Source organism: Budorcas taxicolor, chromosome 12 (genome assembly GCF_023091745.1).
Source record: "Budorcas taxicolor isolate Tak-1 chromosome 12, Takin1.1, whole genome shotgun sequence".
Lineage (NCBI taxonomy): Eukaryota > Metazoa > Chordata > Mammalia > Artiodactyla > Bovidae > Budorcas > Budorcas taxicolor.
The window spans coordinates 30333497-30405585 of NC_068921.1; the positions used below are offsets into that span (position 1 = coordinate 30333497).

General features: G+C 43.3%; 1 protein-coding gene across 1 annotated transcript; it reads left to right on the top strand.

The window, feature by feature from the left end:
• The first annotated feature begins 32597 nt into the window (after positions 1–32597).
• HMGB1 (high mobility group box 1) lies at positions 32598–37800 on the top strand. Its single transcript, XM_052649922.1, has 5 exons — positions 32598–32735; positions 34921–35084; positions 35310–35455; positions 35925–36099; positions 37156–37800. The coding sequence occupies exons 2-5, from the start codon at positions 34935–34937 to the stop codon at positions 37330–37332; spliced, it is 648 nt and encodes a 215-aa protein (XP_052505882.1). The 5' UTR covers positions 32598–32735; positions 34921–34934; the 3' UTR covers positions 37333–37800.
• Positions 37801–72089: the final 34289 nt, after the last annotated feature.

Here is a 72089-nt window from a genome sequence, read left to right on the forward strand (position 1 = left end):
CTTTTCAAATGAGTCAGTTCTTCCCATCAGGTGGCCAAAGTATTGACTGCTTATATATAACGAATATAATAGTTTTTTTTTTTATTGTTGTTGTTTGTTCTTATTGTGTGCTCACTAGGAGCTCTTTAAAGAGGAAATGTCAACCCACTTCAGTATTCCTGCCTGGAAAACCCCATGGACAGAGGAGCCTGGCAGGCTACAGTCCATGGGGTCACAAAAGAGTCTGACAGGACTTACAAACTGAACACTAGGAACCAGCCCCTCTGCTAAACCCTTTTCCTGCTTTATCTCACTTTTATCCTAAACCACTCCCTGTCCTTCACTAACCATCCCCCTCCCCTACATTCCATCAAATCAGTTAAGAGTGTGGACTCTGAATCCAGTTTGTCTGGATGTGAAGCCCTCAGTCAGTCAGTTCAGTCGCTCAGTTGTGTCCGACTCTTTGCGACTCCATGAATCACAGGACGCCAGGCCTCCCTGTCCATTACGAACTCCCGGAGTTCACTCAGATTCATGTCCTTCGAGTCAGTGACGCCATCCAGCCATTTCATCCTCTGTCATCCCCTTCTCCTCCTGCCCCCAATCCCTCCCAGCATCAGAGTCTTTTCCAATGAGTCAACTCTTCGCATGAAGTGGCCAAAGTACTGGAGTTTCAGCTTTAGCATCATTCCTTCCAAAGAAATCCCAGGGTTAATCTCCTTCAGAATGGACTGGTTGGATCTCCTTGCAGTCCAAGGGACTCTCAAGAGTCTTCTCCAACACCACAGTTCCAAAGCATCAATTCTTTGGCACTCAGCCTTCTTCACAGTCCAACTCTCACATCCATACATGACTACTGGGAAAACCATAGCCTTGACTAGACAGACGTTAGTCGGCAAAGTAATGTCTCTGCTTTTGAATATGCTATCTAGGTTGGTCATAACTTTTCTTCCAAAGAACAAGTGTCTTTTAATTTCATGACTGCAGTCACCATCTGCAGTGGTTTTGGAGCCCCCAGAAATAAAGTCTGTCACTGTTTCCACTGTTTCCCCATCTATTTCCCATGAAGTGATGGGACCAGATGCCATGATCTTCGTTTTCTGAATGTTGAGCTTTAAGCCAACTTTTTCACTCTCCTCTTTCACTTTCATTAACAGGCTCTTTAGTTCCTCTTCACTTTCTGCCATAAGGGTGGTGTCATCTGCATATGTCAGGTGATTGATATTTCTCCCGGCAATCTTGATTCCAGCTTGTGCTTCTTCCAGTCCAGCGTTTCTCATGATGTACTCTGCATGTAAGTTAAATAAGTAGGGTGACAATATACAGCCTTGACGTATTCCTTTTCCTATTTGGAACCAGTCTGTTGTTCCATGTCCAGTTCTAACTATTGCTTCCTGACCTGCATACAGATTTCTCAAGAGGCAGGTCAGGTGGTCTGGTATTCCCATCTCTTGAAGAATTTTCCACAGTTTGTTGTGATCCACACAGTCAAAGGCTTTGGCATAGTCAATAAAGCAGAAATAGATGTTTTTCTGGAACTCTCTTGTTTTTCCATGATCCAGCAGATGTTGGCAATTTGATCTCTGGTTCCTCTGCCTTTTCTAAAACCAGCTTGAACATCAGGAACTTCATGGTTCACATATTGCTGAAGCCTGGCTTGGAGAATTTTGAGCATTACTTTACTAGCATGTGAGATGAGTGCAATTGTGCAGTAGTTTCAGCATTCTTTGGCATTGCCTTTCTTTGGGATTGGAATGAAAACTGACCTTTTCCAATCCTGTGGCCACTGCTGAGTTTTCCAAATTTGCTGGCATATTGAGTGCAGCACTCTCACAGCATCATCTTTCAGGATTTGAAATAGCTCAACTGGAATTCCATCACCTCCACTAGCTTTGTTTGTAGTGATGCTTCTAAGGCCCACTTGACTTTACATGCCAGGATGTCTGGCTCTAGATTAGTGATCACATCATTGTGATTATCCAGGTCGTGAAGATCTTTTTTGTACAGTTCTTCTGTGTATTCAGGTCTGACAGAATGTGGTCCACTGGAGAAGGGAATGGCAAACCACTTCAGTACTCTTGCCTTGAGAACCCCATGAACAGTATGAAAAGGCAAAATGATAGGATACTGAAAGAGGAACTCCCCAGGTCAGTAGGTACCCAATATGCTACTAGAGATCAGTGGAGAAATAACTCCAGAAAGAATGAAGGGATGGAACCAAAGCAAAAACAATACCCAGTTGTTGATGTGACTGGTGATAGAAGCAAGGTCCGATGCTGTAAAGAGCAGTATTGCATAGGAACCTGGAATGTCAGGTCCATGAATCAAGGCAAATTGGAAGTGGTCAAACGAGATGGCAAGAGTGAATGTCGACATTCTAGGAATCAGCGAACTAAAATGGACTGGAATGGGTGAATTTAACTCAGATGACCATTATATCTACTACTGTGGGCAGGAATCCCTCAGAAGAAATGGAGTAGCCATCATGGTCAACAAAAGAGTCTGAAATGCAGTACTTGGATGCAATCTCAAAAACGACAGACTGATCTGTTCGTCTCCAAGGCAAACCATTCAGTATCACGGTAATCCAAGTCTATGCCCCAACCGGTAACACTGAAGAAGCTGAAGTTGAAAGGTTCTGTGAAGACCTACAAGACCTTTTAGAACTAACACCCTATAAAAGATATCCTTTTCATTATAGGGGACTGGAATGCAAAAGTAGGAAGTCAAGAAACACCTGGAATAACAGGCAAATTTGGCCTTGGAATGCGGAATGAAGCAGGGCAAAGACTAATAGAGTTTTGCCAAGAAAATGCACTGGTCATAGCAAACACCCTCTTCCAACAACACAAGAGAAGACCCTACACATGGACATCACCAGATGGTCAACACCGAAATCAGATGGATTATATTCTTTGCAGCCAAAGATGGAGAAGCTCTATACAGTCAACAAAAACAAGACCAGGAGCTGACTGTGGCTCAGATCATGAACTCCTTATTACCAAATTCCGACTCAAATTGAGGAAAGTAGGGAAAACTGCTAGACCATTCAGGTATGACCTAAATCAAATCTCTTATGATTATACAGTGGAAGTGAGAAATAGATTTAAGGGCCTAGATCTGATAGAACTATGAACGGAGGTTCGTGACATTGTACAGGAGACAGGGATCAAGACCATCCCCATGGAAAAGAAATGCAAAAAAGCAAAATGGCTGTCTGGGGAGGCCTTACAAATAACTGTGAAAAGAAGAGAAGCGAAAAGCAAAGGAGAAAAGGAAAGATATAAGCATCTGAATGCAGAGTTCCAAAGAATAGCAAGAAGAGATAAGAAAGCCCTTTAGCGATTAGTGCAAAGAAATAGAGGAAAAGAACAGAATGGGAAAGACTAAAGATCTCTTCAAGAAAATTAGAGATACCAAGGGAACATTTCATGCAAAGATGGGCTCGATAAAGAACAGAAATGGTGAAGCCCTATGCAGCCTCTTTTCAGCCTAGTTAGTGGAGAGATGATCTTTTGTGCCTTAGTCTCCACATCTGTAAAGTGGGTATCATAACAGTACCTACCTCATGGAATTGTGAGGACTTAAAGAGTTACTGTGTGTGTGTTAGCTATTAATCTTGTTATTACTTGAAGGTGCTCAAAATAGCCAGCTTTTTGTGTGTTTTACATTATTTTCTGTACCCTTTTTTGTTTCCCAGTTCATTTTTGGACTCTCAAGACATTCTGTGTATTGGCTAACTTCTCTCCATCTATTGAAATCATAGGGTTACCATTGTCAGTTATATCTAATTGCCATTGTCAGCAGCCTTTTTCTAAGAAATCTGACAAGGGAGATGGAGAGAGGACACATTCCTCTCTTTGCAGAAAGTAATCGCAAAATTGGTCTATGCCGATATTGAGAGAACACCTTCAAGGTTTAGTCCTAAGTGAAAAATTGTTGTTTTGGCGTTTCTCAGTCATGTCTGACTCTTTGCAACCCCAATGGCTGCAGCACACCAGGCTTCTCTGTCCTTCACCATCTCCTGGAGCTTGCTCAAACTCATGTCCATTGAGTCAGTGATGCCATCCAACCATCTCCTCCTTTGTTGCTCCCTTCTCCTCCTGCCCTCAGTATTTCCCAGCATCAGGGTCTTTTCCAGTGAGTCGTCTCTTTCCATCAGGTGGCCAAGGTATTGGAGCTTCAGCTTCAGCATCAGTCCTTCCGATGAATATTCAAGGTTGACTTCTTTTAGGATTGACTGGCTTGATCCCCTTGCTCATATACATTTATACCTGTATAACACTGTAATCTAGGTAAGTGGATTTTAAAATAAATTATAATACAATTCATGTATTTATAATTTTAAAATCCACTTACCTAGATTATGATGATGGTTGCAGAAAACTACAAATATACTCAAAATCATTTAATTGTACACTTTTCACAAGTGGTTTTTTTGTTTGTTTGTTTGTTTTTGCTGCACTGCATAGCTTTCTGGCTCTTAGGGATCTTAGTTCCCCAAGCAGGGATCAAACCTTGAAAGCACCAAGTCCTAACCCCTGGAGCACCAGGGAATTCCCACTGTGTATATACATATATACAGTCTGTAAAGCTGTTCTACCAGCTCAGATATTCTATGTAAATAAAAAGTCTGGAAAAGTACTGTTAGTAGTAGTTATTGCAGAAGAACTGAGATGGAGCAGACCTCCAGGAGGACACCTTTGACTTTTTTAATCCTATGAGCTTCTGTATCTGAGTGTTTTCTAATGAAGATATGTTTATGTATTGTTATATATTTTTGGTCTGTGTTGTTCACTGCTATAACTCTGTCACCTTGAGCAGGGCCTGCATGTAGCAGAGGTTCAATAAATATTTGTTGAATGACTGGATAAATAAGTTACATTTCAAATGTAAAAAAGAACAGTGTGTACAATAACTTGATAGGTTTGCTCTTGCAAACTTGCTAATTTTAAAAATCCGTTTCCAAGACACATTTATGAAAGTGATGCTTTTCAGTAGTTGAAGAACTATTTTTGGAATACTCTGAATGGGGCCTGGCTTAAAAAATTGGGGCTCTGAATTTGGATTTTGGCTGCAGAAATTGACTATGAAAGGGGTTTCCACAGTGTATCTTTTAATCAATCTTTTATAAAGCAGGTACAATAATTTATCTTTCTTATCCAGGGTAAGACAGTAGGTACTGTAATTGAGGAACTATTTAAATTCTGATTTTATTTGTATTCATATTGCCTTTAAATTACCTGATTGAAGTTTTGTTTTAAACAATAGTGGAAATAAATCTATTGATAATTTTCAGTGTAGGTTAAAATCTGTATATGAACTTCTCTCTTCCTGATAAACTTGTTTTATGTATATTCAGGTAAATACTTGTTGACAGATAAAATGCTAGAATAATATTGTCTATATTAGTGTTTAAACATAGTTACTAATCATATTGTGATTATTTACAGTATTCAACATTTTTTTTTGCTGTTTGCTGAAATGGAAGTTATTTGCTATTTTTATGTATTACATTTAGAAATACATGAAATAATAATACTGTGATTTTAATCTTATCTTTCCCCTAACTTAGAGGTTCCTAAACCTTTTGGAGGCCACAAACCCTTTAAGGAGCTGATGAAAGTGATGAACCTTTACACTAGAAAAATGTACACATTTGAAGAGGATTTCAAACCTCAGGTTAATAACTCTAAGTCATTAAAATGCATGGAGATTTTCATAGATACTTTCACATCCATGTGTTTAACTTAAAAGCATGTAATTTGACAAAGGCTCCTAGCTTTGGTACTGATGGAGACTTTCACGTTTAACCGGTGGCTCTTTAAGCCATCAAATTCCTTTATTATAATATCATTCTTGCTTCTCAAGGTATAAGGTACTCAGGTGACGCTAGGATGATTAGCACATGGACTGCAAACCCCAGTGGCTTGGGGCAGAATTCTGAGTTCTTCGGATAAACTCACTATGTAATTATTTAAAGGTGACATAACTAAAGGATTGGGCATCCCTAGTGGCACAGTGGTAAAGAATCCCCCTGCCAACGTGAGAGACTCAGCTCAGTTCCTGGGGCGGAAAGATCCCCTGGAGAAGGAAATGGCTTCCCACTCCAGTGTTCTTGCCTGGGAAGTCCTGTGGACAGAGGAGCCTGGCGGGCTGTAGTCCCTGGGGTCACATGGAGTCAGCGACTGAACAACAGCAACTAAAGGACTGACTTCTCAAGATTCCATTCCACTGAGAAGTTCAAGATTAGCAGTGATGGCTTTTAAAGAAGAGGGAGTCTCCAATTAATTAAGGCTCATTTCTCTACTTAGTGCCTCTGTGAGGACAAGAGAAGGAATTGTGGTTTCTGAGTGTGGTTTGGGGGCTGCTCCTTGTAACGAAAAGGTCAGTCCCAGGACAGACCATGAAGCTGTGTGAAAGACAGTGATACTGAGAGAAACTCAGTGTGAAACAAGAAGAGAGAAAGGGAGAAGATACAGAATTAAGGATTGAGGATGGGTGAGAGCTGCAGTTCTTGAGCACGAGAGACTTCCTGGTGAAGAGCCACCCAGAGTGGAGATCAGAGACTCAGTGGGCCCCTCTCAGACCTAAGCACCTGCTGTTCGGTTTTAATTAGTGGGAAGAGGAAGAGGTTGGGGTGATTTTTGACCCCAACTTAAGGGCAAAGAATTTGCTGGTTTCCTACACTAAGAAATTGTCCCTAAAAGGATAGAGTGAGCAATGACAGTCTCACAGAGGAAACCACACCAGCAACCTCCACAGTTCCCCCAACGGTATAACTCCTCTCCAGTCTCTCCCACCCATGCTGGACCCCAGTACTATAAGGAACAGTATGACGATGCATGCTCAGCTGTGTCCAACTCTTTATCACCCCACCGACTGTAGCCCACCAGGCTTCTCTGTCCGTGCGATTCTCCAGGAAGAATACTGGAGTGGGCAGCCAGTTGCCATTTCCCCCTCCAGAAGATCTTCCTGACCCAAAGATTGCACCCATGTCCTCTGCATTGGCAGGCAGATTCTTTACCACTGAGCCACCTGGGAAGCCCCAAGGAACAGTATAAGAGAATATAAATTCCCAATGAAGACCATTAAATTTGTTCAACACAAAAGTCCTTATTGACCTTAGGAAGATATAATTTTTCAGATTAATAAAAACAGCATTAAGTGGTGAATCCAAGGAAGGAAAAAGTGTTGAATAATCATTCGAGGTGTTCGGATGGGAGTGAAAAAAAGAAATGGATTGTTATAGTGGTATTGAACAAATATGTTTTCCATATTGGAGGGTCCTGGTTGTATGTAAAGGAGGAGAGGGAAATGGCAGTGGAAACAGCCTGAGGATAATTTTGGAAAAAGAAGAGGTGACCGAGGACCTAAGGGAGAGAAGGCTGAATGACACAGAGGGGTGATTTTCCCATGTGGAGGAACATTAGCTCTGAATTGTTAAGAGGAGGCTCTGAGAATGACAAGCGTGCTGGTGGTGTGTATGTCAAGAGGGTGCGGGTCTCTGATCTGATGGAAGGAATGTCTGTATAGAGGAGTGTTCAATGACCATCAGCCTGAAGTTGACTATAGAAGAAAAAGTACCAAAACTTGTTCAGCTGTCTTTCCTTTTAAATGACTTGAAGTTTTAAGGAAATTGCCTGGAAAAACAATCCTTGTCCTCACCCACTGAATATATTGTACTTTACTTTAGAAAATCTAACAATAAACATGCAACGTTTCTTTTATGAAGAACCTACATGGAAAAAGGCAAGATAAGAAACTGGTTTCTTTTTTTCTTTTTGGCCTCACTGCACAGTGTACAGGATCTTAGTTCCTTGACCAGGGATGGAACCCGTGCCCCCTTCAGTGGAAGCCCAGAGTTTTAACCACTGAACTGCCAGGGAAGTCCCCAAGAGACTGGTTTCTTGATCCATTTCCCTGCATATTTTTTGGTAAGGCTTTTACCTGATGCTCAGCATCTGAATGGCTAGGAACTTTAACATAAATGCATTTCCTGGATATGTGTGTTCTACAGCAGTTGCCAAAATGGCCTGCTTCTAATCACTCACCACAAGTGCCCAGTAGCTATCAGGGGTAGAACTGCTGGTAGGAGGAGGAGGCCGGGTGTCAGATTGTGTGCCGAGGCAGATTGTTGAACAGGCGGTTACTTATTAGGGAATGGAGTTGGTAGGTAACTGATAGGAGGCCTTGAAAGGAGGAGTGGGTGTGGAGATGGCCTCCATTTGCTATCAGGGGCAGTAAACACTTAATAACTTGGCAGAATCTACAAGGACTTAATTCTCTCCTGTCTTCCACTCTCACCCTCCTCCTTCTTTTAGCCACCCCTTCTTCAGATGCCTGATTTTGTCATTAGAATTCGTTGTCATTCAGCCACTCAGTCATGTCCCACTCTTTGCATGGACTGTAGCACGCCAGGCTTCCCTGTCCATTACCAAGTCCTGGAGTTTGCTCAAACTCATTTCCATTGAGTCAGTAATGCCATCCAACCATCTCATACTATGTCGTTCCCTTCGCTTCCTGCCTTCTATCTTTCCCAGCATCAGGGTCTTTTCCAATGAGTCTTTAGAATTTACATGGGGGAAAAAGCCTCTGAATATTTGAATATACTACGAGTTAATATACATAAGCTTTGGAGCTAAAAAGGTCAGTGGCACATCAGGCTACATTGCGGTAGTAGAGACACAGAAGAAAGGAGCCAGTCCCCAATCTTCCATCTTTTTGGAAGACCATATACTGTCCTAGGCATCCCATTTTACGAGGGACACTGACCACTTTTGGATCACAAGCAAAAAAGAGTAGCTAGGACCACCGTATTTTTAAAACTATTTTATTTATTCATTTGGCTGTGCCAGGTCTTAATTGGAACATGTGGGGATCTTCGATCTTCATTGCAGCATGTGGTATCTTCAGTTGCGGGATGTGGGCTCTAGTTCCCTGACCAGGGATCAAACCCAAGGCCGCTACATTGGGATCATGGAGTCTTAGACACTGGACCTCCAGGGAAATCCCAGCATAATGATTTTGAGACCCACTCACATTATATCATGGGCTTCCCTGGTAAAGAATCCACCTGCAATGCAGGAGACCTGGGTTCGATCCCTGGGTTGGGAAGATCCCCTGGAGATGGGAACGACTGGAGAATCCCATGGACTGTATAGTCCATGGGGTCATAAACAGTTGGACATGACTGAGCGACTTTCACTTCACGTGTTATATCAGATATAGACCCTCTCATGTCTGTATCTGTAGTTACTCCTTTTTATTACTAACTGATGCTCCACTGTATAGATATTTCACAACTTGTTTATCCAGTTATTAGTTTATCCATTTAAACAAACATTTGGTTTGTTTCTACTTTTTGGCTATTACAAATAAAGCTACTGTGAATATTCCAGTGAAGTCTTGGTGTAGACACTGATTTTTGTTTCTTTGGGGAACATACCTTGGAATGGAATAACAAGGTTGAATGGTAGGTGTGCATTTAGTGTTTTAAGAAACTGTTAGTCTTCCAAAGTGATGTACCAGCAGGTGTTCCATATCTTCATCAACACTTGGTATTGTCAGTTTTCCAACATTAGCCATTCTAATTGCATGTAGTAGTATCTCACTGTGGTTTTAATTTGTACTTACCTGATGACTCATGATGTGGACCACCTTTTCACATGCTTATCAGACATTCAGATAATTTCTTTTCTGACGTGTCTGTTCAAACCTTTGCCCATTTTAAAAATTGCCCTGGTTGTCTTCTTACTGAGCTGTAATAGTTTTTTGGAAATTTTGGACACCAGTCCTTTATCAAATGTATGTATTATAAATATTTTCCCAATCTGTGCCTTATCTTTTCATTTTTCTTAACAGTATCTTTCTAAGAGCAAATTTTAAAGTTTTGATGAAGTTCAGTTTATTGTATGAATGTTTGTTTTTGTATCCTCTCTAAGACACTGTTGCCTCCTTCAATAAGGAATGGATTTTTTTCCCCCTCTGATTAAGCTTTTTCTAGTTTTGTTGTTATTTAGTCGCTCAGTCATATCAGACTCTTCTGTGACCCCATGAGTTTTGCATTTGAGTTTATCATTCATTTTGAGTTAATTCTTATGTATTATGTGACATAAGGGTCAGTGTCCATTTTTCCCCCAATGGGTTTGGAGTTGTTCCAGCAGAATCTGTTGAAAAGATTTTCCTTTCTCCCTTTGAATTGTCTCACCGCCCTTGTTGGAAATCAGTTGTTAACTGTATACAAACACGTGGGTCTGTTTCTGGAGTCTGTTCTGTTCAAGGTGGAGGTATCTAATGAGATGTTTGAAATAGAGAATCGAAGCTATTTCATTGTTTTTTTGTTTGTTTTGCTGAATATCGGCAATATATCTTTGCCCTATACATGGAGAAAAGCATTTCTCTTCAAGAAAGCCTACCTACCACTGTCTAGTTTGCTCCTCCATTCTTAAATTCTGGATTGAAATACATATTTCTCATAGATATAGGGCTAGAATCATAGACAAGTCCTACAATTATAAAGCAAAGGAAAATATGAAAACTTGGGTTTAGACTTGGACAAACGCACAGTGGAACCAAGTATTTTGGTTCCCTAATTGTATGCTAAACTTACTCATGTATTATTTCTGTGAAAAAAATCACAGGAGAACTGAAAATTCTGGAAGACAGTTTAAGAGTCTGGGAGCTGTCTCTGCAAAGACAATCAGGAAATCTGGATGTCGGCAGACCGCTCAGCTTTTTCTTGCTCCTATTCATGCCTTATAGAGTCACCTTCCAGGACACCAGTGTCACTGGCCATGTGTTCCTGGCATTGGCGCAAGTGTGTGGTCCTTTCTGTCTCTAGAGTCCGAGAAAAGCAAATTCTTCACAGAGATGGAGTCAACCACCATCTGAGAATGGTGCTCATCCCACCTCCTAGAGGTTCAAGAAATACTTCTTGTTGTCCAGAGGTTTTCTCTTATTTCCTTCTGTTTATCTAGGTATCAAGACTGAGCAAAGAAGGCAGTGGTCCAAAATATTAACTTCATTATAAACGAATTTTAAATAAATATGAGGGCAATAGTGAAGACAGAAGAAACTATGAAATTCAGTGTTAGTGGCTCAATTACAAGGAGAGAAGGATTTGTTGAACATGGATTCAGAAGTGTGTGAGCCAGTGGATGCTGGGGATGTAAGTTCATATTCTGATTTTGACACACACCTTAGAAATGTTCACCTCTGTCCCTTAATGAGAGCTACAGGTGCTATTATGAGAATGACATAGTATCTGGTTCAGTTCAGTCGCTCAGTCATGTCTGACTCTTTGTGACCCCATGGACTGCAGCACGCCAGGCTTTCCTGTCCATCACCAACTCCCAGAGCTTGCTCAAACTCATGTCCATCAAGTCAGTGATCCTATAGAACCATCTCATCCTCTGTTGTCACTTTCTCCTCCTGCCTTCAATCTTTCTCAGCATCAGGGTCTTTTCCAGTGGGTCAGTTCTTTGCATCCGGTGGCCAAAATATTGGAGCTTCAGCTTCGGCATCAGTCCTTCCAGTGAATATTCAGGACTGATTTCCTTTAGGATTTACTGATTTGTTTGATCTCCTTGCAGTCCAAGGGACTCTCAAAAGTCTTCTCCAACACCACAGTTCAAAAGCGTCAATTCTTCGTCGCTCGGCTTTCCTTATGGTCCAACTCTCACATCTACTCACGACTACTAGAAAAACTATAGCTTTTACTATATGGACCTTTGTCAGCAAAGTAATGTCTCTGCTTTTTAATATGCTGTCTAGGTTGGTCATATCTTTTCTTCCAAGGAGCAAGCGTCTTTTAATTTCATGGCTGCAGTCACCACCTGCAATGATTTTTGGAGCCCAAGAAAATAAAGCCTCTCACTGTTTCCATTGTTTCCCCACCTATATGCCATGAAGTGATGGGACCAGATGCCATGATCTTCGTTTTTAGAATATTGAGTTTTAAGCCAGCTTTTTCACTCTTCTCTTTCACATACATCAAGAGGCTCTTTAGTTCCTCTTCGCTTTCTGCCATAAGGGTGCTGTCATCTGCATATCTGAGGTTATTGATATTTCTCTCTGCAGTCTTGATTCTAGGTTATGCTTCATCTAGTCCGGCATTTCACATGATGTACTCTGCATAAAAGTTAAATAATCAGGGTGACAGTATACAGCCTTGACATACTCCTTTCCTGATTTGGAACCAGTCTGTTGTTCCATGTCCAGTTCTAACTGTTGCTTCTTGACCTGCATACAGATTTCTCAGGAGGCAGGTCAGGTGGTCTGATATTCCCATCTCTCTCAGAATTTTCCACAGTTTGTTGTGATCCACACAGTCAAAGGCTTTGGGGTAATCAATAAAGCAGAAGTAGATGTTCTCCTGGAACTCTCTTGTGTTTTGATGATCCAACGGATGTTGGCAATTTGATCTCTGGTTCCTCTGCCTTTTCTAAATCCAGCTTGAACATCTGGAAGCTCTCGGTTCACATACTTTTGAAGCCTGGCTTGGAGAATTTTGAGCATTACTTTACTAGAGTGTGACATGAGTGCAATTGTGCGGTAGTTTGAGCATTCTTTGGCATTGCCTTTCTTTGGGATTGGAATGAAAACTGACCTTTTCCAGTCCTGTGGCCACTGTTGAGTTTTCCAAATTTGCTGGCATATTGAGTGCAGCACTTTCACAGCATCATCTTTTAGGATTTGAAATAGCTCCACTGGAATTCCATCACCTCCACTAGCTTTGTAGTGATGCTTGCCAAGGCCTATTTGACTTTGCACTCCAGGATGTCTGGCTGTAGGTGAGTGATCACACCATCGTGATTATCTGGGTCATTAAGATCTTTTTTGTATAGTTCTTCTGTGTATTCTTGCCACCACTTCTTAGTATCTTCTTCTTCTATTATGTCCATACCATTTTTGTCCTTTATTGTGCCCATCTTTGTATGAAATGTTCCCTTGGTATCTCTAATTTTCTTGAAGAGAATCTCTAGTCTTTCCCATTCTGTTGTTTTCCTCTATTTCTTTGCATTGATCACCTAGGAAGGCTTTCTTATCTCTCCTTGCTGTTCTTTGGAACGCTGCATTCAGATGGATATATCTTTCCTTTTCTCCTTTGCCTTCTGCTTCTTTTCTTTTCTCAGCTATTTGTAAGGCCTCCTCAGACAACCATTTTGCCTTTTTGCATTTCTTTTTCTTGGGGATGGTTTTGATCATGGCTTCCTGTACAATGTCATGAACCTCCATCCATAGTTCTTCAGGCACTCTATCAGATCTAATTCTGTGAATCTATTTGTCACTTCCACTGGATATTCGTAAGGGATTTGATTTAGGTCATACCTGAATGGTCTGAGAAGAAGGGGATGACAGAGGATGAGATGGTTGGATAGCATCACTGACTCAATGGACATAAGTTTGAGTAAACTCTGGGAGTTGATGATAGACAGGGAGGCCTGGCGTGCTGCAGTCCATGGGGTTGCAAAGAGTCGGACACAACTGAGCGACTGAACTGAACTGAATTGAATGGTCTAGTGGTTTTCCCTACTTTCTTCAATTTAAGTCTGAATTTAGCAATAAGGAGTTCATGATCTGAGCCAGAGTCAGCTCCCAGTTTTGTTTTTGCTGACTACTTAATATCTGCTTAACTATGTTTATATAATAATAAGTAAATTAAAAAACATATTCTAGGGACTTCCCTAGTGGCTCAGTGGTAAAGAATCCCCTTGCCAATGCAGGAGACATGGGTTCAATCCCTGATCTCGAACGATCGCACATGCGGTGGAGCAACTTAAACCCATACACCACAACTACTGAGCCTGTGCTCTAGAGCCGGGAAGCCACAACTGCTGAGCCCATGTGCCGCAATTACTGAAGCCCGAGCACCGTAGAGCCCGTGCTCCACAACAGAGAAGCGACCACAATGGGAAGCCCGCACACCACAAGTAGAGGGCAGCCTGCACTCACCACAACTAGAGAAAAACCTGTGCAGCGAAGACGCAGCACAGCAAAAACAAATGGATATAATTAATATATATTCTAGACAAATCCTTTTCCACTTATACATGCAGTGTTTTTTGCTTTTACAACTTAAAATTTCGACCCTGTTTCCACCAGTACAAAACTGTACCTTCTTGGTAAGAAAAATAAAGTCAGTCACCTCAAGAACTAATCTTACGTTCCTCAACAGGAGTTTTTGAAAGTGCGTGAAATTAAAGTTACAGGGTTTTGAACTGCTGAGGTAATGATCTTGTTGAAGGAAGAGTGTCAAATGCACCAGTTGCTAAGCCTGATCCCTAAGGTCTCTCAGAAATGTATTCAGATTCCATGGCAATAAGCAGAAAGAAAAACAAATTTTTCCCCCAAATTTTGTGTTTTTAAGTACTTGCTGTGGCAAATATTAACCTCTAGTGTAATTATTGGAATTCAGGTTCTCAGGCTATTATCTATTTATCTATAGATGTGTGTTTGTGTGTGTGTGTCTGTATGCATGTGTAAGATGGCACAAGTCAGGTTTAAGTTTTCCATAACTATGTAAGTTGTTGGCTGTCTGAAATCATGTTAAGCCAGTGGATGCCTTTTAAACACTGTGTACTCACTATTACTTCTTGATTTTATTACTTTGGACCTTTAGAGTCTGAAACTTTTTATAGTCTTCACCAGAGCAGCAGTTCTGATCCATTTCTTAGTGATGTTGCAATAATTAGCTTAGCATGGCAACACACTCCAGTATTCTTGCCTGGGAAATCCCACGGACAGAAGAGCCTGGCGGACTACAATCCGTGGGGTCGCAAAAGAGTTGGATATGACTTAGTGACTAAACAACTAAATTAGAAAATAAAAATAATGCTGTTAAGCGATTGTCTTTGTTTTGTTTAGAGTGGTATTTTCCAGTTTTATTGCGTTTTTATTAGTTAAAGTTTATCAGCAGTAGATGTAATTGCTTCTATCTTGGACACCAACTAATATATAAATACAAAGTTTGTATGACCACCTGGTATATTTGCTTGGGTCCAAGGTCTGGGTCCAACAATTCTGTAGCTCTTTAAAGACTGGCAAACTGCTTTTCCTCTTGATTTTAAATCATTATTTTGTAAGGAAAATTTAATTAGAAAAAAAAGTGTTTCTTTTTTAAGTGCAGGCCAGTCTATTGAGCCAATAAAGAATTTGTTTGAAAATAATTCCCTGCTTCTAGAACTACTAAGAGAATAATTTTTTTCCTTTAATTAGTATTTTAGAATTTTTTTTTTAATGAATGCCAAATGCAATGTGAGCTCAAGTTTTTTAGTTCAGTTCTAAACTTAGAACCCGTGATTTTCAAGTGGGTTCTAAATTTGGCAAAAATGTCTTCTCTCTGCCATAGTAGCTGGTGTTTTCCCATTCTTAACGGTTCATACATCTTATTTTCTAAGCAAGCAATGCTGTCTTTCTTCACTTTTTAATAATTTTTCCATTTCCTCTTTGTGGAATACCAAATGTGATGCCACCTTTTTAGACTATTAAATAAAATAGATATGGCAACTTTTGGAAAGAAAAACGGAGTGGGAGAGGGAATGATAAAGAGGAAAAAGGTAATTTAGCTTCTTTCTTACAATGAAAAGATAAATACCTTATGTCTCAGATATTGCATTACATGAAGTTTATATATAGGTTGTTCAAAAATCACCAAGTCAGAATTCAATTGGAATACTTATTTTTTTTCTGCAAATGTCTGCATAAATCCTCATGAGTCTCTGCCCCTCCCAGAGAAAAAGGTGGAATAAAAGAGCATTCCTATTTGGTCATCGCCCCCAGAAGCGTGTCCAGCAAAGCCAACTCCTGTGGTCTGCTCTTTGCTGAATATTTAATCCCACTCCTTGCAGATTAAGACACAGAGGTAAAATGCTAAACTCAAACCTCACTGTGGGTCTGGCGAGCCAGTAGTGCTAGCCTCTGGGTAGTAGAGGTTATTAGTGGACAGGTACATAGTTGAAAAGGGCTGACCCAGTGGCTCAGCGGTAAAAAATCCACCTGCAGTGCAGGAGACACAGGAGATGAGGTTTCGATCCCTGGGTCAGGAAGATCCCCGGGAGGAGGGCATGGCAACCCACTCAGTATTCTTGCCTAGAGAATCCATGGACAGAGGAGTCTGGCAGGCTACAGTCCACAGGGTCGCAGAGTTGGACACGACTGAAGCGACTAAGCACGCACACATGCACGTAGTTGAAAACAGTCACTTCCTTGTCCTGCAAGGTGTTAGAGGGAAGAATGCCGTGATCTGTTCCCCCCCCCACACAGGCGCCCACGTGTCTCTCACTCACCTGCATTTATCTGTCCTCCAGCTTCATGCTCACACCTTTCTCTTTGATCATTCCTGGTATTCCTTACTTCTCCCATTAGAACGTCTTTTCATTAACATAAGGTGGACTAGGAGAAGGAAGACAAGCTTGAATAAAAAGGTGAAACATTTGGGGTTCTTTTTTTCTCTGCTGAGACAAACTTTTGGAAACTGATCCCTCAGCTGCATACCTCTGCCGAAGAAGTATGTATCTGTTCGAGCAGCTTCCTTTGCTTGCCCCAAGCATGTTGTTTGTGCACTTGTACACATCACCCCAGGCTTCCCTGGTGGCTCAGTGGCAAAGAATCCGCCTGCCAATGCAGGAGACATGAATTCGATCCCTGGGTCGGGAAGATCCCCTGGAAGAGGAAACGGCAACCCATTCCAGTGTTCTTGCCTGGGAAATCCCATGGACAGAGGAGCCTGGCGGGCAACCGTCCGTGGGGTTGCAAAGAATCAGACGTGACTTAGCAACTAAACAACAACAAAGGCATCACCTCAGCCTGGAAGGACTAGGTTGCAGCTTGCTCCTTCACACCTTCCAGGTCTTCCCTACACATCTTGGCAAACAGGCAGCTCGCTTGCTCTCTCGAATCCCTCTGGTCTTCACGTCTTCTCTGCTCAGAAGGAAAAACCATCAGATCCCTTCTAGCAGGAGGTAGCCGCCAACTTCAGGAGAACAGCCCTGACGGTCTAGTCCAACAGGTTTCCCCGCTTTATTTTCTCTTGCTTCCGCAGTGCCGAGAGGGGAGGACTGGAATACCTGAGATACTTCCCGCTCCCAGCCTTCCTGGGTTCCAAGCATTCTGACCACCAGGCTCCCGGCGGATGCAGCACTCGGGTTTCCTGGGATGTTTGGCCCTCGTGTCCTCCATACCACTTCCACTGGCACCTGTCTGCCCTCCCCACCCGGCAAGTGTCAGCATTCCTGGAGGGGCTGGAGTTGGCCTGGACGTCCAACCTTGACAGGAATGCAGCAGTGGGAAACAGGCTGGGCGCTGCCCTGGTGGACAGTGTGTCGTCGTTCAAGTTCCGAGGATAGGTGCTCTGAGTGAGAAAGCCAGACGGGTTTAGCTCAGCAGGTCACCCAGGCCCGTCTCCTGCCTCCAACAGTGGCGCAAAGGTCTGTTTTGTGAGAAAACAGTGTTGCACTCTACCATGTCAGCCTCCAGTGTGGAGGGTTACCGCACACGCGATTCTGGTTTTCCTTAACAGCGCATTATTTATCAGGCCTTGTCTCCAACTTCTCTAATTCTTTGGGTCTCAATCATCTGTCACAGTCTTTTTGTATGAAATCAAGAAAAGAGCATGAGCTAGGCTAAGAGTCAGGAGGCGTGGGTTCTTTCTATTACTCCACCATAGCGGAATATTATGACCTTGGCCTTCTTGGGAACTTCATTTAAAACACTGGGGGCTGATTACAACCATGTTCTAAAACTCCATGACTTTTCTTTAAACTACTACTTAATAGTATAGTAAGTAGAAAATAGCACTTAAAATAATATCGTATGACACTTTCCACCCACAATTGTCCCTACCTCTCACTTTGATTCAACCTTAAGGCGATACCACTGTTTCTAGGTGTGTAGGGTTACCCTACTGTGCATTTTTGACTGAATTTCCTACATCATACTCCTCCTTTACTCTTTAGCTCTGCTAATTACAGATCTACTGTCTTTTCTCTTTATAAGTCCACCTTTATAAACTCGAAATGCTCTTGATTATTTTTGTTACCCATCTCCAGACAGACCTCAGCCCTGAAGGAAGTAGCGTATAGTCAAGGCAGGGTAATGGTGTTTTCTGTTTACCCTACAGCCTGGTGGCTTTGTGACGGCCACAGCACACCACATTTGTGTCTTTGGGGGGCTGCCCACAGTCTACCCCAAGATGCCTTTCCTGTCTTACAAATAGGAGTTCAGAGCCCATCACCTTATAAGTACTTTTGAGACTTTGCCCCCTGATATTTTCCTCTTTTCCACATGAATACATATCTCCCACTTTTTGCACAGTCATGAGCTTCATGAGATCTTTTGGCTGTTTAATCCTCTTGGGTCTTTATCACCTGAAAGAAGAGTCTTCTACAGAATCAAAGGTCATACTATATATTTCCACCTCCAGGTCAGTTTTTTAAATATTGAAAAAAAAAAAAACCCGAAACCCTCTCATATTTATCCTGATCCCTGGGAGAGGGTTGCAGGGCTGGGGATGGAGAGTGAGGGGTGAGATGCAGATCCCACCTGAAGGATGGGAAAGCTTAGAATTTCATGTGTGTGTGTGTGTGTGTGTGTGATTCAAAGTTTTAATAGATTGTACTCCATTTATAGTGATTATAAAGTATTGGCTGCATTCTCTGTGCTGTACAATAGATTCTTGTAGCTCACTTATTTTACACAGAGTAGTTTGTGTCATTAGCATTTTGTTTTCATGTGAGTTTTGTTGTTGTTTAGTTGCTAAGCTGTATTCTACTCTTCGTGACCCATGGACTATAGCCCACCAGGCTTCTTTGTCCATGGGATTTCCCAGGCAAGAATACTGGAGTGGGTTGCCATTTTATCCTTCAGGGGATCTTCCCAACTCAGGGATCGCACACAAGTCTTCTGCATCTCCTGCACTGGCAGGCGGATTCTTTACCCAGTGAGCCACCAAGGAAGCCTGAACTATACAGGAGTTGGTAGCAAAGTGATGGTTAGACCCATGGCTCTTCATTACTTTCCCCGCTCTGTTTAAGCATTTACTCATGGATTGAGTGGCCCCTCTAGGCCAAGCGCTCAGCTTGATGCCAAGAAACATGGTGAATAAAGCTCACCCAGCACTTGAGGGGTTTGCAGACTAGAAGGCTACATGTGTGGGCAGTTTCAGGCCCGGTGAGGATGCCAGAAGTGGGCGCTGAGCATGGGCACTAAGGGGGGTTTCTGAGAGCAAGAGACGTCTAAGCTGAAGGTTCAGGCAGGCGGTGGGCAGGTGGAGGGTCATCCTGATTGAGGGAACGGTGGCTGCCCGGGGAACTGTGGGAGCTTGGGGCGTCGGGCAGGAGGGGGCAGCAGACGCTGATGGTGGTGCTCCGCTAAGCTGTTTGGAGGCTCTCTTGAAGGGCAGTGGGAAGTCACAGAAGGGTTTTTTTAAAGTCAGGGTATACCATGATTGTATTATCTTAATTACTTTAGAAAAATCACTTGGAGTTTTCTGAGGCTGAGGCCCAGAGATGTTAGATAGTTAGAAACTGTTGGAATAAACCCAAGCAGGAGACCACAGCTTGAACTAAGATGGTGGTCTTCCAAAAGAGGGAGGGAGGTAGACCAGAGACATAGATGGAAGAGGTGGAGACCATGGGACTCGATGATTTGTTGATTGTTGGGATTTAGGGAGAGGGAGGAACCAAGGAGGAAATGGGTCCTTTTTGAGATCGTTGGGTTTGGGGTACCAAAGCAGAGACTATAAGGAGACATCCATGCAGGACATCATGTACAAGACTTGGACTTTGGAGCCAGAGGGGCTAACTGGGTCAGCCTAGGCGACCTGACCTTCCTCCTTTGTAAAATAAGGAAGTAGCAACCACTCCAAGGAGCGGAGAATTATAAGGAGGTAAACCCATGGACAGAGGAGCCTGGAGGGCTATAGTCCATGGGGTTGCAAAGAGTCAGACGTTACTGAGCCACTTTCACATACTACATACAAAGCATTTATGGTGCCTAGCATATGTAAACGCCCAGTAAATATTAGTTTCTGCCCCCTCCCCTCACCTACCATCCACAGACACTTCCAGCTGAACAACATGCCTCCTCACTCTGATGGAAGAAGCTCCATGCTGCCCTTCCCTTTATTCTCTCACTAACAAATGGATGGGTCCTTGTTTCTTTATTTTTTTTTTAATTTCTTAGACAACAGAGAGTAAAGGAGAGACCAGAGGAAGGGGAAGGGATCTGATTAAACATGGAAACTTTCCTAAGTGAAAGTTTTACCTAAAAAGAGCTCTCTCAAGCGTTTCACGTGGATTCTTTCTCAGCTACAAACGTTAGCCTATGACTGTGACAACCGTATGCCTTTGGTAGCACATGTAAGACTGAGAATACTTGAACTGCGCTGGAACAGAGTAAGACGGTGGTTTCCTTTCCTTCACAGGCTCTCTTGGCTCCACTTGTCTGGTCTGTCCTTGAATCTTCAGAGTTCCAAGCAGTGATGTGGTTGGCATCTCAGTTTAGAAGAATGCAGGTCTTCTGCCTTGGGTCCTCTTCCAATCTTTTCGCTTTGGGAGATACACATGTACATTCTTTCTTATTGCTCTGTGTGGATTTAGATAGCATCTAACCCATACATTTAGGGCTCACAACCCGCCTTGGGCCGCATTTCTTAGATGTTGGGTAGATTCAGAAACATTTTAGAGTGGAACTCTGGCGCTGGCTTCTACTCTGGTAGGCATCTCCCTTCACCTCTGTGGCATTCTTCTGTTGCTCTAGCAGTTCTTCTTCTAATCTCATTTGTGTTCTTTTGCTCCATTAAAAAAAAAAAAAAAAACCTTTGAAAAAGATAAGAGGCTCACTTTTAACCAGCAAGGAATTTATAGCCACGTAAAGATATTCTTTGAGTCTTCTAATTATATTTAAGAAACATAGCTTTTGAAGACACCTTATTACCACATAATATTTAGGTCAGGATATATGTTCCTGAGCTTCCCTGGTGGCTCAGATGGTAAAGAATCTGCCTGCAATGAGGGAGACCCAGGTTCGATCCCTGGGTTGGGAAGATCCGCTGGAGGAGGAAATAGCTCTCCACTCCAGTATTCTTGCCTAGGAAATCACATGGACAGGGGAGCCTGGTGGGCTACAGTCTATGGGGTCACAAAGTCAGACATGCCTGAGCGATTAACAGTTCACATATGTTTCTACCTGCAAAAAGTTTACATTTCTTTAGGTAAGGTAAGAAAACATGAGAGGAAAAAGGGTTCAAGAGACTAATATTACACTTTTTTAAAAAGATGGGCAGGAAACCATAGAGATGGGCTCACAAAAATCCATTCTCCTGCTTGGGATGAAATTATTGATTTTCTTAGTTACTATTTTTCGCTCAAGTGTTGAAATAAGTGCCTTTTGATTCCTGGGCTTGAGAAAAACTTGTTCCCCACAGCACTTGGCAAGTATAAATCCCAGGAACTAGGTGCTTTAAGCACCGTGTTTGTGAAGCAGGAGCCATTGTTGAGAAAGAGCAGGGTGGGAGGAGTGGGGGGGTGGAGGAAGGGGAGGGAGGAGGGGGAGGGAGGAGGGGGAGCAGAGCCCGGTGCTAGGAGCCCTAGCAGTGTGGGAGGGACCAAAAGAAGGAGTAGAGGGTCTGTCCTTGCGGGGGCCTTGCAGGTCCGGTCCACCTTGCTCCACTTCTAGTCTACCGCTGCTGGGTCCACACAGGGCACCCTCATCCCCCACACTGCTCCCAGGAACTCTGGAGTCGTTTCATGCAAATGTAACCTGGTTTTACCCAAATCTGAAACCTGGATTGAATTTGTTGAACTATTTGGTGGCACACATTTTGGTGCCAAAATGAATTTGCTACACAGGAAGGACTTATTTTGGGGGAGCTTATGAATTTTTGTGATAACTGGCAATATGCAGGAAAAACAAAAACAAAAAACTGTGTTAACCTCAAAATTTGCTGCATGCCTACAATCCACTGGGCTCCCCTGGTGGCTCAGTGGTGAAAAATCCGAGTGACAACGCAGCAGACTCAGGTTCAATCCCTAGGTTAGGAAGATCCTCTGAAGGAGGAAATGGCAACTGGCTCCAGCAGTCTTGCCTGGGAAATCCCATGGACAGAGTAGACTGGCGGGCTGCCATCTGTAGTGTCACAAAGAGTTGGACACAACTGAGCATGCACACACACATATACAGTCAATTAGTATTAGTTATTGGTGGTATCGTTTTGACTTTAAGGACTTTTAATAAGATCTGGGAATTTTAAAAAATAAATATATTTGCAAGCTTCTGAACTATAACACCTCCTCCCACAGTAAAAACCAAACCAAAAAATCTGTGAAAACACTAATTCATAAAAAACATTGCTCCAAACCATCAGAATAGGGACCAACCTGAATAGAACTTAACCACATACAGCTGCCAGTATCCACAGATTTTGACCAACCAAGATGGCAACACAACAGTAGGTTTTGCCCCACATACCTTGAGCCAGCATGAGTGAGTGAAGTCGCTCAGTCGTGTCCGACTCTTTGCGACCCCATGGACTGTAGCCTAGCCAGGTTCCTCCATCCATGGGATTTTCCAGGCAAGGATACTGGAGTGGGTTGCCATTTCCTTCTCCAGGAGATCTTCCCGACCCAGGGATTGAACCCAGGTCTTCTGCATTGTAGGCAGACACTTTACCGTCTAAGCCACCAGGGAAGATCTGAGCCAGCATACTAGAGTGTAATTTATTCTGCAAAGGGAAGGAAATTGTAGGCATGGTTTATTAAAATTGAGTATCAGCACTGTGATAGGTGTGGACTGAAAACTGAACCTCACCTGACATTCAGCTGTCATTTACTAAATACCTGTGATGGGCGAAGAGTGCTGAGAAACAAAGATAGGTAAGGCAACATAATGTATAATGTATTTATATAGGTTATCAACTATGTAATAATCTACGGTCATTCTATTTATAACACTGTAAAAGCCATTAGAAAGGTACAACCAAAAGTGACAGAGTTCACAAATGAAAAAGCTCAAGTTGAGAAGTGTAAACAGTTGGAGAAATTTTAAAGGACAGGTTGGTTTTAGTGGAGGTTGGGGGAAGGACACTCCAAAGCAAAAGAAACACCGTGACCAGAAGCTGGAAGTTAGGAGAGTACAAGGTCCAGTTTGATTGGAAATTAGGAGAGCCGTGGGAGAGAGAGAAGGGGACAAGTTTTGCCTGCTTCCGGAAGGCCTTGAAGGCCCAGTGAGGATTTGGCAGTTAATTGGGAAGAAAATGTAATTAAATGGAAAGTTTTTAAGCAGTGGAGTTTTATGCGTTAGGAAAATATTAAAAATACCAGTTTTTGAAATAATCTAAAATAAACAGCCAACATCTGGTGCTCATTTACAGAATTCTAAGAAATTTGCATACTAGGCTCAGCTCTTTATGTATATGAGCTAATTTAAACTCACAACTTCCCTTTGAAAGGGGCATTATCATTTTACCAAAGCAACTGAAGCTCAGAGAGGTTAATTCACTGTGCCCAAAGTAACACAGCTGGTTAGTGCCAAGGCCAAGATTTTAACCTTTGGAGTGTCTGGTTCCAAAGCCTCCATGCTTATCCACAAAATAATAAAGACCAGAACTACAGTTGGGGGCAATAGAAATGAAAAAAAAAATGGGGGATGATTTAAAAGTACAGTGACATGAATGTTACAGAATTTGATGTGAGGGAAGCAGAAGGGAGGAATGAGACTCTTAGAATTGGAGCTGGTGTAGGAAGTTGGCAAATAGAGAAATGAGAATGGAGTGTGGCTCTGGGAGCAGACCTATAGGCTTGAGACGTTGGGACCCAGTGTGATCCTGGACAGAACCAAAGGCTGAAAGGGAAACTTGGGGTCATTTACATAGAAATGGAGGTTAAAACTCCACGTGGAGTTGGTCCCTGGGGTCTGTAAGAGAGCAGAGAAACAAAGAGAAGATGACTCGGGACTGAATTATGGGAAACAAACAGTCATTAAAGAAGACACATCGGTGGTGAGGCAAAAGTTTTTCCATGTAAACACTAATAGTTTTCCTCCTAGCAGATACCTGATTCTGATCTGTGTTAACAGGCTGGTCAGATTTAGATGGCAGTGGAGACACCTTAACTTTTATTTTTTTAGTTACAGTGTAATTGCTTTACAATGCTGGTGTGCAACAATGTGAGTCAGCTATATGCATGCATACATCCCCTCCCTCTAGCCTCCCTCCTACCCACCCCCTGCCAAGACAGCTTAACTTAGAGCTATGATGAATGTACATGATTTTTATATATTATAGATTGTATATTTGTCTTGGGGGAAGAATTTCTAGAGTAATGAGGCCTAACTCTTTTTAAATGATCTCAATCTTTGAGTCTTCTTTAGCACATTTCTTCTCTTAAGAAATTAGAGGGTTTTTGTTTCTAATTGTTTTGGGGGGTGAGGGGGTGCACTACGTGGCACGTGGAACTTCCCTGACCAGGAATTGAACCTGTGTCCCTTGCAGTGGAAGTGTAACAGGGCACAACTTTTGAAAGATTAACATAGCCCAAGGACACAACTGCATCAACCAGTTAGAATCAACCCTGCTTGGGACTTGAACCCAGCCAAAACCCTCTGGTACCTGGTTTCAGAACCTAACAAAGCTCAGATTCTTGATGTCTCATTCCAGAAAGAATTCACTGAGAGAAAAAGTGGTAGGTAAGATGTGGATTTGTTCAGATTCAGAGAGAAGCACACTCCACAGACAGAGTCGGCCATTGCAGAGGGCAAGTGTGGCCCCAAAATATGGCCCAGTTAGTTTTGTATAGGTTCGGTAATTTCATATGCTAATGAGTGGGAGGATTATTCCAATCAGGTATTTTGGGGAAGGGATGGAGATTTTCAAGATTTGGGCTACCACCCACTCCTTGGTATTTTGACAGTGCCTTGGAACTGTCATGGGCTTCCCTGGTGGCTCAGAGGTTAAAGCGTCTGCCTGCAATGTGGGAGACCTGGGTTCGATCCCTGGGTCGCAAAGATTCCCCTGGAGAAGGAAATGGCAACCCACTCCAGTATTCTTGCCCAGAGAATCCCATGGACGGAGGAGCCTGGTGGGCTACAGTTTCACAGGGTCGCAAAGAGTCGGACACGACTGAGCGACTTCACTTTCACTTTCACTTTGAATTGTCATGGTGCCTCTGGGTGTGTCATTTTACTTGCTGATTGAGGATCAAGGCCTAGTCTTGTCTGCCATCTTGGTCCCATTTGATCTAATTGGTTTATGTGGTTTGTGTTGTGTCCTTGGGCTATGTTATTCTTTCAGAAGTTGTGCCCTGCCCCTTTCCCTCCTGTTACATAAGATTGTAGCCTAATAATAATCTGTCATGAGGATGGCCCACAGTTTACCAAGCCAAGCCATTCATTGAACACCTAGGTTGTTGACACATTATGGATAATTCTGCAGTTAATATTCTTATTCAAATTTTCATGCTTTTTACTTGTTTCTGATTACTTTCTGAGTACTTTTTGGAAGCAAGATCACTGGTCAAATGCCATGAATGTTTCTCAGGCAGAGTTCTGTTTCAGAATGTGACTGTCAATTTGCTGGTAGTATGTATGTTAGAATATATTAAATCATGCTATCTCCTTCCTACTTGCTTATTTCTGTTCTTGTAAATCAAAAGGAAGCCTTAGAACAAGGATCAACAGCAACCTCTGGGGGAAAAAAGCATGCAGGTTTTCTGTTGTTGATTTTTTTGTTAACACCTTCATGAACAACAGGTATGGATTGGTGGTCACCTTCTGTTTAGCCCCACAAGCCATTTTGGGTGCTGTGTTTGCTTGTTTGTTTGTTTGTTTTCAACAAAAAAGCTGTCCTGTGGGGAGGTAAAGCTGTCTTCTGCTCGAAGAGAGACTGCCTGGCCTCTGACAAAGACAGATCCAAGGTGATGAACCCCATATTTATCGGCTCTGATGGGATTTCTCTCCTAGGCCTTGGGGATGTTCAGGCATCTTCTTCGCTTCTCCCGAAGGCCTGGAACGCCTGCTTTTGTCTTGATCTTCCAGGCAGAGCAAGGCACTCTTCCTTCTTGTCTCCTATCTTTCTCAGCCCCACAGATTTGGCAGCAGCCTCCTTGGCTGTGCGGGGGGTCTCTGGCTGCAGTACCTGGATGCAGCAGCTGTCCTGGCGTTTCTCCCCTTCAGTCCCATCCCATCAGTAGGCAGCATCCACACTTGCCGCTTAGAGCTGTCGTTACCCTCGACGGAAGACAGACTTCTCGACTCCCACCTTTATTGCAGTGTTCTGCAAACTGTAGGGCCTATTTGTGGGTTGCAAAGTAAATTTAGGATTTTAAGGGAAAAGAAGTCAGACTCCATCACAACAGTAGGTATTGTTTCATGAAACCTTTTTCAAGATTTATATATGCAGAATGTATGGGCCCTATTCAAAAACCTTGAAAGTCAAGGCTATAAACTCACATCAAATCCCCATGAGGATATGGGGTATATTTAGGTGGGAAAATGTGATTGTCTTTAAATTTTTATTAGCTGGGCTAGTAACTGAAAGGCCATGAGGCTTAGTGGGGAAAACTTCAGCTTTGGAGTCAAAACTGGGTCAATATTGTTACTTTCTCACTAGCTGTGTGACCTTGGACAACTGAAGGGATCTCTCTAAGCCTCCTTAGAATTATTTGTACAATTATTTTCATCCTGTGCGGATGAAATGAAATCATCTCTGTATAGCCCCGCACACAGGAGAGATACAGTATATAAAGCTCAATTTCTAGTCTTTTGTCTGGGCTGTAGGACAGCCTCTGACAAATAGCCAGCCAGACTCTGTTTCTCATCAGGAGTACCTGCTACTTGTGATAGCGCCAAACATGGTTCTGCTCTTCACCTGAGGGACCTCTCTGGCTCTGTTTCCCACTCTGTTCTGTGTGATGATAGTGTTCCTCAGGAGAAGAACCTCTGAACAAAGAACATCACAGAATCACAGGTTGTAGTCCTGAAATCCTAAGGACCCAGCTCAGGACTTGCCAACCCAGGTGTCTGCAGGGGCCAGCCAGGTGAGAAGGCAGGTCAGGTGCTTTGGAACCGTGGGGCTGCGGCAGACAACAGAACACCCACCTCCTTCGAGGGGGTCGACCACAGGATCGTCAACCTGCCTACACGTGGAGCCAAGCTGATCAGATCTCAGTTTGTTCAAAATCTGGATTTTTTTTTAATATGAAAAAAAATCCGCCTTTTTAAAAACACTATGCTGACCAAATGGAGCATCTGCATGTCCTAGAAGCCAGAGAGGCCTGCCAGTTTGCACAGTCTGACCCGATGCTTTGTGACTTAGCTGACAGTACAGTCTTCCCAAGAGCTCAAGAAAACCGCCCAAGGTACCCCAGAAGAATGCTCTTTTAATTATTTTGTAGCAAAAATACACTTTAAGCGCAGAATATATAATTCCACTAATAGAAGAAATGTCCACTGAATGAAGAGGAAGAGCAGGAAAGTACTGGACAGGATTGACAAGTGGGTAGTGATCTGTCGTCTCTTTCTGTGTTTGTTTCATAAAACAATTCTGTTTTTAAAAAACTGCTTTATCGAGACAGAATTCACATACATACAGTTTTTTGGTATCAGAGTCGCACAACCATTATTATAATAAACATTTTCATCTTCTCAAAGAAAATGTATTAGCTGTCACTCCCCTTCCCCACAGGCCCCCACACCTGGTTACCCCTAATCTACTTCCTGTCTTTATAAATTTCCTATTCTAGACATTTTATATAAATGGAATTGTACAATAGGTGGGGTTTTATGTATGTGGTTTCTTTCACTTAGCATAATGTTTTCCAGGTTCATCCATGTTGTGACGTTTGTCAGTATTCTATCAATGAATAATATTCAATCATAAAGATATACTACGTTGCATTTATCCTCTCATCAGTTGAGGAAACTTTGGACTGTTTTTTGATTATTACAAATAATGCTGCTATGAACAATCATGTGTGGGTTTTTATGTGGACGTTTTTGTTTCTCTTGGGTACATACCTAGGAGTGGAATTGCTGGGTCATATGGTAACTCTAGGTATATTATTGGGAGGAACTGTCAGACTGTTTTGCAAAGCAGCTGTACTGTTTTACATTCCCACCAGCAGTATATGATGGTCCCAATTTCTCCACATTTTCACTCACACTTGCCATGTCTGTCTTTTTTATTATAAGCCATCCTACCTAGCAGGTGTGCTAAGACATTTGTTCTCAAGGTTTACGGCACTTCTAATAGGGCATGTGAATTTGGCATGTTGACATGGTTGTTGAGATCAAAACCTAAAGGAGTGATCTTTTCTGAATTTAGATCACCATTTTATAAAAACTTACTAATGAGTTTCCCCTCTTCATGTATACCATTCTTTGGCTAACCAGAAAAGAGGCAGCTTATCTTTAAAAAGGTGTAATTTTTCTTCCTTATTCACCAGTGAAATATTGCAGTTCTAGAGATATTGTTGGTATAAATTTGTGTCCAGGACTTCCCTGGCAGTCCAGTGGTTAGGACTCCATTGCTTTCATTGCCGAGGGCCTGAGTTCAATCCTGGTTGGGGAACTAGGATCCTGCAAACTGCCCAGCATGCCCTCCTAACACACAAAAATTTGCTTACATACCGTTTTGTTTTGTTATTGTTGGTTTTTTCTCTTTTTTTGCGTAGCCCCCTATTTGCCCACAGCTGAAACCACTAATTTCCCCACCTGCAAGCCACATTGGGACAGAAGACTCGGGCCGAGGCAGAAGTACTAAGCAGCCAGTTTCCCTTCTGTGCTCACCGACAGATACAGTAACACCACTCCTCTGCCTTCCTTGGGTCTTTCTTTTGGCACATCTGTTTAATCCTATAACATCCTCACGAGTGAGATAAGGCATCACAGCCCCTAAGCAAGAGTTGGGGAAACAAGGACACACCCTAATGGCTACCAGAGGCCACACGTGGTGGGACTCAGTGTCCTAGTTCACAACCTGTACTGTTTTCTCTTCCTGAATTCCTCCCCTGTATTGTCAGCATCCAGAAAAAAAGGTTTTAAGTGTATAGGAGCCTTAGTGTGGTTGACTTCCTCAGACATTTTGGTTTACTGTTTCTCCTTTTCAGAAACTGGCCCTTTTTGAGAAGGACAGACAACAAGAGAATTCATATAGCTTGACTTTAGGATTCATTGTATGGGGAGGAATTAACATCCTGCAGCCAAACACCCAGGGCCCCGTCTGCTTTTTGTATTTTTTTTTTTTTTTTACATTAGAGTTAAGTTTCAAATGCCTATTGGAAGCAGCCTTTGGGCAGACATTCTTGCAGTTTTCTGTGATAAATTCTTATTTGGCTTGCCATAGTTCATTGTATCCAACTAGGAATAACCTTGGCCTAGTTGGGAGCTGGTAAATAGTACAAATATATGTGTCTGTCTATATTTGCAATTCCCTCCAGCCCCCAACTCCATCTTCCTCTTTTTAAGTTACAAGAACGAGGTGCCATTGACATCTGTCCTCAGTATTAGTATCCTAACATGTGCTTATTACTGATTATTCTATTTTCCTGCCTTCTGATTTAGAAATACCCCAATGTTTATCTCCAAAGATGGAAGAGGAAGATTAAAACAATAATTTGCAGTAAGTACTCTTTCAGCTATTAATTCATTTCTTCAGTAGACGTTATTTAGTGCCTGCTATATGTCAGGCACCCTGCTAGGTGCTTGGGATGCAAAAATAAAATTCCTGCCTACAAGGGGTGCTGTGCAGTGGGACAAACAGACACATAACTGGATAATTACAATTGTGAGCATAGTAGTTAATGTACAGACTATTATGGGATCCCAGAAGAGAGGCACTTCACCTATCTTAGAGGCTGGCTCCAGGAAGGGCATGAATTATGTTAATGAAGATATGAAATTCAGTTGCCTAAAATGGGCATGGAGAGAGTGATCAAGCTTTTTAAATTAGGTAACTCTGTAAGTTAGGATAAAACTCTCAATAACCCTAAAGTAAAATATATGCCAGTTTGTAACTGATGATTCGCATAGAAGGAGAGGGTCTAATATCATAAATAAGTGAACATTGAAGTTGCCGGGCTAAGCTGGAAGTTGTAGGGTTTACTTGAAAGTTTTTCTCCTTTTTATGTTCCTCCCTTTGTATCACAGAAAGCAAATATGGGAAATGTGCCTGTAAGTGGAGGTCTTAATATCCTTCCTTATGACATGGCCCCTGATATACTTGGGAGTAAATGAAGCAACCATCACTAGACTGAATGAGGAATAGTACTGTTTGAGGATAGAATTTTTTTAAAAAAGCTTAATTTGCAGCCATTGCCTTCATATAAAATTAAAATATGAAGAAAAGCTCAAGGCTAATTGCACTTGAGTTTTTCTAAGTCATGAGTTTAAAGAGGTCACCGTAATCTTAAATCTTCGAAAAATAAGTTTGATCTTTACAACCACTTAGTGATAACTTCCATTTTATAGCTGAAAGATTTGAAGCACAAAGAAGTTTAAAAAAAAAAAAACTTGTCTAAGATTACAGAGCTAGTAAGTAGCAGAGCAAGGATCTGAACCCAGGTCTATTGATATTTAAATCCAGTGCCTGTTACTTACCATAGCATCCTGCTGAAATAGAAACCTGTGTTGGGCCCATTGTTCTCTTGTTCTATGACCATAAACTGACCCTGGAAGGAGTAAGCTATTAGAAATAACTGGTAAAAGTATCTAAAAAAGTGGTTGATCCAGAGCACACCCAACATTGCTCCTGGAAAATACTGATAGTACAATCTTCAAGTAATAGTCAAATTTTGATATCATGGATGCCATTTAAAGTGTAATCATTCTCATGAATATTTTGTAATACAGTCATTGAGAAGATAAAACAATTAAAATAACAGATTTAAATAAACCATAAAATTAGATTAATAGAGGGAAGTAAAGAAGAGCATATATGTATGAAAACAGTATAAAAGTTAACTTTAGATGTTTGCTTTTTTAAACACCAATAACTTTAAGCACATTATACTAGTTTATATATTTTTAGTATTATTTCTTTTCATGTTCATATAGCATGCATTGTCCACTCACCAAGACTATAAACTCTGATAGCAATTATGTATTTTTTTTTAAAAGGAGTAAGCATTAAAATCATAGTCAGGAGAGGTTATCTCTCTGTCTGTCCTCATGTAGCTTAATAAATTTGAGAAAGCATATTATGTTGTGGATGTTTACATGGGATATATGAAAAAAACTAACAAAATGATTTAACTTTGGTCTGTTAAATTTGGAGAAATTGGCTGGTGGGTTTAGAAGTGTATAAATATACCACTAGAGAGTGAAAAAAAGGGAAGTCTGTTGTAACTGAATAGGGGTGTGGTCTGCTCAGGCTACAGAGCAATAGATAATAGTTTCATAAAGGGCCGATATAACCGTATGGTCTCCAGAACTGGTTATTAGAGCCCACACATTTTCCTCACAGACATAATCTGTTTGTCTGTTAAAACCAGCCAGCTTGGTGGGTTAGGGAAGCCACAGCCTATGGATTTGGGCATGGGCACTCTCTGCCTCCATCTAATCCTCCGGGTAACAATATACCTACAACTCCTGTAACCCTAGAGCAGTTACATGGATGCACTAAGTGGTGCGATGGGAAGGAAAGATAGCATCACAAGGATTCGTTTGATTATCACAGTAATCCACACCAAGTCAAATAAAACAGCCCAACAGTTAAAAATGTGGTCTCTAATGAATTTGCTAATTCTAGCAGGCCCTCCCAAACATTTCCTGCTAGAGTACCCCGTATCGAAATGAAGTGGCTGTACTTTAATTTCATGGAAGAATCGTTTGATTTCCAGGAAGTTAAGACAGGGCTTTGTATTTAAATAAAAAGTTCCAGACAAGCTGTGAAACTGGAGCAAACCAAGAAAAAGGATGAAACTAAATGCCTGTTGGGTGACTCAAGGTTTCAGCTGCTCTGCAAACCTGACGGTGCGGGCTTAATAGCCCAGGAAAGGGATGTTTTAAAAGCGGCTGACTGGATGGTTGTCACTTTCTTATAGGAAAAGCCCTGCCTTTCCAGCGATCTAGAGTGTAACGCAACCGTACGCGGTTGAGAAGTTCCAATCTTGGCTGCTTTCGCCCCTCTGCACAAGCAGAAACCCCGGTTTTCGGGGACCGTGATCTCATCGTGTCGCTCTCACTTTTGAAGGTCTGTTAAAAGTCTGGGGCCTCTTATCTCAACGGCTGTGGAAGTGAGTTTGGGGTGAGAAGGGGGGGGGAGGTCTGTGGGTGTCTCTTTTGCCAGAGGAGTTGGAGACACTTGTGGAAAAGTCAGGCCCTTTTCGCTCCGGCGGCCGCTCGGGTGTGGGGCTGGCTTGGGTTAGACACATGCACACATACACCATAGAGCTCTGCTTTCCCGTAGCAGCTGCTGCCTCTGCCTCTGCCTCTCCCGCCTCAGCCTCTCTGCCCGGCACACACACACATTCAGATTTGCGCGCTGTTTCAATCCTTGATGACGTGTCCCCGGAGACAGCCAATAGCAGGCGGGCTCTGGTCAGGACAATGGGAGGTATCGGGCCAATGAGCGAGCCCCGTGAGTTGGCGGTAGCCAATAGGCGCGGCGCTGGCTGGAGAGTAATGTTACAGAGCGGAGAGAGTGAGGAGGCTGCGTCTGGCTCCCGCTCTCACAGCCATTGCAGTACATTGAGCTCCATAGAGACAGCGCCGGGGCAAGTGAGAGCCGGACGGGCACTGGGCGACTCTGTGCCTCGCGGAGGGTGAGTCCGGGGCAGCGCCGCGGCGGGGAGAGCGCCTCCGGCAGCTCCTCAGCCCGCGCGGCAGCCGGATCCCCGCGGCCGGGAGCCGGCGGGTCAGGATCCACACAAAGGCAAATGAGGGGGGACCGTGGGGGGAAACTGCGCACGGAGCGAGCCTCCCCTCGGGCGCCGGGAGCCCTGCCCCGCGCCGGAGCCCCGGCCCCCGGGGCCGCCTGAGGCGCCGCGAGCCCCGAGCCCCGCGAGTTTCCACCCTCGGCGGCGTCCGCGCTGACTGGCGCAAAAAAAAAAAAAAAAAAATTTTTTTTTCCTCCATTAAAAAAAATTTTTTTAACGTGTTTTTGAACCCTCGGGGCCGAGCGTTCGGGCGGCCGGCGTGCGCGGGGGGCGGCGGGCCGCCGGGCGGGCGGGCGGCGCTTCACGGCTGCATTGGCCGCCGCAGAGCCGGGCGCCGGCGGCGAGCGGGCGAGCGAGCGCGGGCGGGCGGGCGCTGCGGGCGGGCGGCGGCGCGGGGCCGGGGCCGGGGGCGGCGGCGCGGGGCCGGGCCCGCCGGCCTGAGCCCGAGCCCGGGGCCGGGCGCGGCGGGGGGGAGCGGCGCCGCGGCGCTCGCTGGATAACATGGCTGACTCGGCCCGGCGCTGCTGGCTGGAGAGAAAACAAGGCGGGCGCGGGCGGGGGGGAAGCTGGGCGCAGCAGTTCCGAGGCAACTTTTTTTTTTTCCTCTTCTGCCAGCCCCGCGTCCCCCCGAGTGCGGGGGCGGCGGGCCGCGCGGAGGGAGACGGGGAGCGGCGGGCCGGGGGCGCCTCCCGAGGCGGCCCCCCCCTCGCACACACACACCGCGGCGGGGGAGGGGGAGGGTCCGGCCGCGCGCCCCCCGCCCCTCCCCCCGGCCGTCATGGCCGAGTGTGTGCGCCAGAGCGCGCCGCGCACCCCGCCCGCCGGCGCTCGCACTCACTCGCACACTCACTCTCGCGCACACACTCACACACATACACACACAAAGGGAAGGAGCCATATTCTCTCGCTCGCCCTCGCGGCGGCGGCGGCGCAGGCGGGGAAGACGCGCAGCGGCCATTCCGTGCGCGCCGGCCCCGGCGGCCGCGGGCGGAGCCAGCCCCCATTTCGAGCGGGGCTGCTCCCTCCGCCGAGCCGACAAAATGGGGGAGGCCGGCGGGCCTGCGCGGGGCGGCGGGCGCACGTGGCGGGCCCCGCGCGCGGGGAGCCCGGCCTGGAGGCCCGGTCGCCCTCCCCCCCCCGGGGGGGTGGCGGCCTCCCAGCGCGCGGCCCCGAAGTTGGCGAGCGGGCGGGAGTAAGGGGGCCCGGGTGGCGGGAAGGTGTGCGAAGCCCGCCCCGCGCGGCGCCCCAACTTTTCAGGGCTTTTATATATATATATATATATATATATATATATATATATATACACACTCCCTGGGTGGGGCGGGGGGCAGCCCGAGCCACGAGCAGGAGTGGCTTTTGTCCCTCATCCTTGTTTACTCGAAGAAACTTCAGACCGGACGTGTTTAGTCAGAACCGAAATACATCTCGGGGCCAAACCGATAGGAAGCGAGGCTGCCTGGCGGTGGCAGCCGCGCAAATAGCACCGCCACCCCCCCCACCCCACCCCACCTCCAGCCTGGGTCCGAGCTGCCGTTTCCACGGTCCCTCCTCCCGGCAAAGTTTTGTGCCGAGAAGAGAATATTTTAAAGTAATCATGGGCAAAACTTTAGACGCGGGGAATCTGGCCCGTAATCCGGAAAGGTCTACTCAACTTTGGCTCTTACCTACTCCTTATGTAGCTGCATGAATCTGCAGCATTCCTGTTCTGACCTTTGGATTTGTTGATTAATAATGATTTCTTACATGAAAAAAAATGTTTAATGACCACTTAAGTATTACATTCAAAACAGATGCAGGAACGTAAGTCACAAATACGGTATGAGCGTACGCTCATACCATTGTGTCTCCACTTTTTTTGAGATCCCACTGAAGGACCATTTAATGGGTTGGTGCAGACTCTTCTAGGAACTGTCGATCCCTGACATTTTCTTTGATATTGTGAGGGGTTAATGCCGGTGCCGTGTTTAATAACCAGTGCCATGCTGTTCATTGACTCCCCAAGAAGTTAGAGTGCTCTTAGGTGCCATAAATTTCATTGTTAACATTAAACTTGTGTTTTTTTATTTTTTAGAAAAATAATTAATCATGGGCAAAGGAGATCCTAAGAAGCCGAGAGGCAAAATGTCATCATATGCATTCTTTGTGCAAACTTGCCGGGAGGAGCACAAGAAGAAGCACCCGGATGCTTCAGTCAACTTCTCAGAGTTTTCTAAGAAGTGCTCAGAGAGGTGGAAGGTAAGAGGGCTGAACACCTACTGAGTAAGTAATAAAGGCTGAATTCCAAATTTCGATTTTGTTTTTTTTTTTAAGCCTGGGTACAATTTGCATAATGTGGGTGTTGATGTTGGAACAGGTTACTAAATCTTTTTAGCAAAGGATACTGATTTTATTCATTTCCACACTTCACAACTGGTTAAAATTTTGTTAACTTATTTAAGTTTACAAATTTTTTTTTTACAGACCATGTCTGCTAAAGAGAAAGGAAAATTTGAAGACATGGCAAAGGCTGACAAGGCCCGTTATGAAAGAGAAATGAAAACTTATATCCCTCCTAAAGGGGAAACAAAAAAGAAGTTCAAGGATCCCAATGCACCGAAGAGGCCTCCGTAAGTATCTTGCCTGTTTTGATTTTTCAGGAAGTATTTTATAGTAGACAAATTTAGCAAGCCACCCTGTGGATCTCCAGTCTGTAATCAAAGTTTCTTAGCTAAGTGGTATTGGTACATTTAAATTTTGTAAAATTTTTGTTGGGTGGCAGTTTTAGTTAGAGCAGTGAAATTAGATACTGACCTCACCCAATATGTCTTCTAAACGTAGTTTTGATTCTTTTTTATTTCTTGAGAAATCATAAGAGTAATTCCAGAATGTTCATTTGGAACACTAATAAATAGTATATGTTCAACTAGTAATGTTGTAAGTTAAAATAATTGTGTAAATTAAGTCTAGTGAGGGATATTTAGCATTTTATAACATTGTACTCTGTCAAATATGTGGTAGAAATTAGAAGCGGCTTTTATATAGTAGTACAACGTCGTTGATAAACCTGCAATTCTAAACTTCAATCTCTCCTTTTAGTTCAGCCTTTTTCTTGTTTTGTTCTGAGTATCGTCCAAAAATCAAAGGCGAACATCCTGGCCTGTCCATTGGTGATGTTGCAAAGAAACTGGGAGAAATGTGGAATAACACTGCTGCGGATGACAAGCAGCCTTATGAGAAGAAGGCTGCTAAGCTGAAGGAAAAATATGAAAAGGTAAGCAGTGCAGATTTGGTGTAGTGAGGAAAGAGTATGCCAGATGTTAGATGGACAGCTGTACTTGGTACTGCAGCTTTATTTTCCTATTTTATGATTTCTGATACATGTGGTGCAGTTTTGAGTATAACAACTATTCACTGCACCATTAGCTGTAGTCTGCAAGTCCCTTTCCATCTCTCAAAGAATGTAGATCAAATAAATTGTTAAAGTTGTTTGACTTAACGTAATTTGTCTTGGGCAAGGGCCATATACACTTAAGCTGGTTTTGTTATTCTCCACCATGTGAATTTATGAAAATTCCGGTAGTCACTTTGAGTCAGATAATGTCATCATTTTAAATGTTCAGGCACACAACATAAAAATAGGCTGGACCAAGTAATACAGATCTATAATGTTCATAAACACCCTGAAACACTTATGTTCTCTCCCTTATATTAATATAAAAACTTGACTAAGTTAGAAAGTTTAAAATATTTTGATCTGTACAGTAAATTGATACAAGAAAAAGCTATAACCCCCCTTATACTTTTAATTGAAATATTAAGTAAAGTTAGATTTTAGGTTATTTAGTCATTTTGGAGAAATATATCCATTTCTAGATGTTTCTGAACCTAATTGCATGCTTGGTGGCAGATAACTTTTTTTTTTTTTTTTTTAAGGAAAGATTTCCTGCTACAGATTAGGGTCTGTCAGTATAAACCTGTAGAATGCTTTTTTGCATTCAGAAGGTGGCAGTGTCTACCCTTTAATCAGTCTCTACATTCTAGTTTTAATAAACTAAAGTTTGGATGTGGTACATAGTTGTACTTCAGTGAGGCATAGCAGTGCAAATATTAGACAATGTCATACCATGAGCTCTGGATTATTTACAGTCATAATATTTTTATGAGTGTTTGTGAAAGTCCAAGTTGGCGTGAATCTGCAGATATATGGTATTTTAGTGTATCTGAGGCCTTGTTTTTTCCATAAAGCTTTGCCATGTTAATTTTATTTCTCCCCTTACTTAACTGTTTTGTCTTTCGTCCCACTTTCTTCCTGCCTTTATTTTGGAAGGATATTGCTGCATACCGAGCTAAAGGGAAGCCTGATGCAGCAAAAAAGGGAGTTGTCAAGGCTGAAAAAAGCAAGAAAAAGAAGGAAGAGGAGGAAGATGAGGAAGATGAAGAGGATGAGGAGGAAGAAGAAGATGAAGAGGATGAGGAGGAAGAAGAAGATGATGATGATGAATAAGTTGGTTCTAGCGCAGTTTTTTTTTTTCTTGTCTATAAAGCATTTAACCCCCCTGTACACAACTCACTCCTTTTAAAGAAAAAAAATTGAAATGTAAGGCTGTGTAAGATTTGTTTTTAAACTGTACAGTGTCTTTTTTTGTATAGTTAACACACTACCGAATGTGTCTTTAGATAGCCCTGTCCTGGTGGTATTTTCAATAGCCACTAACCTTGCCTGGTACAGTATGGGGGTTGTAAATTGGCATGGAAATTGAAAGCAGGTTCTTGTTGGTGCACAGCACAAATTAGTTATATATGGGGATGGTAGTTTTTTCATCTTCAGTTGTCTGATGCAGCTTCTACGAATAATTGTTGTTCTGTTAACTGAATACCACTCTGTAATTGCAAAAAAAAGAAAAAGAAAAAAAGTTGCAGCTGTTTTGTTGACATTCTGAATGCTTCTAAGTAAATACAATTTTTTTTATTAGTATTGTTGTCCTTTTCATAGGTCTGAAAATTTTTCTTAAGGGGAAGCTAGTCTTTTGCTTTTGCCCATTTTGGATCACACGAATTATTACACTGTTTCTCTTTCATATAGTTAGCTGATAAATAGACAGCTCTTGTCTGCACACCCTGCATATACCCGTGGTGAGGGTAATAAAAGTTGAGTTGAGACAGCTTTCACCCATAACCGAAACTTAGATCTTGACCAGCTGATAGTGGATTTCACATAGCCCAGTTACATTTACCAAGTGAAGAGTTACCAATCCATTCACAGCACGGGATTATTAGAATCAAACATTTTGAAAGTCTGTCCTTGAAGGACTAATAGAAAAGTATGTTCTAATCTTTACATGAGGACTCTACACTTTTTAACTCCCATTACCATGTAATGGCAGTTATATTTGCAGTTCCCACGTTAAAGACCCGAGAATGTATCCCCAAAAGCGTGAGCTTAAAATACAAGACTGCCATATTGTTTTTTGTTGATTGTCCCAGCAAAGGCTCTGGGAAAAAGTGCTGGCTGTAAATGTCTTCTCCTGCTTATCCAAGTAGAGACTGTTCAGGAAACTTGAGACCCTTGGTTAAAGGTATTTTTAATTAATTAGACCGACTTTTAAAGTTATATGCCACATTTTAAATCAGGTATATTTTCCTGTATTATGGTTTGCCCCTTTATAAATTGAATAGACAAGGGAGGAAGACACTTTATATTTCAGTATGAATTAACTGATTTATTTGAATTTGACTTTTCTTTACAAAACTCCAGCTCATTCATTAGGGTCATATGTTTATCTGCTTAGCAGTTTAGGGAACAATTTGGCAATTTTGTGGTTTTTGAGATTATTGTTCTCTTAAAGTGCCAGTGTTTTAAAATAGCGTTCTTGTAATTTTACACGCTTTTGTGATGGAGTGCTGTTTTGTTATATAATTTTGACTTGGATTCTTTCCATTTGCATTTGTTTATGTAATTTCAGGAGGAATACTGAACATCTGAGTCCTGAATGATACTAATAAACTAATAATTGCAGAGGTTTTAAATATTAGTTAAATGGCTTTCACTTAAGATTTTTGTTATATACATATTTTATCTTAATATCTCTTAGCAACATCCTTTAAGTGTAAGGGCTGCCAAAGTTTATCCCTTTAAAAATACTCACTTCACCCTTATAAATAGGTTAATGGGCTGATAAAAAAAGATTTCCATGAGACATTCCATGTGTTCTCAGGCTGCTGTATCTACGAATTAGGGAAAAACTAATTTTGCTTTCAGACTACTGAATAAGATAGTTTTCCAAAGCAAGGCACATGTAAGTAAAAAGCAGAATAGTGATTATAAATCTAAACTTCCCTTTTCTAAGCTAAAGGAGAGAACATCAAAGGAAGGCTGAAATTGTCAAAATTTACCAGATTTTTGGTCAAGAGGAACAAGGTGTTATCTCTGATTTACATGCGAGTTTTCTATAGCTATAGAAATTGTTGCTACTAGGCAATCCTAAATGGATAAATTCTGCCCTGAGGAACTTGAGTGAGTATTACGTGGCAGAAGATGTTGAGAATGGGAACAAGGATTTTTTTGGGGTGAACTAACTGGATTCAGGTCTTGACAGGAAGACATGGACAAAAACCCTCTTAAATCTTCAGACATACTAGCTCTTCAGTATTCAAAGATACACCCTGAAACTTGGGTATCCAAAACGCATATAAATGAAGGTAGGAGGCAATTTAGATAATTTAGTGGGAAACCCTTGTTTAACTGGAGCTGGTTTTTTAAACGTTCGCACAGAGGAACTATTTCAGTGTTTAGAAATAGTTACAGCACTATGGGCTATAAAGATTTTCTTCACAGCAGATTAAACTATAAATAGCATTTTCTGCGTTTTAAAAATTTATAACAAAATCGGCATACTGATTTTAAAACTTCCTAAAGGTTGGGAGCTGTTGGCTGGATAGTTACTATGATTGTCCTTGTGGTCTTGCTATCAGTTACTGATATTTGCTGTATTAATTTTCTTAATCTGGAAATTGTGTCCTGTGCACCACAGGGGTAATACTCAAAGATGAAAAGTGCCTGAGTGACAAGATGTTCAGCAAATACTTCCTTCACAGCCTGGGGGATTTTTTCAGTATTGTTTGACATTAGGGTAGTATCCAGATGTATTGAAGATGCACTGGAAATATAAGACGGAAATTTCTGAATGGAAAGTGTGGGCAGCTCCCTTGATTGGCATCATATAAACCATGACAGTTCAAATTTAGGTCTGTTCAGTGTAACAGGCCTTCTGAAAGGGCTTGAAATAACTGATGGTATAACTGTAAATTAGCACAAATCCATTACAGTTTAAATCTTGATTAACCGCTGCTCAAATGTGAACCATTGACTAGTAACTAGTCTGTTAAGTGGTAAGTTATCTAAAAAAATTTTTTTCACATTGATGCATTGTCATTTTCTATAAATTGACTCTTGAAATGCTTTTAAAACAAAAGCTAGGAAACTCTGGATACCTGTGCAACAAGAGATGCAAGCTGGTTCACTGGCCCGCTTGTTACAGCGAAGACATGAGCAGCTAACACTTGCCAGAACTTGGGAAGTTCCCTGGGTCTAAGCCAAGCTGCTCCCTGGAGTAACAAGGCAAAACGTGGCTCTGCTCTAGGAACACTGCTATACACCCTGGCACAGGACATGGGATGACAGGCATAATTTAATGGGCCATACTCCAGAATATGCCCCCACCTTCTAGTAGGATTTGGTCTGGAATCACAGCTACCAGTAAAAATGAAAGTCGCTCAGTGCCTGATTCTGCGACCCCACAAACTACATGCCCACTAGGCTCCTCTGTCCATGGGATCCTCCACGCAAGAATCCTGACTGGAGTGATTAGCCATTCCCTTTTCCAGGGGAGCTTCCCAACCCAGGGATCAAATCCGGGTTTCCACTGTAGGCAGATTCTTTACTGTCTGAGCCACCAGGGAAGCCTGAGTCACGTCATTGGTTTGGACTATAGACGTAACTGGCTGAAAAGGAGGAAGAAGTAGTACAGATCTGGATAATATGAGGAATTACGGCAGCTTGAGCGATGGCAGGGTCCAGGATCCAGAGGATGAAAGCCAGCCAACAGTGGTGAGAAAATCAGTGAGAAAGGGTTAAAGAGACTCTCGTACTTTTTTCTTCTCTTCAGTCACACAAACATACAAGTGACATTCCATGGTATGATGTTCCATAATACGTTTGATAATTACTGATGGTCATTCATGTTTGCTGTTTTTTGCTATTCCTAACTACCACAGTGAACACCTTGAAATAGAATTGCTGAGTCAAGATAAGCGCATTAAAAATTTGGCAGTTACAAAATGACCCCTTCCCCAAGGCTATCCTTACTGTGAAAGTTTTTAGAAATGATTTCTAAGATAAATCAGGATTTTTTTTTTACTGATTATTATGTTCTTTGGCTCTATGAAATGACTCCCTTTTTTTCCCCCTTGTTGCATTGTTTTTTTCCTAATTTTTTTAATTGAAAGATAATTGCTTTACAGACTCTTCATTTTTAAAAGATGAGAAATTAAAATACTGAAATACTGTCGTTTGTTCAGAGCCATCCAAACACAAGGAGGTAGAATCAGACATGAGAGACCCTTGGGTTGACTATTTAGACTGTTTACTGAACAAATTGTTTCTCTATAAAGTTACTGCAATAATGAATTCATTGTGTGAAAATGAGGAACTTCGTATTTTGGCATCTTGAATCCAGGAGCTTTACCTGGGGAGGGATTTTTCTAGCAGAGATTGTGTGTCAATCTTTACAGAAGCTGTAACCAATAGTTTTGGAGACAAACTATAGTCAAGGATTGTGTGGGCCGGACTCCGGGCACTAGGAGATAATAGGTTATTTGGAAAAGAGGAATGGATATTGAGGATCTGCCTTAAATGGGCTAAAATGACCACTGCTTCACCTCCTTGCTGGAGATGGTACTTTAGGAAAAGGGCATACTGCAAATGCATTTATAAGTGCAATTGTATTAATAGACTTTAAAGTGGAATTAAGCTCCTTAGAATTACATAGAATCTCCCATTACAGCCTTTATCATACTTTTCCTTCATTGGGTTTCAACTAGGGATCATCCTATAAAGTGTTCTGAACATAATCAAGTAAGAAAAGTCCTAAAGCAAATAAGCATGGCTGGGGGTGAGCTGTACATTACTCAATACTGTGAAGAGTAAGAACTTGGGGCTGTTCAGAGCAAGGGCGTGGCAGCCCCCTCCCTACTCTCCGGCCTAAATTTCAGGGAACCTCAGGTCTTGCTCTGCCACTTGGAGCCCACCTGTCTGGGACTTGGGCATGGTGAGTGAGCTAGACACACACAGGCTGAGAAGCCTTTTTTTTTTTTTAATACAAGAGGAATAAGAGGTGTCATTGCTTTGGGACTGCAAAGAGATCAAACCAGTCAGTCCTAAAGGAAATCAATTCTGAAAAGTGACTGGAAGAACTGATGCTGAAGCTGAAGCTCCAATACTTGGCCACCTGATGTGAAGAACCGACTCATTGGAAAAGACCCTGATGCTGGGGAAGAGTGAAGGCAAAAGGAGAAGAGGTCAACAGAGGATGAGATGACTGGATAGCATCACTGACTCAATGGACATGAATCTGAGCAAACTCTGGGAAATAAATGGTGAAGGACAGGGGAGCCTGGTGGGCTGCAGTACGGGGTCACAGTCAGGCACGACTTACCGACTGAATGACAACAAAGAGTAAAGCATAGTGCCACTATAGGGTCCTAGCACATTAGAAGTGAAAGGCTCTAGGCTCTTGGAGTCCAGCCGGTGCATTTGCACAGAGCAGTGAGTTGGTAGAGGCCCGCCAAAATTCAAAGGCTGGCTCAGGGAGCAAAAGCAGTATCAAAACAATCTAGCAGCATCAGCCTAAGAGCAGGTGCAAAACAATTTACGAGTTTCTTCCCCTTCCCTGTGAGGACAGGAACCGGGTGTGTGGAGGGGGGAGTGCCACAGCTGGGAGCCTTCCTCCCTAACTCTCCTTTTTCTGCCTGGGTTCCCCTGTCTTGGCTACGATTGTGGATGTTCCAGCAAATCAGCACACTGCTGTGATTCCTGTGATTCCTCTCTGGCCTTCCTCCTTCTGTTTACTTGGACTCAGGACACTTGCAGGCAAAACAAAACTAAAATACTGTCAATCATGTAGAAAGTGATAAGCTGCCTGATTCTAAAGGGCTGGGAAGCCCCAGAAGAATGTATGCTGCTTATGAGTCCTTAGAACCGCAGCCTAAACTCCAGAAGGAAGGATTGCAATGCACTGCAATCTCTTTTGAAAAACTGTTATTGTGAGTGAAATTTACATTCATTGAAAGAAAACCACCAAGAAACCAAAAATCTACAATTCTATCAACAATTAACATATTATGTGCCCTTCTAGTTTTATATATATATAACATGCTATATACACGTATCTTGGTGCTAAGTCGCTTCAGTCGTGTCTGACTCTTTGACCCTGTGGACCATAGCCACCAGGCTCCTCTGTCCGTGGGAGTCTCCAGGCAAGAATACTGGAGCCGGTTGCCATTTCCTCCTCCAGGGGATCTTTCTGACCCAGGGTTCAAACCTGCATCTCTTGCATCTCCCGCACTGGCAGGCAGATTCTTTACCACTAGCACCACTTGGGAAATGCAACACATGTATATGTGATTAATAAATAAAATATATGTGTATATATTTACTTAAGCTGAGGTGAGATTCTCATAAGATAAAATTAACAATTCAGTGGCACTTAGTACATTCACAGTGTTGTGCAACACCACCACTAGTTCCAAACATTTTCATCACCCCAGAAGGAAATCCTGTACCATCAATTCCCACCCCCACCTTGACTCTTGGCAAAAACCAATCTGCATTGTCTCCATGGATTTACCTATTGTGGGTATTTCATATAAATGGAACTGTACAATATGTGACCTTTTGTGTCTACTTTCTTTCACTGAGCATTGCTTCTCAAAGTTCATCCACATAGTGGTATGTATCAGTATTTCATTCCTTTTTGTGGCTGAATAATATTCCATTGGCGGTATATATCACAATTCATTTATTCATCCATTGATGGACACTTGACCAGTGCTCCTATGAACATGCATGTTCATGTATTGTTTTGAATACCTATTTTCAGTTCTCTGTGTACATATGTAAGAGTGGAATTACTGGATCACGTGATAATTCTATGTTTAATCTTTTGAGGGGCCACGATGGCTAAGATGAGTCTTCTACAGCAGCTGAACCATTTTACATTCCCTCTAGCAATGGATGAGCATTCTAACTTCTCCACAACCTCACCAACACTTCCTATTTTCCATATATATATCTATGATAGCCATCCTAGTGGGTGTATCTCCTTGTGGTATTGATTTGTATTACCCTAATGACTAATGATTCAGTTCAGTTCAGTTCAGTCGCTCAGTCGTGTCTGACTCTTTGCGACCCCATGAATCACAGCACGCCAGGCCTCCCTGTCCATCACCAACTCCCGGAGTTCACTCAGACTCACGTCCATCGAGTCAGTGATGCCATCCAGCCATCTCATCCTCTGTCGTCCCCTCTCCTCCTGCCCCCAATCCTTCCCAGCATCCGAGTCTTTTCCAATGAGTCAACTCTTTGCATGAGGTGGCCAAAGTACTGGAGCTTCAGCTGTGGCATCATTCCCTCCAAAGAAATCCCAGGGCTGATCTCCAGAATGGACTGGTTGGATCTCCTTGCAGTCCAAGGGACTCTCAAGAGTCTTCTCCAACACCACAGTTCAAAAGCATCAGTTCTTCGGTGCTCAGCCTTCTTCACAGTCCAACTCTCACATCCATACGTGACCACAGGGAAAACCATAGCCTTGACTAGACGGACCTTTGTTGGCAAAGTAATGTCTCTGCTTTTGAATATGCTATCTAGGTTGGTCATAACTTTACTAAGCATCTTTTCATGTGCTTATTGGCCATTTGCATACCTTCTTGGGAGAACTAATTTAAGTCCTTTGCCAATTTCTTAAAAGATGACTTAGTTTTTGGTTGCCCTGGGTCTTTGTTGCTGTGCTTGGTTTTTCTCTAGTTGCAGAGTGGGGACTCCTCTTCACTGTGGTGCACGGGCTTCTCATTGCCATGGCTTCTCCTGTTGCAGAGCACAGGCTCAGTAGCTGTGGCCGCACAGACTTAGCTGCTCCGCAGAATGTGAAATCTTCCTGAACCAGGGATCAAACCTATGTCCCCTGCATTGGCAGGTGGATGCTTACCCGCTGTACTAGCAGGAAAGTCCGCCTTGCCCATTTTCAAATTGGGTTGTTTTGAGTTGTTTATATATATTTGTTTTACCAAAAAATGGTAACATATTTACAAACATTCTATTTGAAAATGACTTTTACTGAAAACAATCTTTCTTACACTAACTTTGTCATCATATATTCTTATTGTGCTCTGCATTGCATCATTTCTACTGCCTCCATGGTTTTCCACTGAGTAAATGTAAAATATCATACATTCTGTGCCAAATGTATTTTAAATTGATGTTGCTGGAGGACTTCCCTGATGGGGTCCAGTGGCCAAGACTCCGAGCTCCCAATGCAGGGGGCCCGGCTTCAATCCCTGATCAGGAAACTAGATCCTATATACCACAACTAAAGGCTGAAGATTTCATGTGCCACAACTAAGGCCTGGCACAGCCAAATAAATTAATTTTTTAAAATACATACCATAAATTATCTAGTCAATCCCATCTTATTGGACATTTGTGTGGTTTCTGATTTTTTAGTTAGTTTTATTGAAGTACAGTTGATTTACAATGTTGTATTAATTTCTGCTGTGCAGCAAAGTGGTGAATACATACATATACCTTCTTTTTCATTTTCTTTTCCATTATGGTTTGTCACACGATACTGAATAAAGTTCCCTGTGTTTACCTTCTGTAGGAAGGACCTTGTTTATTGATTTTTTAAGTATTTTGAATAAGGCTAAGATGACTCGTTTTTTCTTATACCCATACTTTTGTGTCCATGATTATTTTGTTAGGTTATACATATTCCTCAAAATTAAATGAATGAAAAAAAAAATTAAATGGATGAATGTGAAGTCAGTTTTTGAATGAAGTGAAACGATTAATTTGGTTTTACCAAGCTGCCTTGAGCAAGTTTGCACCCAAATGTAACAACTTTTTAAAAGGCTATTGAGACAATTTTACATATAAGAGATATGAAAGTTCATGATTTCTAAGATTCTATAAAGCAGTGGGGGAAACTGTGAAAGGGGTAAGCCTTCAAAAGCAAGCAGATTAAAAGCCTGAAAAACCTGGAGAGCTGTTGGGTTGAAATGTCCATTCCCCTTTATGCTTCTGTTATTTTACTACTTTTCAGGTTGAAGATTAACAGAAAGCACTTTTATATTCAAGTAATTGCAGCACTGCAAAAAGAGAACGTGTAGATCAATTGGAATGGGTGAAAAAACTTTGAAATTTTTGCAAAACCATTAGAGCTTCTTGCTTTTCGTTTCATTGGATCTAACTGTATTCTTCATAATAATCTACATGATTTCCAAAACTTACTAGTCATTTGTATCACAATTATTTTCTTTAAGTACATTTAACTGTGTTTTCACATGTGATTTAACACCGAGACACAGGTCAACAATTCTTCTAGGGAGTACATGTCTTATCAAATAGTGGTCAACAGGTCAACATAAAATTGGATTAATTATTTTTTTAAAAATTATCTTTTAGTCAGTCCCATAGGAATTTATTTCATACATTGATAAGTATTGGATTTTATACTATATGGATCAAACCTGAAAAGTAATATAAATTTTTCCCTTCTTTTTAGGACCAAAACTTTAGAGATCAATATTGTAAAACTTTATATCATGAATTTATATATACTGAGCTTCTACAGATAATTATAATGAACCATTAGAAGTAATATTGATTTTATTTTTAAAAGTTAGGTAAGAGATATTGTAAATCTAATACTTGAAGGGTTTTTTTTAATGTTAAGGTCTTGAGAATTTTTAAAGAATAACAGTGAAGAATCAAACTGACTTGGAAAAAAACAACAGAGATATAGTTTTATTATTATTGTTTTTTTGCTATGTCTTCATTTTAAGGCCCAATAAAATTTTTTCTCACCTTTAAAACCAAGGAGTCTTAGTAGGCAATTATTAATAATCATAAAAATGGGACTTCCTTGATGGTCCAGTGGTTGGGACTCTGTGCTCCCTGTGCAGGGAACACAAGTTCAGTTCTTGATCAGGGAACCAAGATGCCACGTCTCATGATGCAGCCAAAAATAATAATAATAATAACAAATTTTAAAACATCATTAAAAACATTTCTCTTTTGTTTTACTATAAATATATTTTCTAAATGGGAAAATTATTTAGAAACCGCTAGTACAAATAGAAGTTAACCTCAAAATATATCTTTATTAGCTTTCATGCCTCTATCATCAAGTAGGATGAAAGGATAACCCACAAGATGAATAAATGCTGATGACAGAGTTTAATATGTGCTTTAGTTCTTTTTATGTAAAGCTGTAAACCAAGAGGAAAGCATGCGATAAATAAGTGGACTTGCCCGGGAGCTTGGGATAGTGTTTGGGAGTCTGATGCTGTTCCAGTGACCTGTTGGTGGCAAGTTAGCAGACAACACTTGGGCCAAGGGTGGCAGCCTGCACGGTAGCAGGGTAACCGGCCGAAAACTTAAACAGGAGCTCCTGTTAATGGGTATGGAGGGCCTATACCCTCCATAGTTCTAGGGAACTTTGCTTACAACCATTGACTTTGCCTTGTTGAGGGACCTGCTGAGCACCCAGTCAAAGCACCTTCTTTGCAATGAAATAGCCTCTTCGGAGCCACGTTCCAGGGAAAGGAAATCTGGCAACTTTTTTCCTAGAGATAGGCAGGTTTTTGTGATTGCACTGCAATCTGCTTACAAGGAATAGCTATTACTAATTTTTGGAAACACAGAACTGTTATTCTTCCTCCCAAAGGTTTGGGGATGCAGGTCTCCATAAAGTTTCTGGTTTCTTTTAAATCCAGGGAGGGAGTCAGGTAAGTAATGGAAATTGTCAGATGACAGTCATCTTCTTACATCTACACTAGATTCTTTCCCAGGATCCAATTTTAGCTAAAAACAAAATAAAACCCATCTGGTATCACTTTAGAGAGTTAAGAGAAGAAAGCCTGAGAAAGATTTTTAAGGAATAAACTCACAAAATGTATTCATGATAAAGCTGATCAAAATTAGGTTTGAAATCTAAGTTTTCATCCAGTATAAAGAAGTCTTTCAATTTTTTTATACAAGAATTTTAAAAGAAATTTTATTCATTGAAATGTGGCTGCTACAAGTATAAGATACTGTACCATTCAACATATGATTTTACTGTGTGTAGGTGGCCCACTACCTAATTAGTTAGCATGACTTCTAACATATGATAAAATGATAAAAATAGGGCAGACACTCAAATGTCCTTTCCTTGAGAAAGAGTCCAAGGTATGGAAGAGCCCCTTGGGGATCTGTAAAATTTGTGATGAGACATCCCAAGTCTCTTCTTTCCTCCCAGGTGGACTCTGCCTATCCCATTACTTCCTTCCTCTCCTGACCCAAATCTCCAGTGAAACAGGGTACCTGTGGCCCCTGGAGGGAGCTGCTCAGGACCTCCAGCACCTCTAGGGTTAGTGCACACCCCCAGTGGGACTATGGCAGCCTCCCCCCAAATCTGCAGGCATAGGGTTCCCAGTTCCCTATGTCTATGTCTAAGACACATGACCTTAAAGCCAAGTTCTTTTGCACAAGATTTCTATTTTCCATTTAAAAGAGAGGCAGTCAGAATGCAACCCAAATTAAACAACTGTTTGTCACTCACTCCGTTCAAAATACGGGGTGATGGTTTTCCACTAGGGCTGTCAGTCCTAGGAGGGTGGGGGATGCTCCTTTGACTGCTGGATCACATGCGTGATCTTAAACAAGTGCTTTGGGAGTGAATTCATTTTCTCCCCTGTGGCAAACTACAAATTCTAACGTGGGTTTTAATACCAAATAGGATACAATTTCTAGAAATTTAAGTTGACATACCCTACCTCCCGGTTGCCTAGAGGGATCTGGGATAAAGCTTGCAAAAAAATGGGGACATTTCACTACAAGTATAAAAAATAAGTTATGAACTCTAAGACCTTGAGAAGAATGGACACTAATTTCTCAACTGCATAAAGTAATTGTCACAGTATCTCCAGATGTGGGTACCATTATCAGATAGAACCATCACTTTCAACAAGTTTTTTCTCAGCTGATTTTTTTGAGTATCAAATATTTAGGTTTAAAGAACATTCGCTTTTAGAGTTAAGACTCCTTGGGTTCCATTAATACATAAAGGCAATTTCATTAATGTCATTAAATCTTCTTTTATGGGCAGGAATTCTTATTAAATACAACAGACTATGTTGGAGCTGTCACAAAGTCAAATCTGTGCAATGAATTGAACAGTGTCTGTCTCAAATGTATTTTAACCAAGTTTTAGGGCGGAAATCCTCCTCTAAATGATTGTGCTTAAATTATATTATTGTCGCTCTCTAGTTACCCTATAATTTAACCTTCTTTAAATGACATAGATTACATTAAATAAATACTGACAAGTGGTATACATCACATAAAGACTCTAAAGACCACTAACATTTAGCAGTGGGTTGGAAAATATATATAAAGCCAGGGAGAATGAACTTCCTTACCCCCCAAATCAATCCAGTTTCTCTGTACAGGTTGATGACAACACCTCCTCCGAACGGAAAGGTGAGAAATCCGGCTCGTTGATGGTTCAGCAGGCCGCCTCTCTTTCCGGATCCCTTCATTCTCTTACAAAGGAGCCAGGCACCCCTCCTTGGCCCTGGAGACAGGCGATCAGCGGAACAGACAGGAGTCTTCCACAGGACTTTCTAGGAGCCTGCACGTTTCTGGAAGAGGCCAACAATGAACAAGTAAACCAACACGTAAGAAAGAGCACTTTGGATGCTGCTCAGGATATGCTGTTAAAGGTGAGTGATGGAAGTGGGAGAACGGGGCGGGGGCGGGGGCGGGGGCGGGGGGTGGGAACCGTCTGGAAAGGCCTCCCTGGGGCGTTGCAGCGGGAAGTTCGTTCATTTTCCAGCTGGGTTGGTCACCCACCTGCTAACCCTCATTCTGGGGCTCTGACGAGGCGTGGGGGCGGCTGAGGCTCAGGACTCCCCCGGGCAGCCCCAGCAGAAGCCCCTGCGGACCCTGCAGGTCGCTATTTCCGAACTGCCTGCCCCCCTCCTCCTGATCCAGGAAGGCCCCGCCTGGCCTCCCGCTTCCCAGTCGCCCCGGGGAGCGGCCTGGTCTCGGCTCTCAGGATGTGGAGGCTGCAAATAGCTCGGCAGCTGCGGCCGGGAGCCGCCGGGAAGCACGCCAGCCGCCGCCACGCGGGCCAGGAGCCGCCGCGCGGAGCGCCCAGCGCCCACCGAGGCCGCCTTGCCGGCGCGGAGCCCCCCGCACAGTGCGCCCCGGGGCTGTGGAGGAGCCCGATCGCTGCCCGCCTCCACGACGGCCAGCACCAGGGATCCTCTGTTCTGCACGAGGTGAGGGGGGACGGGCGCCCCCTCTGCGCAGAGCTGACTCCACCCCTCGAGGGTCTCGGTGCCTGGCCTGACCCCAGAGAGTCGTTCAGTCTTTTGACATCATCGCCTTAAAACAATTTTTCCCTTGATTTTCCTGCTAGTGACAAAACTCACATTCTCCTTTGGCCACACTCCTAAAACGAAAACCTAAGTCTTATTTAGACAGCACCATTGCCAGTACCTTTTTATATCTTTTTTTGTTTGTTTTTTTGACCTTGCGTCTTGCAAGATATTAGTTCCCCGACCAAGGATCGAACGCATGGCGGGAGTGAGAGCACCGGGTCCTACTAACCACTGGACTTCCAGGGGGTTCCCGCAAGTTCAGTCCTTTAAGAAGGACGCCTAAAAGGAAATTTAAACGGACCCCTTGCTCTGCCCACAAGCAGTCGAAACAGGGATGGGTCCTGGTCGCCTCCAGCCCCGGGCTCTTCTCCCACAAAGGAGAGTGGGAGGTGACACTGGGGGCGCAGAGCGTTGTTGGAGCCCAGGGTCCTCCCGCTTCTCGAAGGTGGGTATAGTTGGCAGCACTGGGCTGCCAGGACCCAGCCTTCCAAGGGTCAGGTCGCTTCCCCCCAGCCCCTCCCTGGTGCCTGCTGCCAGAAGAACTTCCGGTCTCTTCCAAGGTCAAGTTCAAGTTGCTCTGTCTGGGTGGCAGGTCCCACCCGAGCAGTAAGCCTGGGGGCTGCAGGCAGAGCGCGAACCCCACCCAGACGTTGCTGGGGGTGGGCGGGTCCTTGGAAGGAGACAAACTGTTTGCTCTCCTGGGGTAAGTGGGCGGAAGAAAAAAAAAATTGCTGAGATTGGCCCAGATTCTGCTCTGATGATTGGCCTTGGTCCTGGGGGAACTTCTGGGGGTAGTTTCAGCTCCTCTCTCACCTTCTGTGTGCAAAGGACAGAGAAGACACTGAGCAGAAATGAGTGTACAGCGCCATAATTGTCACAGGAAACAGCTGCCAATGACCGTGACATTAGATTTTCATCTTTCTTTTTTTTTGTTTTTCATTGTGCAACCAAAAACTGTCAACGTTTATCAGTTAAATGTTAAGATTTCAGCTGGTACTGAGTGGATATTATTTGATGTTATTTAGGAGGCCTCAAAAACAAACAAAACTCAAAAACCTTGAAACAAACCCATCCAGGTTGAAAGGTCAACAGTGAAGATTTTGTGAAATAACCAGATTTGCAGTGAATGAAAGCCCCATTATATTGTTACTCTTTTTAGATTAAAATTTAAACATGCTTTAGCAAATACGTCCGTTTCCTTGACGTGGAGGTTTTGTTTCAGGTTCTCTTTCTGGGGCCTGAGAGAGCTTTAAGTCTGCTAGAAACTCCCCTGAGAGGAGCTCTAAGGTGGAATATTAACTCCTCTGCCTATTATATCCATAAAGTCAGGCTACCTCCCTCCCCAGGGGCATCAGAAATTGCTTTTGTGCACTGTTTGGAAAGGCCTTTCCATCCAGAAACAAAAGGGAAAAACACAACAAAATCCCAAAGCAATGCCAGCAAAGAAATAATGGGAAGTTCAAAGACCTACAGAGCTCAGAGTTTCAAGTCAACGGTTTTCAAAAATCATTCAAGTCCAGGCTTTGAACTCACACTGCTTTGTGCCAGCCCTCACCTGACAGCCAGCTAGATGTGTATCTTTTGGCAAGTATTTAACCTCCTGTGCCTCAATTTCTCCATCTGCAAAATGGGTAAAATAATCAGCTTCATAAGGCTTCTCAGTCACGTGTGAAAATTTAATAAAATAATTCATGTAAAATCCGGCACAATGTTTGGCACTTGGTGAGAACTCAGTAAATAGCAAGCTATTTTTACATAACAAAACAAATTCTGTAATAAATGATTGCTTATTATTAATATAATTACTGTATGTTACTACAAAGTCTTTTCTCCTCCACCTTGGGCTTTCAGTTTAATCTAAAACACATTATGGTGGCTTCACCCCTAATTATTTGAACTTGATGCCAGTGGTTCCCAGTCACCTGGAGAATTTACAAAGGGACTGAGGCGCGAGTCAGGAGCATCACAAGGATTCTGATGTAACAGTCTGTGGTGTGGCCTGGGCTTTGGACATTTTGAAAGCTCCCCAGGTGATTCTAATGTAGAATCAGCCAAGTTTGGAAGCTAGTGCTTTTTGGTGTTGTCTCAATCAAAAAGGCAAACAGATGTCTATAGTTTAAATCAAATTAAAGCAGTCTGTATTCTGAGCTACTACTCTGACTTATTTTGCTGCATTAGCCATGCAAATCAGCCAATCCCCTGACATTTTCACTGAATTTATAAGTTTTGGCTGATTTGACCAATTAATTCAGTTAAAAAGTTTGATTCATTAAAATCACATGGCCACAGCCTCAAGTAAATTGAATTTATTGGAAATCAGCTAGGATTGTGTATTTGGAAGTTTTTAGGTTACACATTACCATAAAAGTCCACAATATTTAATTCTACTCTGTACATTTACCAAGAATCTGGATATTAAATTAAATGCTGATAGTTTTGAATTGATTTGACCAATTCATTTAGTAAAAAAAAAAAAAAAAAAAAATTGATTTCTCAAAGTCCTATAACTACAGGTTAAAGAAATTGAATTTGTTGGGGACCAACTAGGATTTTAAGTGTAATGGAGAGTATAAACTATTATGGAAGTACACATTATTGAATTCCATCCTGCACATTTGCTAACCCACCGGATGTTAAATCAAAATGCTGAGAGTTGGAATGAGGTTAATATTGTCTCGTCCCTTTGATCTCATCTCGGGGACTTTGGATGGCATGTAGGTTGCTATCAGATTTGACACCACTGTCTGTGTATTATTAACCTCTTTAAAAAATTAATGAGCATGTTGGTCCACTTAGCACTTGGGTCACAGTAATCCCTCAGAGGAACCATGAGTGAGGTGGCACTCACAGCCTCTATCAGCTTGCTTTCTATCAACAGTCTCCATTAGAGGCACACAATACCAGGTTAGAAAAAGCCCCTGAATCTTGTCTTCCAGAAGTTCTGGATCTGGTCATGGACGCAAGGCATCACAAGCTACTTTTTTTTTTCTTTTGAGGGGGGCTGCGCCGTGTGGCCTTCGGGATCTTCGTTCCCTGACTAGGGATTGAACCGAGGCCCCACAGTGAAAGCACTGGGTCCGAACCACTGGACCACCAGGGATCTCCTATCACAAGCTACTTTAACTGGCTGGGTACAGCAGACCTTCCTGGGATGTATCCATAATTGGACAAAACAGAATTCAGCCACCACTTGTCTCCAGGTGTTTATGTTTAAAATACACAACAGTTATCAAATTGAAAACCAGGCAATTTTGCATGGGTGGGCTACTTCCCTCACTGCCATACAAATTATTTGTTTATTGGGGTATTTATTTGTAAAGGGCAAAGAAACAACATCATTAGAAAACAGAGGGCACAGAACAGTATTTTTAAATTTCCCTTCTGATAATTTTATGAAAAAATGAATTTTGGCTAAAGATTGGGGAAAAAAAGATTGGGTAAAAATATTAGCTGATAATCGTCTGAAGGGTAAGAAGGGAATGAATATTTAATAAGTGCCTATTCTATCCTGGGCTCTTTCTGTGTATAATGTCCTTTCTTTAATCTTTACAATCGCTTCTCAGAATAGAATCAGTTCACAAATAGGGTAGTTGAGGTTCAGAGAGGTTAAGTAACTTACCCAGAGCTACACAGCATAAAGTCATATAAGTGGGATTTGACCCCGTCAGTCTGCTCCAGACCCTGTACACTGTTCACTACATGTCAGAGTGGTTAACTGTCTTGGTTTGCCCAGAACAAGGGGCTCAGTTTGAAAACCAAGACAATTCCCAGAAAACCAGGGCAAGTGGGTTACTCTCCTTGGTAACTGGAGGATACTGCTCCCTTAGCCAGCCAACCAGATTCCAGGCCCCAGGTCTACCCCTGGTAAGAAGGAAGGGAGGTCTGAATCCCTCACTTATTTCAGAAAGTAATCTATCCAACCCTATTACACTCCCACTGGAGAAAGCAAGTTAATGGCGCTTCTCAAATGACTATATCCTTAAATCATGCAGGTCAAGCACCTGCAAACTTTTCCCCTGAAAGGCCATTTTTCAGTCTGTGGATCACAGGGTGTCTGTCACAACTACTCAGCCAGGTCCTTACGGTGGGAAGCAGCCATGGACAATAGGAAAATGAAGGGGTGCACTGTGTTCCAATCAGAGTGGAGAGGTGGGCTGGATTTGGCCCATGGAGAGTCTGCCAAACCCTGATGTAGATTATTAATAAAGAATCTTTTGAAGGATTTCCCTGGTGATCTGGTGGCTAAGACTCCAGGTTCCCAATGAGGGGGCCCTTGATCCCTGGTCAAGGAACTAGATCCCACATGCCACAACTAAGACCCAATGCAGTCAGATAAATAAATAGATAATAAAGAAAATTTTTTAAAAATCATTTGCATAGATAATTCAATCTGAAGAAGAATTATTTCTGGAAGTTACTTTAATTAGGGGGTAGGGCCGGTGGGCCATTGGGAGCTGTCTTTTGGACTAACCTATTCTAGTGGAGGTGATGGAATTCCAGTGGAGCTATTTCAAATCCTGAAAGATGGCGCTGTGAAAGTGCTGCACTCAATATGCCAGCAAATTTGGAAAACTCAGCAGTGGCCACAGGACTGGAAAGGTCGGTTTTCATTCCAATCCCAAAGAAAGGCAATGCCAAAGAATGCTCAAACTACCACACAATTGCACTCATCTCACACTCTAGTAAAGTAATGCTCAAAATTCTCCAAGCCAGGCTTCAGCAATATGTGAACCATGAACTTCCAGATGTTCAAGGTGGTTTTAGGAAAGGCAGAGGAACCAGAGATCAAATTGCCAACATCTGCTGGATCATCGAAAAAGCAAGAGAGTTCCAGAAAAACATCTATTTCTGCTTTATTGACTATGCCAAAGCCTTTGACTGTGTGGATCACAATAAACTGTGGAAAATTCTGAAAGAGATAGGAATACCAGACCACCTGACCTGCCTCTTAGAAATCTGTATGCAGGTCAGGAAGCAACAGTTAGAACTGGACATGGAACAACAGACTGGTTCCAAATAGGAAAAGGAATACGTCAAGGCTGTATATTGTCACCCTGCTTATTTAACATATATACAGAGTACATCATGAGAAACGCTGGGCTGGAGGAAGCACAAGGTGGAATCAAGATTGCCAGGAGAAATATCAATAACCTCAGATATGCAGATGACACCCCCCTAATGGCAGAAAGTGAAGAGGAACTAAAGAGCCTGTTAATGAAAGTGAAAGAGGAGAGTGAAAAAGTTGGCTTAAAGCTCAACATTCAGAAAACGAAGATCATGGCATCTGGTCCCATCCCTTCATGGGAAATAGATGGGGAAACAGTGGAAACAGTGTCAGACTTCATTTTTGGGGGCTCCAAAATCACTGCAGATGGTGATTGCAGCAATTAAATTAAAAGACGCTTACTCCTTGGAAGAAAAGTTATGACCAACCTAGATAGCATATTCAAAAGCAGAGATATTACTTTGCCAACAAAGGTCCATCTAGTCAAGGCCATGGTTTTTCCAGTGGTCATGTATGGATGTGAGAGTTGGACTGTGAAGAAAGCTGAGTGCCGAAGAATTGATGCTTTTGAACTGTGGTGTTGGAGAAGACTCTTGCGGGTCCCTTGGACTGCAAGGAGATCCAACCAGTCCATCCTAAAGGGGACCAGTCCTGAGTGTTCATTGGAAGAACTGATCCTGAAGCTGAAACTCCAATACTTTGGCCACCTCATGCAAAGAGTTGACTCATTGGAAAAGACCCTGATGCTGGGAGGGATTGGGGGCAGGAGGAGAAGGGGACGACAGAGGATGAGATGGCTGGATGGCATCATCGACTCGATGCACATGAGTTTGGGTGAACTCCGGGAGCTGGTGATGGACAGGGAGGCCTGGCATGCTGCGGTTCATGGGGTCGCAAAGAGTCGGACACGACTGAGCAACTGAACTGAACTGAACTGATTCATCAGTTAGTCGTGCCTCCTCTTTTGGCTTATAGAATCAGGCTTTTCTAATCCTACTCATAGATCGCACTGTGTGTGGGTGTGTGAAGGCGGCGGTATGGTATCTCCCATCACAAATTTATATCCCCTTCCTTGTCTGTTGGGAAATATTAGGCACATTCATATCTCCACTGTCTTTTCAGCTTCTTCTGTTTCCAAACATCATTTAGAGAGCAATTCCTATTGCACTCTACAAAATCTTAAGAAATATTCATTTGCTTCAATACAGCATTTTCTTTATTGCGTGCTGGGAAAATATTGCTAGCTTTTTCTATGCTGAAAAGCAATGTCACTTTAGCACCGGAGCAGCCTCTGCCATTCCAATATTCATTCACATATGTCTTCATCCACTCACTGGGTGCTTATTCACCTTTCAAGGGGGATGGAGAGGGGCCTCTCAAGACCTCATGCCCCCATCGCAGATACGCCCCCCCCCCCACTGGAGAAGGTGCAAACCGGCATAGTCAGATGCACAAGGAACAACAGACGTGGCTTAAGGACTCGGGTGTGGTGGGGGGAGGAAATGCAAATTTTCCGGGTGGGGGAAATAGCAATTGGTAAGACTTGGGCTCAGGATTTATTTATAAGCCAAGCACTGAGGGAGATAATAAATAGATTAGCTCAGGAATAGAAGAGGTGCTCAGCCTTTGGAGACAGCGAGGGGTCAGGCTGAGGGCACAGTTGCTAAAGCAAGCAGAAGCCACTGTATATTCTGAACAGGGGGTGGGCAGTGATCAAAATGGCCATGCAGGCAGGGTGTCCTGCTGGTGGTCAGGGAAGGTAGAACTGGGAGGCTGAGTCAGAGAGTGATAGCTGAAATGGACAGTAAGGGACAGAGTCCAGAAAAATTCCCCAGGCATCAGGAGGATGACATTAGTGTCACTAATTTCAGAAAACATTTTCGGAAATTCTGAGAGGTGAGGCTCATTTATGAAGATGGCTGAAAAAACGGAAAACTTCAGGTATTTTCATACTCCTTGAATCAAGATGGACTTCCCTTGTGGCTCAGCTGGTAAGGAATCCGCCCGCAATGTGGGAGACCTGGGTCCAATTCCTGGGTTGGGAAGACCCCCCTGGAGAAGGAAAAGGCTGCCCAGACCAGTGTTCTGGCCTAGAAAATTCGCAGGACTGTATAGTCCATGGGGCCGCAAAGAGTCATACATGACGGAGCAACTTTCACTTTCTTTGAATCAAGATGTTCTCTGGGCCAGCAGGTGAGAAATCAGGGTTACCTGTGCAGATTTTATGTGGAACGCCCTATAGAAGTGATAGCTGAACCAGGCAACGAATCTCCTATGCTCTTTTTGCTGATTCATTTGCCTAATGATCTCTGCCTAAACTCTTTTTTGTTTGGCTGAAAAGAAACATATTAGAACTTGTGTCTCTTCTGACTTACTCTGGCTGCCCAATGGCCTCTCAGACAACATCCACATCAGACACGTCTCTACTAGCCATAGGTTTTTTTTTTTTTGTAAACATATCTTAAAAAAAAAAAATTGTATTACTTTAAAAAGTTTTCTTGGCTGCACCAAGAAGCATGTGGGATATTAATTCCCTAACCAGGGATTGAACCTGTGCCCCTCACACAGGAAGCACAGTCTTAACCACTAAACCACCAGGGAAACCCCTCTACTAACCATACATTTTGAGTTAACCTATAAACTGCCCGATTTACCAGCTCCAGGCAAGGTGGAGTTCTTACCACTGATTTTCATTACTGCGGGGCTTTGCTGAATCCTGGCAGTCCTTCCCGCACTACAGTAGTCGCTGAATTTGTGATGGGTAAGGCTGCACTGATTCCTAAAATGTTGATATTCACTCTTGCCATCTCCTGTTTGACCACTTCCAGTTAACCTTGATTCATGGACCTAACATTCCAGGTTCCTATGCAATATTGCTCTTTACAGCATCGGACGTTACTTCCATCACCAGTCTCATCCACAGCTGGGTGTTGGTTTTGCTTTGGCTCTGTCTCTTCCTTCTTTTTGAAGTTATTTCTCCACTGATCTCCAGTAGCATATTGCACACCTACCGACCTAGGGAGTTCATCTTTCAGTGTCCTATCTTTTTGCCTTTTCATGCTATTCATCGGGTTCTCAAGGCAAGAATACGGAAGTGGTTTGCCATTCCCTTCTCTAGGGGACCACGTTTTGTCAGAAGGATGAAACAGAGGACGAGATGGTTGGATGGCATCACTGACTCGATGGACGTGAGTTTGAGTAAGCTCTGGGAGTTGGTGATGGACAGGGAAACCTGGCGTGCTGCAGTCCATGGGGTCATGAAGAGTCGGACACAACTGGGCGACTGAACTGAACTGAAGCTTGCACTTGATTTAGGAAAACTGAATCATGCTGTGTATAACTCTCAAAGCGAATCATTTGAAGAAGACATTACAACAGTTGGGCTTCCCAGGTGGTGCTGATGGTAAAGAACCCACCTGCCAATGCAGGAGACATAAGAGACTCGAGTTTGACCCCTGGGTCAGGAAGATCCCCTGGAGGAGGGCACAGCCACCAACTCCAGTATTCTTGCCTGGAGAATCTCATGGACAGAAGAGCCTGGTGGGCTACAGTCCATGGGATCGCAAAAGAGTGGGATACTACTGAAGCAACTTAGCATGCATGAGTGCACGACAGTTAAGAATACATCAATACATGATAGATAAATATTTAATAATGCATGCAGGAAATGAGGCGATCTTTTGGTTTGATGATAAAATCAACTATTCACCTGAAAACATTTCATAATTGTTTAATTTATCAATTTGACCCCTTGATTTCAATTTCCTAACTATATACTTGTAAGGAAGGCATTAATATTGAAGATTATTACGATGTCCAGGAGAGGAGACTACTGTAATAAATAATGTAGCTTCTTTCTGCTTCAGTTGCTTTCCTAAATTACTTATGAAACGGCAACAGCTACTACTGCTGCTATTGGGAAAGTTGACATTATCCATTTCTTATTTAACAATGTAGTCATTAAAAGAGAGAGATACTTGGAGTGAGAAACTCATTACTGGATTAAATGCAGATTCTGGTATCTTGAGAAGCTATGTGTTTGGTTTGGCTGAAGGAACTCAAAAGCCACCAAGCAAGAGAATGACATTTGTTGTAGCCAGAGTAAACAATTTTTATTTCTGTTTTCCATATGCAAGCATATGAGTAGAACATAGCACATTTTATATTTGTACATTTTGGGAAAACATGTAGAATTATAATCATCATAATATGAAACACGTCCCTTATGCTGCTGAATGTTTCGTCATTGCTTGGGTGATCTGCATGGACAGGCAGAAAGGAAAATAGTGATCCCATGAAGTTTCGGTCCTAGCATGGATTGTGTATGATCCAGCCAGAAAGACCCACACCGGAATTGTCTCAGATCTGTAAAAATTTATTTTATAATCTGTGTCCAGAAGCTGTGATTCAAGTATCATAGTAACTTATCAAATATAACCCTTATTGCCAGGAAAATTTTCCTTGAACCTTAGTGAGATTTTTTTTTTCTCCCGATCTCAGTAGAGATGAAAATATTTCCCACTCTCTATAAACTCCAAGATTCTCTCTCTCTCTCTCAAAGAGAGTTATTTAGAGGCAGAATCACCACCACTAGACATAAACACCATCAAATTCATGCCTGTCTAGCAAGGCTTTGCCCAAAAGTTCAGAAAAATTGGAGGCCTTTTTATGAAATATTGTTTCTCTACACTCAAACAGTTATGCCTGCCAGGTGAGATGTTTGCAATAAACTTTATGAACTTCCATATTTTGAGAAATCAACTATGGGTGTTAGGACTGGAAACAGAAGACATTAATGAAAAGAAGTTATTGACAGGGTTTCCTTAGTGTCCAGTGGTTAAGAATCTGCCTTGCAATGCAAGGGACACGGGTGTGATCTCTGATCCGGGAAGATCCCACGTGCTACAGAGCTACTAAGCTGGTGTGCGCCACAGCTGCTGAGCGGGCGCTCTAGAGCACGTGTGCCGCAGCTGCTGAAGGCCACGCACCCTAGGGCCCATGTTCCACGACAGGAGAAGCCACTGCAATAAGAAACCCACGCACAACTAGAGAGTAGCCCCTGCTCGCTGCAACCAGGGAAAACGTGGGTAGCAGCGAAGACCCAGCACGGCCAAAAATAAATACATAGATAGATATTATTTAAGAAGTTATTGACAATGTAAATAAGTTCTTAACAGTGTGTGGCACATAATATATGCTCAGTAAATATAACACTATTATAATTTTATTATTTATAAATTTTTGGGAAAATTCACATTTAATGACAAATGGGACCATGGAGATACACAGTTATAAATGTATACACCTATTTATGTATGTAAGGGGTATATGTAAATAGAAACGTCTGACTCTTCTAATTGCCAAAAATAATCTTTGCTTGTGAATTAATTCATCACTGTTTGCTGTTTGTTCTGTTGAGAGTTGAAAGGAGATGGCTGGCAGAGGTGTGAATGGCTCATTTATTTCAGTTAATCATTAACCTCGAAGCCTCACCACAATTATTCTAATCTCAGCATTGAAGCAACTTCAGTCATTAGTGGACTGCCCAATCAACGAATTAAAATTGCAGAACACCCTGCCTGCTGCCCCCTTTTTCACAGATGCTAGAAGGTTCCAATGAGAAGGGCTGTCGGGCATCATCCAGCATGAAGCTCTCGTTTTACAAGTGAGGACAATGCAGCTCAGAGTCGTACGGTGACTGGCCAGAGCCCACGGCCAATCCCAGAGGGGTCATCTCGAGACTGGACTGTGACCTCCGCATCCAGGCTCTGGCTGGTCTCGTTATCTGTAAGGCTTTTTCTCCTATCTGCTTACACTGTGAGAAGCCATGGCAGCCGGGTTTGCCTCTGTGGCCTTTCGTGCATGGTGGCCTCCTAAGCCTCTCATAGGTGGAGAAGCAGGACGACGATTCTGAGATGATGAACGGAGGACCCCCGCAGGGCTCCCCTCTGCCTCCTCTTTTCTGTTCTGCTGTAGCAGATACCCTAAAAGAGACAGGTACCCAGGAACACACCTCATTTTAGAATTAAAAAGTCTGCTGTTTTACTTTTTGTTTTCCAAATGTATTTAAATTTTTTTTATTTATTTATTATTGTTTTTTGGATGCACGCGCTTTCTCTAATTGCCGAGAGCAGGGGCTGCTCGCCAGTTGTGATGCGAGGGCTTCTCATTGTGGTGCCTTCGCTTGTTGTAGAGCCCAGGCTCTAGGCATACGGGCTTCAGTAGTGTGGCACACCAGCTTAGCTGTCCCCAGGCAGGTGGACTCTTTCCAGACCAGGGATCGAACCCGTGTCCCCTGCATCGGCAGGTGGATCGTTAACCACTGGACCACCAGGAAAATCCTCCAAGTGTATTTTTATTTACTTATTTTTCTAAGCGTATTTCTAAATGAAGTTTGAAAATAGGTCACTGGAATCTCTTATATCTAGACAGCATTGTGGGTGAGAATAGGTTGTTGATGAGTTCAAGAAATCAGTGGTCTCTGATTCTGATGTTCACAATGGGAACCACAAGTGCAGAACCTGCATGGAGAACGGGCCAGAGGCTGCCTAGGCCAGGATTAGGGTCTCCATGAGGCTGTGTCTCCAGCAGTAAGCCAAGTGCCTTTGGACATCATAGGTGCTCTGTGAAGTTGGTTGGATAAACTAACGAAAGCATAATAAGCAAATTAAATGTCTGCTTCTCCAAAACTTCCATGGGAATCTAAGAGTACCTTAATCTGGAGGCAGGCATTGGTGCTTTCTAAGTTATGTTTCTCAAACTACATGGCTACTTTGGCAAGACCAAAACACCAACTAACCAAACACAACCCCAAACAAACCTTTAAACTTTTCTGTCCACCTCTGGTAGCTACTGCAAAGTACATTCCCACATCTGAGGGGCAAGACTTAAACTCTAAAGGGTGACTTGGCAATGCACTCCCACGCCCCACCACCTCCTTTTTTTTTAATATCTTTTATTTTATTTATTTATTTGTCCTAGTTGCAGCATATGAACTGTTAGTTGTGGCATATGGGATCTAGTTCCCTGACCAGGGATTGAACCTGGGCCCCTTGCACTGGAAGCCAGAGTCTTAGCCACTGGACCACGAGGGAAGTCCACCCTGCACCTCCTTCTGTTTTCCATGAAGACCAGCGGGCCAGCCGCCTGCAGCACCTTAATCACCTCTTTAAGGGGCATCCATGGCAAAGCCCGTTTCTCATTTTCTTACTTCTGTGGGGTTTTGTGGTTAGCATGGTGTTCGCATCAAGAAGAAATGAACACTTAAGTTTTGCCTGTTGACCTTTTAGACAATTCCTCCTTGACGAAGGCTTGGTCTCTCTGTGGCTAGAATTCTAGCCAGGCCGACTTCAGATTAAGCATGTCTGTGAAGTGGTGGAAGGTGCTTCCAACTGGCTCATCAGACAACTGTGTGTCATCAAAGGACTCATGCTCGGGGACAGCCGCTCCAGCCCAGAGTAGGCATGCACATGTCCCTCCAGCAAGGGACCTCACCTGGCATGAGTATGCATGCTTAGAGAAGGAGCAACAGGTGAGAAGGACGAAAGATGAAGCCAGGGTCCCCTCCCAAAGCCAGTAATGACACGTAGCCAAAGCCTCCTGTAGGAGTGCTCACTTTTTGAGGTGAAATTGCATCTGAACACGGAGTTTTCTTTCTGGCAGCATCAGCAATAAGACATCTTTATGTAGACCACAGTTTCTTTCCAGAGACATCAGAAAAGAACAGGACTTGCCTCATGGGTCTCAAAAGGACACCCTGTGTTCTTTCTTAAAACCTTCCACTGTGTCGTTCCTACCTTTGGTTTTAAATTCTAGGAAGTCGGATCTGTGTGTCCCTGAGCCAAGAAGACAGTGTGCCCTGGGTCTTTCACATGGCAGCTACATTTCACAAAAGATGAGTGCTTCTTACCTGGTTTTTCCTGTGGCATTTAAAAATTCTGCACTGGACTTTGTCATATCTATTTTTTTCTGCTCTCAAGGCACCACCACGAGCTAATGGGAGGGAGAAACATTAACTTCCCTTTGGCCTGAAGAAAGGTCAGCATCACGTCTAGAATCACACAGGGACTCAGAATACCTGCCTGGGTGGTTTCTGAATCAGTTTGAAGGTTGGCTATTTAAATAGCAGTAGGTGTTTATTCATTTTGGAAGTCTCTTAAGCTCTGTTACAAAATGGTCCATAATCTAGATGAAGGGAAATCATTTAGTGTTTACTCACTGTTCCCAAGCCAACAAAGTGCAAATAAAAACATACTCAGGGGACTTCCCTGGTGGTCCAGTGGTTAGGAATTTGCCTGCCAATTCAGGGGGACACAGATTTGATCCCTGGTGCAGGAAGATAGCAATGAGAGAAAACCTGCACAGCAACAAAGACCCAGCACAGCCAAAACTAAATAAATAAAAAATTAAAAAAATATATATATTCGGGAAAGCTTGTAGAAAATTTTTCTCATGATAAATCTACAGTCCAGTTACTAGGAAGCAGAAAAGTCTATTTGAAAGATAGCTCTAGCTTCTGAGGTGAAATTCGTGAAGTAGATTTGAGCCCCTCTGACCACGCCCCCCTCCATCCTAACTGCGAAAAAAAATGCCCCCAAGTGGCAAGACCCACATCTAAGCCCACTTGACATTTAAAATTTTTTCCTTCCATTTGGGTGAAAGCTGACTTTCCAAGTATTCGCTTTTTCTGTCTTTACTTAGATGCTCGTACTGGACACAAAATGGTAGAGAAGGAAGGGAGTACAGTGGGTGATTGAACAAGCTTGTTCCACACACTGGCAGCCTGGGATGCACCCTTATACCAGCTAATGCTAGTAATCACTGCATGGCAATGATCGATTCTAAACAAAAGTTTCCCCTTAGTCATAGTCGCTCCAATTCAATAAAATAATCGTAAAAGTTGGTTGGAACCGCCTTAGTTCTTGCCCCTGCTTTATGCTTTGCATGTGAAACAACTGTAGTTCCTTTAACAGTCCAATCTCCTTTAAGCTCCCTTTTCAGCTAGAGCTGTGTGTTTTCTGATTCTGTTCTCCCGTTTTCTTGGGCAGTTTGGAAATTTACCCACACCCTTAGCCCTTACCATACAGAACAAAAACAAAGCTCACACAAACACATCCCCAGACTAACAGAGGATTGGCCCACCTGCTACAATCAGCCTGTATCATTGATCATCCATATGTACAAATATGGATCCTTTGGCCATTTTGTTGAGCCAATTAAATTCTAAGATAGTCCAAAGTTTACCAAATTGACCAGAAAACTCTTAGCCACCTAGTATGGCAATGAAATGAAGACACATCTTTCAAGGAGACGTTGGGAGGGCTTCCCTGGTGGTCATGTGGCTGAGACTCTAAGCTCCCAGTGCAGGGGGCCCAGGTTCAATTCCTGGTCAGGGAACTAGATCCCACATGTCAAAACTAAGACCCAGTGCAGCAAAAAAAAAAAAAAAAGGGGGGGGGGGCATTGGCTGTGACAGTGACTAGGGAAGAGAGAAAATCTCTAGAATTCTTGGCAACTTGGTGAGTTCATTTGCCCTCTGTGGTGTATGGGTTTCCTCCAACTGATGATAATCACAAGAGCTGGTCTTACCAGATGTGAAAAAGACAACTGAAGAAGAAGGAAAACTTTCTCTACAAGCTGAAAGTAAAAGAAGCTAGTGAGGCTGATAATAGTGTCTACAGATTTTAGATATGAAAAATTATAGACACTGGTTTCAGTTGTTAAAAACTGTGAGCTTAAGCTTTTTGATCGCTTAATTAAAGTTCTTGTTCAAAAAGTGTTCAAACACAACCTTGAACAGCTCCGTTTCTAACATAACATCATAAGAGTGGGAGAGTGAAGAATGTATGCGCATCTGTACTACAGGAGAAATCCTACCACCAGTCACTAACTGGTGAGTGCAGGAGTCCCAGTGTGCTTGTTAACCATCTTCCTGAAAAGGTGGTGGGGAGCCCTTGACAACGTTATTAAGGGGGATGAAAGCCTAGACTTGATAAACAATGCCTTCCGCCAGAGCAGCTCAGCACAGTCTAGAACTGGAAAAGCGACCTTATTTTGCCTGTGAAATCTGCATCTGTTTGTTCCCTTTACAAGTGTCATCCGAGCCCCTTATACCTTACCTTCTACTGTCTCAACCTTTAGCCTAAAGACACCCAACTAAGAGTTCACATGCCACAGCAGGAGATCCAGCGTGCCTTAAAGAAGATCCTGCATGCTGCAACAAAGACCTGGCGTGATGAATAAATAGATACGTGTTAAAAAATTTCACTCTTATTCCACCTGGCCTCTCCACCCACACTCCCAGGTGAGAGAAAAGGGGACTAGAAAGGAATAGAGCACGTAATTTCTTTCCTTTCAGGTTCTCTTAGTAAACTTTGGGTTCTGGTTTGGACCATGTGTTAATATCCTGATATAATAATTCTGATGGCCTGAGTTCTGATATCAGAGTAGCCACACCTTATGGTTTTAACACTCCAGTGGGTCTGATGGTAGTTGAATCTATTAATGGCTACTTTCAATAGTGCACGTATATAGACTCTCAAATTCAGTTCTGACTGAGCAGTCTGGAATTGTGCGAAGCGCAGCCACTGGCCACTCGCTAGATGCTCATCCATGGGCCAACACATTTTAATTCTACCTGCTTATTCACCAGTTGCTAGACCTAAGAATGATATTATGTCCAAATCAAATTGTTTATCTTGCGTTTCATAGCATAAAGGAAATCCTAGGTGTCTGAGTTGGCTTCCCAAAGAATTTCCACTGACCCAGTTCATATTTTTCAACAGGAAGTCTTACAGACTCAGGAAATGATAAAATGTATGCAATTGAGAGCCAAAGATGATCCCAGATAGAGGTCAGATATAAAAATATATAGGGACTTCCCCAGCAGCCCAATGGTTAAGGCTCTGTTCTTCCACTGTAGGGAGCGTGGGTTCAATCCCCGTTTGGGGAACTAAGATCCAGCATGCCGCATAGTGCAGGGGTTGAGGGGGTGCAGAATAAAATAAATAAAAATATACACATTCGGAGAGATAGAAATAATACATTTGGGGGCATTTTCACAAAAAGTTGCCTCTTTAGAGAAGAAATGAAAATTATACTTGTTTACCTGAATTTTTAGATGTAACTCACTTGATAGCATACTGAAATCCTCTCTCATTTTTATGACAAAATTGGACTTGTATTTATAATAAGTGTCAGACCCAGAAAAATACAAAGAGCCCAGTAAGAATGCAGCAAAATGTTCTCTGCAAAATCACATGTCTAAAGGTAAGATTACCTTTTACTGATACATTATTAAAAGTCTACTCAAATGAAGCTACAGAATATGAATGCAAAGTAGTCAGAGTTGGTTTTATATTTGGCATAATAGCTAATGAGGGCTTCCCTGGTGGTTTAGATGGTGAAGAGCCCGCCTACAATGCAGGAGACCCGGATTCAATCCCTGGGTCAGGAAGATGCCCTGGAGAAGGGAATGGCTACTGACTCCAGTATTCTGGCCTTGAGAATTCCATAGACAGAGGAGCCTGGTGGGTCCATGGAGTTGCAAAGAGTCAGACTCAACTGAGCGACTAACACTTTCACTAATAGCTAAGAAGCTTAAAAAGAAAAGCGTTGGAACAGCAGAGTCACCAGGCTTCTATCAATCCTTCCTAAGACTTTGTAAGAGAATATACAAGTTTCACTTTTTGTGGAAGCTTCTGGCATTTGGAAACAAATGGCTGAACTTGGTTCACACCTAGAGGAGATATGCAGATACTTTGATTCAAGACAATAAAATAACCAGTTTGCTCTTTGGCCTCAGACAGAATTGCCGCCGAGTAAGGGTTGTGTAGACTGGGGTTGGGAAAGAAGGCCACTTGGCAGGGAACGGAGGTATTAGTGAGAGCAAACAAGATTGCAGCCAATGTCAGGGTACAGACCACAACCCCCAACACCAGCATGCAAAATCACTTGTTTATATGGCCTTTCTTCCCCAACGCGAAGGGAAGTTCCACATGGGCAGGGGTTTTACATTTGGCTCACGGCTATTATCCTGTTTCTGGAAGACTTCCTGGCTCATAAATATTTGATGAGTTAGATTCTATGAATATATACTGAGCACATAAGCAGTGCTGTGCTAAGTGTCCTGGGGTAAGGCAGAAGTCACTCTATCATGGTGTGGAGTGCAGTGCTGAGGGGAGGGATGGTGCTGATGGTATTGGGGAGCATCTTTGGGAACACCATCACTTGGAACGGTGTGTATTACATGCTGGGCCGTAGGAGAAGCAGACGTGGAAGTGTTAGTCCCTCAGTCCTGTCTGACTCATTTTGACCCCATGGACTGTAGCCCGCCAGTCTCCTCTGTCCATGGGATTCTCCAGGCAAGAATACTGGAGTGGGTTGCCATTCCCTTCTTCAGGGGATCTTCCTGACCCTGGGATCAAACCCACATCTCCTGCATTGCAGAATGATTTTTCACTGGCTGAGCCACCAGTGAGAAACTGGCAGAAACTGGCACCCAAATGCCAGGCCTGACCTTGGAATTTAGTGCCCTGGGCTTCCTGTGGACAGGAACCGCTTCATTTGTCTTGCATGCTTGGTGCCAGCTCAGGGTGTTTCCAGCAGCTTCTCAGTAAATGCCTGGGAGTCCAGGAGCTGGCAAGAGGGATTCAGGGAGGGGTCCAGTCTAGCTGCAGGACTAGCAGGCTGCCCGGGACAGCCTGGGACTAGGCCCGGGCCTCCATTCCCACCTCTCTCCCTCAAAAGCCAAGGGCAAGTCCAGGACAGGGACTGTCAGACTGAGGGCTGAGAACTTGTGCCCCAGAATTAAATGTTAATATGTGAAAGCCCAGGGCACTATTTGAGACTTCCTATATCAAAATCTTAGGAGCAGGACCCTGAAACTAGCATTATAAGTGAGTTTCCAGATAAATCTCCTGCAGGTACCAAAGGCTGAATTCTACTAAAGTAGAATCTAGTAATAACTCTCTCTCAAGAACCTGCATTAGCAACTGAAATCCCAAGGGCAGGAGAAATTAATATTTGGGGTGGTTCCTATGGACCAGGGGTTGTTCAAAATTCTTTCACATATAATAACTCAATATTCAATCATTCAAAGGGATAGTTTAAGTACGTATTTTTTAATTTTAAATTTACTTATTTTTAATTGAAGGATAATTGCTTTACAGAATCGTGCTGGTGTGTTAGTTGCTCAGTTGTGTCCGACTCTTTGAGACCCCCATGGACTGTCGCCCCCAAGCCCCCTCTCCATGGATGGGATTCTCCAGGCAAGAATACTAGAGTGGGTAGCCATGCCCTTCTCCAGAGGATCTTCCTGACAAAGGGATCGAACCTGGGTCTCCTGCAGTGCAGACAGATTCTTTACCATCTGAGCCACCAGGGAAGTAAGGACAGTAAATAACTTGGGCTGGTTAGGATAGTAAATAACTTGCCTAACATTGCCTAGCAGGTACATAGTTTAATTGCTGAGACCACATGCTCCCCTGTGTCTTGCTGCATTTGGGGGAAATGCCCCATGGAGGAGTCAGGACATTCCGTTGTGTCTGTCTTTATTCAGTTTCTGATTTGCAGAATCTGTCAAGATGAATTTCTGAAAGTCAAGATCCGAGGGTTTATACATGCATTAGATCTAGACAGAGAGTGTCAAAACCACCTATGACTTTAATGATCCTTATAATACGGCTGAACAATAGATGAAGTAGTTTGTCCGGGATCAGAAAACTCAGGGTACAGGGCAAACAAGTATCTTAAGAGGACAACAGCGGTGTGTGTGTGTGTGTGCGCACGCACGCTCGTGGGCATGCAAACGGTCACTTCTGACACTGCCACTCTGCTCCAGATCTTCTCAGATTTCAAAGAGAAGCCAAAAGTCCAGCTTTCCCTGTGAAATATCCTGATTTTTAATACAGATAACAAATTCAAAAGTTTAAAACACACTTCAAAGGGCAAACAAACAGGCCTGGAAAACAGGAGTGGAGGATGGGGCTCCAGCCTACAACCTACCTCCCAGGGACTTTTCTGCACGCATTAGCTAGGATGTGGTTCAGTGAAACCTCTGTCTGGGCATCCTGTTCCCATGAACATCCATCCTATCAGTGCTGCTGTTCAATGTGATAAAACACACATCACTGCATCTTTGATTTTATGCAGGTGAATGAGACCTGGCCCAAAGACATTTTTGTAAACTAAACTGGGCCTTTCTATTAATGTACCATGGAAAAGATGCCCCATTCTGATTTTGGAGTGATCGTCAAACCTCATTGGCCAACTGAAGATGAATGACTTCCAGGCTCATTTGAAAGGAAAATAGGGTGCGTTCTTTGGGAGAAGAGCCTTCAGTTTTAGTAAGCACCCCCTACTGCATCTGTTTTGTATTAATTGATTGCATTTGGAAATTTCCTAAGAAGCACTTCTTGGCACTTAAGCATTAAAGCTGCTCTATTTCAGAGCAGAAATCATTTCTCACATACAGACCTGATAATGTGATTCAGCACCTATGATGTAATGACACACTTTCTAAAACTGTAAATTTGTAACAACGAATAGGGTTTTCGTCCCTTTTATTTAATGATTTACAATGTTAACTTATGGAGAATGACTCTGAAGAAGCCAATGCATAACTGTCGCTTTTAACCCTTCGTTCTTTCAGTGCTGGCAGCGCCTTAGGGCGCCTCATCTATTTTAAGGCAGAGTTAAAAGGCTACTGCTCCTTCTGTGCATTTCTTTTTGCAACGTGTGTGCGTTTACGTCGTGTTATCAAGTGAAGCAAGGTAACCGGCCCAAAGCAGAAATCATCACCAAATCAACTTCACACGGTGTCACCACGTCACCGTCACCCAGTGTCAAACACAGCAGAGACGCACACGCATCAGTGTGGATGGATTAGAAAGGCGCTCACAAGGCTCACCCGCAAAGACTCCGAATCTCAAGACTCAACAGAACGCCTCCGTGGAAGTGAAGCCGGCGGGTTCTATTCTCACTTATTTTCATGACTTTTTTTTTTTTTTTGTAGTTTTCCACTGTTAAGAAAAGCGCATCAGAGGAGTCTGGTGGATTTTGGAGAAGAGCAGCCTCCTGCCTCCCGGAAGTCTGACGGAGCCCAGTTCCCGGACTGTGCGGCCGCCGGCCCGGGGGAGCGCCCCCCGCGTCCCGAGGGCCACGGTCCCCGCTCCCCGATGTCGCCGGCGCCGTCGCCGGTGCTGCTGCAGCCGAGGCCGGGGCCGGGTGGGGCGGGGCGGCCTGCGCTTGGTTTGGTGGTTGTTGTTTTTCGCCTTTTTGTTTTGTTTTGTTTTTGCTTGTTCCAGGAAAGCCCCGCCGTGCTACCGTACTCTTCCAAAGTGGGGCCGCTGTCCCAGAGCAGTGTTCGCGGTCCGCATCCACTGGTCCTCCGGCTTCGCCGGGGAGGGGTCCACGCCCTCCTCCTCCTCTGACCCCCACTTCCTCCTTCCTCCCCCGCGCCCCTCCCCCACCCCTCCCTCTCTCCCCCTCCACTCCCCCCGCAAGCGCCTGCGGGCCCCGCACGGTCTCCTCCTCCCACCCCCTCCTCCCCTCCCTCGTACTCCCTCCTCCCCCCCATTTCCTCCCTCCCCCACCTCCCCCCCACCCCGACCTCCCTTTCTCCAACTTCCTCGCCTCTTCCCCTCCCCTCCTCCTCTCACCTCCTGCCTCCTCTTTCCTCCACCTCCTCCCTCCGCATCTTCTTTCCCACCCCTCCTCCCCGATCTCCGCGCCTCGGCCCCCCAGGGCTGCGGGCTCCTCCCGGGTGTCGGCCGTAGCACACACGCTCCTCGGGGCTGAGTGTGGTCCCAGGCTCCGAATCTGGAATTCGGCTGGGGAAAGCGGGCTGGCCTCGCCAGCTGCCCGGGACCGGCCTCTAGCCCGGCCCGTCCGCACCCGGAAAGCCGGACTGCTCCCGTTCATGACGATTCTGCCCTTGACGTTGAGCACGGATTAAAGGGCGGTAGTACTTTCTGTTTTAGAAAGTGTTGTGAGAGCGCCAGATGGGAGAGAGAGGGAGGCAAGAGAGAGCCGGGAGCAAGTTGGTGCGGTGGGCCGGGGATGGAGGGTCCTTGAGGGCGGAATTGCGCTGCAGGGGCTGGTCGGTGTACCGACCAGGTGGCCCGGACCTCGAAACCCCAGGGAAAGAAGTGTGTGGTATTTCTGCCTGCAGAAATGAGGCCGCACGTACTCATTTCCCACTTCTTCAGACTCAGTAGCTCCAGATCGTGTGAGTCTGTTTTATTCCCATTTGCACACGAGAACATTGAGGCAGGGGACAGGCTGAGTGTCTTGGGTGCGTCCACACAGCTCTTGGTAGCCCACCCAGGGTTCAAACCTAGATGTCTGTGACTCCTAACCCATATTCTACTGTTACTGTGACCTAGTATTGGCTGGTTCAGACAAACGTTTCAGCTTTAGCACACCTTGTTTGCGGGACAGGCAGGTAGATTTGCAGGTAGGTATGTGCTCAGAATTCTTTGCAGATTCCTGTTTCACGGTGAAGGTAATCGGTTCATCTTTAGCCCCAGGATGTTGAGCAGGCCTTTCATTAGCGG

Bases quoted from the DNA above. Each gene is read 5' to 3' on its own strand.
- HMGB1 (XM_052649922.1), top strand. From the start codon at position 34,935: ATGGGCAAAGGAGATCCTAAGAAGCCGAGAGGCAAAATGTCATCATAT. The intron at 35,085-35,309 runs GTAAGAGGGCTG...TTTTTTTTACAG, and splicing joins AGTGCTCAGAGAGGTGGAAG to ACCATGTCTGCTAAAGAGAA. The intron at 35,456-35,924 runs GTAAGTATCTTG...CTCTCCTTTTAG, and splicing joins AATGCACCGAAGAGGCCTCC to TTCAGCCTTTTTCTTGTTTT.